Consider the following 72,089-nt stretch of genomic DNA (forward strand, 5'->3'; position numbering starts at 1 on the left):
AAGTCCTGAGAATGCTCTTTTTTTTTTAGACTTTCGTGTAGCTAATTTCTTCTTGCTGTTGAGATCTCAGATTAAATTTCACCTCCTCGTCCAATATCAAACAGCCACTCTCTCATTCTCTCTTACTTCACTTAGTCTTAATTTATCTGAAAAAGCACTCATCTCTGTATGATCTTTTTCTTCATTTTCTTCTTTTGCTTTTCTGTCTCCTGTCCCCCTCCTGCCTCCCCTGCTGCCCAGAAGATGTAAGCTGCTTGAGACCAGAGATCTTACCTATCTTGTTCATGGCTGTATCCTTGCTTAGCATCTAGTACAAAACTTGGCATGTAGTGGGTGGTCAATAGATGTTTGCGGGTTGAATGGATGAATTGTATAGCATCCCCTCCATTTCCAGATTGGAGGCCAGATTTTCTTTGGGAAGTAAAGGATGTTTTTGCATTGACTATTGTTTGTATAAACTATTGCAAGTGGGACATGAAACTGGGAGCACTGACTTATAGAAGCATTGGTTCCTGGGGTGACTGGCATTCAGCCTGTCATGCCTGAGTGACACTTATTCCCTCCCAGTGTGGTCAGAGCTTTTGATCTCTGAGTGTGGCTTAGGTCCCATGGGCCCAGAAGCAGTTGTAATTAACTGCCTGAGCCTTGAAAGGGTTTTCTGAAGTAACCCAGAGCAACCGAGCTTTGTAAACAGTAGTTAGCTAGAAGAAAAGGTAAAATTGCATGTGTCATCCCATTTTCTATCACATGCATTTTATGGTTCAAAGGGATTATATTAAAATGAATATCCCAACGTTTTCATATGTACCTGCCTTCAAAAGAGCAAAGAAAAAGCTTTTAAGTAAAGTAGGGCTGCAGGTACCCCTCCTTAATTACTCAGGCCAGGGATGTTTGAGGAGCAAAATGACCACGCTAGTGAAAACCATTTCTCACTGTTAACTACGCCCAATGAGACATTCTACAGAAAGTGGTGCATTTACTCTCATCATAGTTTGAGGGGGAGATATTGCCAGCCCTGTTTTGTAGATGAGGGGAAACTGAACCCTAGAGGGCAGTAATACACAGTTAAGTGATTTATTTTTTCATTCATTCATTCATTCAAGATTGATTAGGCATCCACGTGCAGCAGGGGCTGTGCTTGATGCATATATTCAGTGAGCAAAACAGATGCAGCTCCCCCCTGCCCTCATGGGGCTTGGAGTCCTCGGGAAGGAGGACAGGCATTTGACAAATAAACGTGCAGATAAATATTTAATTATTAGAACAGAGCCAAGGTTGTGAAGAGAAAGGACAGGATGTTAGGAGATAAGAGGAAACCTTCTTCAAATTAGGGGGTCAGGAAAGCCTTTCTGAGGAAGTGGCATTCAGCTTAGACCACAGAATGAGGAGAAGCTGGGGAAGAAGGGCTCCAGGAGTAGGGGGTGGTGATCAGCCTGGGCCAGGAAGGAGCTCGGAATGATCCAGAGCTGTACAAGGCCACGTGGCTGGATGATGGTGAGTCAAGGGGCAAAGAAGCTATGGCTGGTGGGAGGCCAGACCATGGTGGGGGTACGTGGAAATTTGGATTTTATTCTGCAGATAACTGGAAGCCAAGAGAGGGGATGTCTGACACTGTGCTTCCCTAGAAAGCGAAAAAAGAATAGGTCCCCAAACCTCTGAGTGTTCCCTAACACAAGTGAGTTTACACTGGGGTTACCTTGGAGGAATATAATTAATCCTCCTGTTTGTAGAAGACAGTGCCTTCTATCTCCTGGAGTCCACCCAGAATAATTCTGACAGTGCTACCACCAGAGAGTCCTTCTTAACAGCTAAGGATTTTGACTCTTATAAAACTCAAAGGAGATTCACTCATATGACGGAATAATATGCAGCCATTAAAATAATAAAGAAAGGAATTCCCTGGCAGTCCAGTGGTTAAGGCTCCACGCTTCCACTGCAGAGGCCACGGGTTCAATCCCTGGTTGGGGAATTAAGATCCCACATGCTGCACGGTGCTGCCAAAAAAAAAAAAAAAACCAAGGAATTTAAAGGATGAGCGAAGATGCCATGATTGTATCTGATTACAAAGTAGTATATATTGCATGATCTTATTGTTTTAAATGCTGTTAAAAAACCCATGTTTTGGAAAAATGAAAATCCTGGATGAATATTTATCAAAATGGTGGCACCTCTGAGTGGTGGGATCCCAAGTACATTTTACTCCCATCCTAATTTTGAGAGTAGACGCTGCCAACCCTAATTTCTAGATGAGGAAAACAGTTACCCAAAGAAATAAACATTACTGATACAATTCAAGGTCCCTGTATATTATTCCATTCCCATTACACTCCATCCCTTCACATTAGGGCTAAACACTACTGTGACTTGGGTGTTTATCATTCTCAGGCATTTCTTGGATTACAGTTAATTTTTATCTCCTTTTTGCACGCTCACATCGTTGAGATTTCCTGCAGCGAACACATATCCTTTCAAGGAAAAAAGAAAACCCAGTAAAAATTACTTTTTTAAACCCAAATGGAGATGATGGAAATCAGGCCTGAAAAAAACAGTCTGTCAAGGAACCTGCAGTCAATGGCTTTCCCCCCTCCTGCTGGGTCCTCTGAACCCTCCCGCCCCAGCTATCCCTCCTGGCCCCTCTCCTGAGATCTGGATAATCATCAGCCAGGAAGGACTCCTTCTCAGGTCCTCTTGCTTCCTAAAAATATTGAAAGCACCATGTTTGTTGATGCCTGGAGGTGGGGTTGTCAGGCTCCTGATGGAACTGTGTCCTTGATCTCTTGCTACTCCATGGACACCCCTGTTCTTCGGGACAACACTGACCAAGGGCAAGAAGGAGCAAATGTTCAACCCCAGCAGCAGGGAGGAATGTCCTCCAAATGCATTTCCAATACAAAAGCTGAAATTAGAATGAAACTTTACCGTGCATTTTTTACGATGTGTGTCTTAGTCAACTTCTGTATTTGCAAAGACAACGGGAATCAGTATTTAATATGGGCATGGTGAAAGGAGAGGGGAAAGATCCTTTCTCTGCTGTGTCCTTGAATCTTCAATTTCCTTGACATTTCTGGCTTTAATCTCTTGATTATGAGGTAGCCATTGTCCTCTTCCATTTCTCTTTGACGTTGGGTAAGAACTGCTTTGTCCTTGGACTCGGATAGACCTGAGCTCTTCCATTTATGTGCCAGGTGACCTTGGGCTTCAGTTTCCTCTTCAGAGAAATGGGGTAATAATACCTACCCTGCGGGGGGGGGTGCAATGAAGATTCAGTGAAATAATTAGGTGTAGCAGAAGAAAACAATATATGGAACCCTATGAACCCAGAAGGACTGTCGCCAGTCAGCCTCTGAAGGACGAGAATGGGGTGGCTATATCTGTTCTAGGAAGGGTAGAAGAAATCACTTCCATTAGATAGACTGGTGTGGAAGAGAAGAGGAGGAGTCTGAAAATTTAAAGCTTCTATACAATCTTTTGTGCTGTGTGGAGGCCACACCTTGGCATATTTGACAATGGATTTCAACAGAGAGATTTTTTGTGTTTATGAATATGAAGATAGGTCCAAGACTAAATTGCTCTGCAAAATATAGAAGGGTCTGAGGGTGAAGGAACCCAAGCAAGCAGAGGATGGAGGAGATAGTCTTGCAGCTTCTTATTCAGCGGGTCTGGGGTGAGGACTGGTGAGGGCTATGAAGACATAGTACAGGAGAAGTGTGGCGGAGGGGGATCAGGGAGGAGGGTCTTATTTTAAACACTGTTTTTTAAAAATTAATTTTATTTTGTTATTATTATTTTTTTTTGCCTGCATTGGATCTTCATTGCTGTGCATAGGCTTCCTCTAGTTGTGGAGAGCAGGGGCTACTCTTCGTTGTGGTGCACGGGCTTCTCATTGCAGTGACTTCTCTTGATGCAGAGCACGGGCTCTAGGCGCCCGGGCTTCAGTAATTGTGGCACACGGGCTCAGTAGTTGTGGCTCACAGGCTTAGTTGCTCCATGACACGTGGGATCTTCCTGGACCAGGGCTCGAACCTGTGTCCCCTGCATTGGCAGGCAGATAGTTAACCAGTGTGCCACCAGCATCTTATTTTAGATCAGGTGTCATGGAGAGCTTTTTGGAGGCGGGGGCATTTTGAACTGTGACCTGGCTGGTAAGGGAGAGTGTTTGTGCACTGACCCAGGGGAAAAGCATTTCAGGGAATAACTGGCAAACGGACCTCGGGAGGAAATGAACTGAAGCCTGGAAGACAGCCTGAGGGTGGAGTGTAGCAGATGAAAGGAGACTGAAAGGAGATACTGTCAGAGAAGCAGCCACGGTGCCCTTTTGTGTAAGTCAGGGAAAGGAGTTGGGTTGTATTCCAAATATGATGGGAAGACATTGGAGGGGGTGAGACTTGATTCAGGTTTCAGCAAGATCACTCAGGATGCTGTCTGAGGAGCAGATGATAACTCAGTGCCTGGCAGTAATAGCTGCTGAATAAATAGTAGCTCCTCCAGCAGCTTAATTCCCATCCATCAGTTGTCTTAGAGAAGATTTCTGCATTAGGAGGGAAATTGGCATGACTACCCTCCAAAGTCTATTTGAAACAAACTATAATTCTATGACTTCTTATGCTAGGACACCTGGGGCCACATGACTCACTCACTAAGACGTTTTGTTTGATTGTGTTTCATTTACTGGAAAAACTGAAAAGACATAGTTTCAAGTATATAGTTTCCAGATTCTTTTATTGATTTTTTTCTCTTTTACTGACTTTTAAATATGGAAGGATGAGGTACATTTTGCAAAGTGCCAATACTTGACCCCATCAGATTGTGGTACAATATGACTTTCCTTTTCTTTGAGTATTTAGTCTCCAGGCAACTGGCCCTTCTTCGCTCTCCACTAAAATTTTGTATTTTAAGCAAATTCTGTTATGTTTTCTAGTTACAGAAGGATAACAACCTATTATAGAAAAAATTATAAAATCCAGGCAAACTCAACTATTATTAAAAATAATGACTGAGATTTATTGAGCACTTACTATGTGCCAGACACGAAGTTTGGCATATACTTGCATTATATCATTTTATTCTCACCGTAACTCCAGGAGGTGGGGACTATTATTATCTCAATTTTAGAGAAGAGAACACAGTTTGAATGGGGTCAAGTAGCTTGCTCAGCTAGGCACCTAGTAGGTGGCAAACATAAGTTGAACTCAGTTACCTGACCTCAAAACTTGAGCTCTTAACCATTCAGCCAGTGTTCCACCACTTGGATGAATCATCATAGGTGTTTGGTACATAGCCTGCCAGGATTTAGTATATAAGCAATATGCATGTGCATAAATATGATTTTGTCCAATTTTATCATCCATCACAAATATCTCATTTCCAACCAAAGGTACGGATATGTATGTATGTGTGTGTGTGTGTGTATATATATATAAATATATACACGCACACATATATATGTGTATATACACACACACACAGAATAGGATATAAACACCATGAGATGGTGGTCTCATTCCCTCACCCCTCCACCCTCACCATATCCCTAACATTTAGAACAGTGCTTAGAATGAAGCAGACACTCAGTGACTATTTGTTGAATAAACAAGCTAAATAAATATTGGCTCAATCAGCAACTTTTATCTGTAAATATGTAAACATTTAAAATACTGGCTCAATCAGCAACTTTTATCTATAAATATGTAAACATTTAATAATCCGATTCTTCCCTTGAAGCAATCTATCACAAACGTCCCTGACATCCACTACTTTAGCAACACCTCATTTTTAATGCCTCTGCGTGGTTATCATCGGACATTTTCAGTTCTTTTTCTTTTATTACCCGTTGGGAGCATCTTGAAACATTCTCTTTCATTGGCCTCCGGAATTCTGCCCTTTCCTGGTCTTCCTGTGATCTCTCTGGCTACTCCAGTATCCTTTGCCTTCGCATCTTCCACCTTCCTCTCCAAGGAATGCTGGCGTTTCCCAGGGCTTGAGTTGGGTCCTTGTCCCTGCTCTCTCTTCACACTTCCTGGGCAAGCCCATCTACATCCTTGTCTTCAGTTAGGACCTTCCAGATGCATGCTAGGCACTCCACATCCATTACTTTCTGTCCTTGATTCTTCACATGGTGCTCTGAGGCAGGCACCATCAAACTTGGAAGCGTAACGTGCCTGCATGACTTCACAAGTGTCACGCAGCTGGAACACAGAAGTGCTAGGATTTTAAGTCAGATCTGTCTGATCAAAACAGAGGAGCTCCGTCCTCTGTATTCTCTAGAGCACTTAATACAGAACATCTTATACTCCTTAATAACTGCTCGTTGAAGCAGTAAATCCTGTGTTTTAATCCCCAAGGACTACTTTTGTGAGCCATTTCTTCTGACTAAAAGGATTCTGTCTTGGATTCTCCAATTTCCACTTCTGCTTTTCCTCCCAGTTCTTCCTCTTCCTTTTGTTTCTGCTTTTGAATCCTCAAGCCTGACAATTGGAGATTTCCACCCAACTGTAATTGGACTTTCAGTGGAACTTCAAAGTCTGTCTTATAACTTAGGAGCAGTTAACATCCACTAATTGAGTTGTGGCTGCCTAGAAAGATCCTGAACTTAAGCCAGTCAAATCACTGCACTCCGCTGGATCAAATAATTAAACCAGGGATGGTGGCTTCAGAGAAGCTGTTTGTCACTGCTGATTCAGCACCTACTACATTTGGGGGCTCAGGTGGACATCGAGAGGCTTCAGCAATAGCACCGCTACGCGGCCCCCTTTCCTCTCTCTTCCCACTGTCGGCCCCCCTACGCCCACGTGGATGCAACATCCCACCCACAGAGATGGTCCGTGGTGAGGAGGATGACTGTGGAGGCAGGGGCTGGGCGTTGAGGATTCCAGGAACCACATAGAGTTTACACTGCAATGTGTGACAAAGTGAGACACGATGGTCCTCGTGGGATGCCATTAATGCCTTCCTTCAGTTCAAATGGAACTTGCTGGGTGATTCTGAACATTGGGAGAAGCACTACATCCAAGTACGTCTTGGGATTAGTGTTGGCAAGGTCTCAAACGAGAACTTAAATATCAGAAAACCCACTATGTACTGAAATAGTCTATTCTGGGCTGTCCGATAGAAACTTCTGTGATGATGGAGATGTTGTATATGTATGCTGTCTGAGCCATTTTCCACTAGCCACATGTGGCTTGAGATGTGATCAGGGCAAACAGAGAACTGAATTTTAAATTTTATTTAATTTAAATTCACCGAAATAGCCACATGTGTAGTTGCCTCAAGGAAAACAAAGGCATAAAAAAGAATACCTGGAAAGTGAGTAGAAGGTTAAAAAAAAAGTGCTAGATAGTGGGGAGGTAACAAGGAGAAGACACCCAGCCTCCTGACCTCATGAAACTCTTGGTCTAAGGGAAATGGCAGATATTAATCAAATTATCATGCAGATAATTAACTACAATCATGATAAATGCAACAAGTAAAAGTTCAGCATGCTGTGAGAGCACATAGTAGGAGTATTTCCCCTAATCTAAGAGGGCTGGTAGCTGTCCCACTGTACGGTACAGGTCTATTCTGTTGCTACATCTCTTTCTCCATCATCTGTCACTCCTATTTATCTCCTTATCCCTCTTCTTTTCTATGATGGACTGGATTTTGTACCCCTAAAATTCACGTGTCGAAGTCCTAACCCTTGATACCTCTGAATGTGACCTTAGTAGGAGATAGAGTCTTTAAAGAGATAACTAACTTAAAACGAGGTCATGAGGGTGGGCCCTAATCCAATATGACTGCTGTTCTTATAAGAGGAGGAGATTAGAACACAGACATGCACAGAGGGAAAGGAGATCATGTAAATACATAAGGAGAAGACAGCCATCCACAAGCCAAGGAGAGAGGCCTTAGAAGAAACAAACCTTGCTTATACCTTGAGCTCCGATTTCTAGTTTTCAGAATTGTGAGAAAATAAATTTCTGTTGTTTAAACCACCCAGTCTGTGGTACTTTATTATGGCATTCTGAGCAGACTAATACAGTTCTCTCTCCATCCTTCCTCCCATCCATCCAACCACCCATCTGTCCTTCCATCCATCCATGCTTCCATCCAGACATCCATTCATTCAACCACCCATCCATCCATCCACACATTCATCCATTCAACCATCCATCCATCCATCCATCTAGTAATTATGATTTCTTTTTATCACGTCATAAATTTCAAATGCTACTGGAGGATCATGTTATTTTCTTATCTTCAACACAATGTTATTACTAACTTAAAATTGACATTAATAATGATGGTTACTGTTTCTGACCTCCCAGCTTGAGCAAGGCCCTTATTTCTAGGTTAATCTTCCCAACTAGCTCAGACATGTTAAGTAAAATAGTCTAAATCAAAGCCTTGAGTCCATGCCTCTTTGCTTCTTAAAGTATTTGATGTTTTATCTCAAAGAGGCAAGGAGTTTATGTTCCTTCATACTTACTCAATTTCATTCACAAATGCCTCAAACCAGGGGCAGGAGTGATTATACATTGTCTCTTTTGCAATGGGGAAAGAAAATAAATAACCTACCACTTCACAAAACCCTGTTGGCCCCCTATATCTTAAAATACTCTCCCCCTGTAATATTCTGCCACTGTTAGGAAAAGATAGGAAGTGTGAAAAGGAGCATGGCTTTGGAGTCAAATAGAACTAGGTTCAAATTCCAGCTCTACCATTTACTTACTGCCTCGTAAGTAGCTAATGCAAGTTACTGAACCTTGTAAATTTTCTTTTTCCTTATCTATGGAATGAAGGTAATGGTATCTATCTTCAAACATACCCATCTGTTGAACAAATATTTTCCAATCGTGAGTGCTGAGTATGTGGCGGGCACTGCACTAGATGGTGGAGTTGAGCAGGGTCCCCACCCACCCAGAGATGTGGTCTAAAAGAAAAATCAGATGGTAATCAAATAATCATGCCAGTAATTAACTGCACTCATGATAAATGCAACAGAGGAAAAGTATGGTGAATTATAAGAGCACATAGGGCATTTGAAGACATGACAATTATTCTGCGATCCAGAAAATGAGGAAGAGTTGGCCAAGGGACAAGGTTCATGAAGTGCCTCCCACACAGAAGAAGCATCAGACTTGAATGTCCAGGAGGAGCTCGGTGTGGTGGCCAGTGTGGCTGCATCAGTGAAGCTGGGTGGGAGTCGGGGCAGGGAAGGGCCACCCAGAACACAGCTCCAACAGTGGGTAAGGGTGGACTGATAGAGAATCTCAGCCTGGCTTTACGGTTTTGTTTTTATTCAAATTGCAGTGGCAATGATATCAATGGCAGCAACAGTAATGGCTTTTACCAAGGCTATGTAATAGGCTTCTAAGAGCTTTACATATAAAATCTTATGTATTTATCCTCAAGACACCTAGTGAGATGGACAGTCCTATTATGCTAATTGTAGAGATGAGGAATATTTAGCTTTTGCAGATTTAGAAACTTCAAGGTCACACTACTGGTCAGTTTGGGAGCAGGCACTTGAACTCGGGTCTGTGTGGCTTCAAATCTTAAGCTTTTTACCACTACAGTCTGCCCACTGCATTCGCAGGTTTTGCGTCTGCAGATTCAACCAACGGCAGATAGAGAGGGCCGACGGTAGTCATTGTATTGAGCCATTTTATATAAGGGACTTGAGCATCTGTGGATTTTGGTAACCACAGGTGCTCCTGGAACCAATCCCCTGCAGATACCAAGGACAAATTGTATTTATACTGCTTCCCACGTAAGGAAGAGTCCCTACTATTACTACTCCTATTTCTATTACTGCTCCTTCTACTTCTCTTCTTCCTCCCCTACCCCCTCCTACCACCTCACTACTATTACTACTAGAGCTACCACTTCTACTACTAATTTTACTTTTACTCTTACTTTTACTCTATGTAATGTTAAAGAAAAAATTATTCATGACATTTGTTGAAGACAGTAAGGCAGACTGTATTTAAGAAGGGCCATTGGATTAGGTGTAGGAACACCTGTCACGGGGTCTTGCCGTGCGGGGAGAGTTTGGACTCAACACTGAATACAGCAGGGCGAGTAGAAGTTTACTACCAAGCAGCAGAGTGGAGATCAGTTGGATGGAACGTTATTCAAAGGAAATATCTAGGGTAAGGAGGATTCTGGCTAAACCAGCCTAACAGGATTCTTGCTGAAGTCAGGCCAGGATTTCAGACATTACCTGGGGGATGGTGGAGGATGAGGAATCCAATTAGATATTGAGGGTGATCAGATATGAAAGATGGAGAATTCTCCCTAAACCAACTTAGCAGGATTCTTGCTAAAATCTGACAATTCAGAGACAAACATGGAAGTCCCAAAGTCAGGCCTAACTGAAAAGGAGTTGAATGGAGCCTGAGTAGCGTTGAGTCAATGAGAGAATCTTTGTCACTGCTACGTTAACTTCTTTTGAATCTACTATTTTATTATTTCTGCTACATCTGCTACATCTACTACTATTTCTCTACTTCCACTACTTTCAATTCTACTATTTCTACCACTTCTATGTATAAGTCTATTTATCGTCATCATCATTTTCCCCCCGTGCTTCCAGCAGTTGAAATTTTAGTCACTGACGATGGATATAAACCTGACTTTTGCAGGAAAACTCTAGATGAGACATAAAGCATTCTCAAATTGATATGCGTTAGTATAAACATAAGTAAACAAAATAAAAGGCATTATCTTAACACGTAATCTTGGATTTTCAATACTGAAGTGAGAAGGATGCCTTTTTTGGTTTTGTTTTACGTGGTCTTGCCCTTAATTCTCAACACATCTTAATTAGAAGCTGTTATTGTGCAAAGCACCTTATCCCCAAGTCTAAAGCACGTGGTATTCTTGGACCTGAAGCTTCTGCCTGCCTTACACTTCATTTATCCAGGTGGTTACAAGGTTTTTAAGCCTCATTTCAAAGTCAAGGGTAAAAGCTCTCCATAATTTTTCTTTCTCCAAAAGGCTGTGCAGAGGACAGAGCCTGGGGAGAGGGAAAATGCTACCATAATGTAATTATCTTTACAGTTGGCCAGTCAGAAGGCACCACTGCCCAGATAGAATGATGTAAGAGGAACACTCTCACTTTGATTCATACATATGGTTAGGATATTAAGAAGCAGCAAAATTCCCATTTGGGGTGAGGGAGTGGGGAGCCTGTGATCTAACAGACAGACTACTACTGGTCCTAGGATGTAGGACTTAAAATACTCTGTGTATATTTTGGGGAAATGTTTTCTTTTAATTTAATTTTTATTAAAAATAGAAATATAAAACATTAAAACACAGCCATATCAATGAAATCAAAGTCTCCCTCCCACCTTGGTCTCCCATTACTCTTCCCACAGACAACCAGTGTTCATGGTTTCTTATGTATTTTTTAATATATTTTCTATGCATTACAAGCATATGTATGTCAGTATATCCTTTTTTAGGGATAAAACTAAGCACACTTCTGTATATTGCATTTTTCACTTACTATTTCCAGATAAATAATGCAGATCTCCCTTAATCTCTTTTTTTTCTCAAATAGGTGTATACTGTCATCTATAAAATGGGACAGTCTTGACCCACTTTAAAAATTTAACAGCATTCCTGGTGATGAATATTTAGGCTGTTTCCAGTCTTTCTCTTTTATGAACAATATTGCTATAAACCTCTTTGTGCATATATCTTAATGCACAAAGGGGTCCCCAAGCCAGTCGGCCGTGGACCAGTATCGGATCTCGGCCTGTTAGGAACCAGGAGAAGGTGGTGAGCAGCAGCGAGCGAGCGAAGCTTCATCGCTCCCCATCGCTCCCCGTCGCTCCCCATCGCTCACATTGCCACCTGAACCACCGCTGGCATCACCATCTGAACTGTCACCCCCCCCCACCCCGTCCGTGGAAAAATTGTCTTCCACGAAACCCGTCCCTGGTGCCAAAAAGGTTGGGGACCGCTATCTTAATGCATTTCTGCAAGGATAAATGTAGGGGAAGGTAAATTCCTGGTAGGTCATAGGATTTGTATCTGACAGTTTGTATAGTTGGGGCTAACTTGCCTTCCCAGAGGCTTCCCTGCTTTGCACACTTCGGTCAAGCTCTCCTCAATAACACCGTCTATTATTAATATCTTTATATTTTCCAGCCTGTGAGGCGAAAATTAGGGTCTCATTGTTATTTTAATCTTTTTCTTTAATTTATTTAATTCTTTTTCTTTAATTTTAATTTCTTTAATTATGAGAGAGGTTAGGGATATTTTCATATGTTAATGAACCATTCGATTTTTTTGTTTTGTTTTTCCTCCTGTGAACTGCTTGCTTGTGTCCTTTGCTGACTTTTCTACTGCGACCTAGGCCATTTTTTATTTCTTTGAAAGAGCACTGATTCGATGAAAGAAATTGATCCTTCTATCACTGGCAGTACAGAAGTATTTTTCTTTCAGCTTATTATTTTTCTTTTGACTTTATTTATTATGGCTGGGCAGAATCTATTTGTCCTGATTTATTCAAATTTCCATAATTGTTCCTAAAGGACAGCTGGTCCTTTGGATCTTTCACCTAATGTCTTCTTAGTTCTTTGATTCATTCATTCAACAAATATTTATTGAGTTCTTAGTATGTGTCAGGCATCGTTTTAGGTTCTGGAAAGACAAATAAAATCATCACAAACCTTTGTCCTCTAGGGGCTAGTTAGGAAAGTGAGATAGTCAAAAAGGAAGAAAAGTAAAATAAATTGAATATTCAATGATGATAAATGCTAAGGAGAAAATAAAGCAAGTGAAAGGAATCAAGGTCTCATGGGGTTGGGGGGATAGGTAGGGTGACAGTTACAAATTTTGAATTTTCAAAACCTTATTGTGAAGGTGACGTTTGATTAAAGATGTGAAGGGGACAAGGAAATGAACCACATGACTATCTGGGAGAAAAGCATTCGGCTAGGAAAACAGCAGGTGCAAAGGGAGCATGATAGGAACAGCAAAGTAGTCAGTAGGAATTGAGGTCAGAGATGTACTGGGGAGGAGGGCAGATCATTGGTCGTTGTCATTGTGAGGGTAGGAGGTGGGAGACCAGTGTGGAGGCCACAGTTCTAATCCAGGTAATAAGTGATGGTTGCTTGGACCAAGGTGGTAGCAGGGGAGGGTTGAGAAGAGGTGGGATTCTGGATGTATCGCGGAGGAGGAGCCAGTGGGCTCTAGTGAAGGATGTGTATGGGATATGACAGAAAGCGGGGAGCAGAGGGTGCCTTCAGTTTGGGTCTGAGAAATGGAAGAATGGTGTCAGCATTTACTGAGACCGGGAAGGGAGAGATTTAGAGGCACGTGATCAAAAGTCCAGTTTTGGACATGTTAAGTTTTAAATGCCCATTAGGACATCAAGAGCAGAGGTTGAGTAAGCAGTTGAACATATGGTTCTGAAGTTCAGGAGATAAAATTTGGGAGTCTTTAGCTTAGAGATACTGTTTAAAGTCATGAGGATGAAAGCACTAGAAAATGAACCTAGATAGAAAATAGAAAAGCGGCAAGAAAACCAGGAGTATGTGGTTTTTTTATGGCCACAGTATGGCCACAGTATGGCCAATAGGCTCTGATACTTAAGGTGAATAAGAGGCAAGCATAGGAAACTGTGTACCAGGCAGAGGGAGCAGCGTGTGCAAAGGCCAGGAGTGCGGAAAAGCATGGTCTAGATCAGGATTGTAAACTGAGGGTTGGCAGACCTCATCTGGCCCACTAATATCTTTTGTTTGGCTCATCCAGTTTTTCGTTTGTTTGTTTTAGTGGAATTAGTTGCCAACATTTGAAAATAGGGAGATTTCACATTTAAAACAAATTCAGAAACCTGTCATCTCTTGAATAATGTGTATTTCACAACACTGGCTCACATTCCCCCAGGGGCAAGGACTGGCCATTGCTAAGTGGCTGCTGCCCACTTCGAAAGCATTATGTGGTTTGCTGCAGGAGCCCCCTAGCCTGCCTCATTCATTTGAGTTCCAGGTGCAAAAAGCCATGTCCTTCAGCTTACAAACTGGAACTTCTTTCAGCCTGCACTCCTCCTCACCCCACCCCAGGACCAGGCGTGGTGGCTTCCGTTGGGAGCACCTCCAGGCTGGGGGTACATCCTGATTCTGTGACTCACTGTGCAGTCTGAGTCAGTTCTACAATTAAGGTGACTGACTGTCCAGGTTGACCCAGAACTGTGGGGTTTCCCAGGATATGGGACTTTCTGTGCTAACACCAGGAAGGACCCAGGCAAACCAGGGCAAGTTGGTCCCCCATCACTCTAAACCCACCTGGCCCTCAAAGGTGAATGGTAGACATCAAAAATCCTCATGTTTTTCCCTAAGATACTGACATGCTCTTTAAAACTCGTAGAAGGTGAAACTTGAGAGAGAACAAAAGACTAGCATTTGAAATCAAATTTTTATGACAGTGAGAAATTACAAACAAGCCTTGATGATGATGATCATTATTATGATTACTACAGTTATAATAATGATAGATGACACTACACGCCAGACCCCGGACTAAGCATTTTGCATGCATTCACTCACTTCACGATAGGAGAAGCCCCATGAGGTAAGGACTGTTAGCCCCCAGTGCAGGTAGAGAAGTGGAGTCTGTCAGTGTAAGGTCACAGGGCTAGTAAGTGACAGAGCCAGGATACAAACCCAGGTCTGTGTGTCTCTGAAGTCTGCACGATTTTGATCAGTGTCAAAAATCCAAACAGAGACTTCTTTAGGTGGCTGCCGTTGTCTGGATTGGTCGCATGCTGGACAAAGCACCTACCCCACAGTCCTCCAGGTCAGAACTCCCCAGCAAAGGCCACCCTGTGCCTCAGAAGTCAGCACCCACGAGCCTTGATGAGAAGCCACCTCCTTCCACAGCGTTCTAGTTATCTTGTTTTATGCCGAGTGGCTTAATATCCTGGCAACACAAGCCCTGGCATTTTATTTCCCCTATTTTCTGAAATTTGCAACCAAATGAGAAGCGGTTTGGGCTTCTAATTATCTAAACCACCTCATCTGCAAAGCAGAGATAGGATCAGAGTTAGCCCACATGGCAGCTGCTCTCTTTCATGGATGTGGATTTAATTAGGCTTCTGTGTCACACAGGCTTGGGAGAGCTGTCCCTTCTGTTGAGCTTATGGAAGTTTACTTCCTTCCTCTCCTCCTGGGTTCCACAGTGGGTGGGGAGAAGGAAACTTTTTCTTATTCTCTGAAGCTGAGCTGTGAGTCCCAAGGATGGGCCTCTGAGCTTTTTCTTTTGTGCAAGTCATTTGACAATTTACATAGAAGTCAAAGGCCTGTGCAAGACCAGTCAGAGATAACAGGGGCCTGAACACCCCTTTCATTCTCCTTTTGGGGATTCTGACATCACTGGAAGTCCAGGAAGTCTATCAGACCCCTCTGGTGAAAAATATCCTCCATATGGCTTCAACACTTTGATTCTACCCACCTCCTCTTTTGTACCCAAAACCTTGGGCCTCTGCAGCAGACATATCCCCCAGCCCCCAACTTTCTTTCCTTCACTTGACTAAGTTCCACTCGAGCCTCAAGAAATGCCGTGGGGAGGGGGAACGGTAAGCTGTGACAAAGTGAGAGAGAGGCATGGACATATATACACTACCAAACGTAAAATAGATAGCCAGTGGGAAGCAGCCGCATAGCACAGGGAGATCAGCTTGGTGCTTTGTGACCAGCTAGAGGGGTGGGATAGGGAGGGTGGGAGGGAGACGCAAGAGGGAAGAGATATGGGAACATATGTATGTGTATAACTGATTCACTTTGTTATAAAGCAGAAACTAACACACCATTGTAAAGCAATTATACTCCAATAAAGATGTTTAAAAAAAAAAAAAAAGAAATGCCGCTTTTCCAGGGAAACCATTCCCAATCCTTTCAACTAGGTTAAACCCTTCTGTTTCCTGGTCCCAGGGCACACACTGTAGCTACCTGCCCTTAATACCCTTCCCAGCTATAATTTGCTTAATGTCTCTCTCCTAGTCTAGAAAGCTCTATCTAAGAATAATTTTCAAAAAGTTAACAACATGACTTTCATGCAAATATCAATTGAACACATGTCAAGATTTTATTTCACTCTTTAACAAAGGAATTGGTAAAAGGTAAAAACATATTCAAAGAACATTTTGAAGAACTGGGTATTTATAGGCATTTTGGAAAAAAAAGTCAGAATAAGATTGCTAGGTTAGATGCAAAACTGAGTAATGTCCTGTAGGACAAGAAAACTGTAACCTCTAGGGCTGCCTTTTCAACGGCACGGAAATCTACAAGGTGACATGTAACGTCATAGTATTTGGTCTCTAATCAAAGGGAAAAAATAGCAAAACCAACACAGATACGTTCTCTAAGAATTAAATAAACCTTGAGTGAGCAGAGCAGTGCTCTGACATGATATTGAGCACACAGGCTATGTTTTTTGACCTTATTTCTAAATTTTAGATAGTTTTTCTTAAAAGCCCCTTTTGAGTTGTTGTATCATCTAACCCAGTACTTGGCACTGGATTTTTACTGTGATCAAGATCCAGTGGAGACTTGTGAATTGCTTTCTGAAACAAAAGAATACTATGTAGCAAATTAACTTGAAGCCTGTATTAGTCAGCTCAGGCTGCTAGACGGGAAGGTTTAAACAACAGAAATTTATTTTCTCACAGTTCTAGAGGCGAGAAGTCCAAGATCAAGGTTACTGTGATTTGGTTCTGGTGAGAGGTCTCTTCCTGGCTTGCAGAGAGCTGCCTTAGTGCTATGTCCTCATATGGACTTTCCTCTGTGTACATAACACACAGAGAGAGCTCTCCGGTGCCTCTTCCTATTGTATCAGGGCTCCACCTTTATGACCTCTTTTAATCTTTACCTCCTTATTCCGAGAACAGCCACACTGGGAGTTAGGGCTTCGACATATGTATTTTGGGAGAATACATACGTTCGGTCCATAACAAAGCCCAATTTTGAATGGAATCAGGTGTGAGTCAGGTTTATTCACTTTTATACATGACAGACCTTCAAGTCTTTTCCTTGTTCTGGATAAACTATGCAGGCTTCATCATTCAGCTGGTGCCTATCCCATGACTATTATCACTCTTTCTTCTGGATATACACAAGTTTGTAGAGATCAGTATTAAGCAGTGCAATAAAGCTTTTCTCTTCTTATGTGGGACTCAGTAATATCTACTGGTTAAGACAGTGTAGCAAATATCTGTCATTTCTGTCCACTTATCCATCCTCTCTTCCTCTGTTATCAAATGTTCCTTTATCGGCTGAGGCACCACAACTTCCCTGCTCTCAATCCATGTGATTCAGAAGGAGTTTACTCTGTTCTTACTTCCAGCAGTAGCCAAGAGATTCAGGCATAGCCAGTCAGAGTATACACCCCCCAAACCTGATTGGTTTATGGCTGGACATGTGATTTGACCTGGGACAATCCAAGTCTTAACTAGGACTTTTTCTGTAGCTACCAAGAAACAGTCTTTGTCCTTTCTTTCAGGGATGCTCAGCTTTTAATAACATAAGCCTGAAGGAGCTAGTGGCCATTTGTGCAGCCTTGTGATGATATCTGAGAATGAGGCTATTGAATGCTGGCTTCCCCCAATACCACCAACACAATTTGCTGATAAGACAAAGTTGATTTTTACCACTAGAGGAGAGAGCACTACCTTGCTAGAATCTTAGTAGCATCTCAGAGGAGCGAGGACAAAATTGAGATATTTATTGAGATTTTGAAGTCGATTTAAGGTGAATCTCTAATGTGGGGACTTTGTTAGAATTAGTAGGGATTGTGATATAATAATTTAGGATTGGTAGACACAGCAGGATGAGAAATTCGAGATAAGGGGTTCAAAGAGTCTTGGGTATAAACTATTGTTTAATGCTTTCTATTGAAGAATTGATGGGTCTTTCATGAAGTTCCTTGAATGAATAATAAAGTTCTTTGCATCTTTTATCTTGCTGGGTAAAAGTTTTATGGAACAGTAAAATTAGGTCGATGAAGACAGGAAAATAGTCAAGTCATGATAATGTAGACAGTAAGCTGTGGCTATAGGTGGTGGAAGGCGGAAGGATGAAAGAAATGATTCCTGTTGGCATTTAAATTTCTGGGGGGTCATAAATTAGAGCTTTGGGATTCACATATACATACAACTATATATAAAATAGATAACCAACAAGAACCAACTGTATAGCACAAGGAACTCTACTCAATATTTTGTAATAACCTATAAAGGGAAAAGAACCTGAAAAAAAAAAAGATATATGTATGTATAAGTGAATCACTTTGCTGTACACCTGAAATTACCACAACATGATAAATCAACGATATTTCAATAAAAACAAATAAAATAAATTTCTGAATCCAGAAATACTGAAGCCAAAATATGGGTGATTGAATCACTTTCTCTTTGCGTTAGAATTACACATGTGCATCCTTTACCATGCAACCACAACACCTCCTAATAAAAAATGTGGAGTCTCTTTCTCAGCCCCACTGGTGCTGGGCTAGTCACATGACTGGTCTTGGCCAACAGAATGTGGGCAGGAGTGATGGCTGCCAGTTCCAAGCAGAGACCCTAGAGCATTCGTATTTCTACTACCCATTTTAAGCTCCTGTGGTCAGCCATGAGATGATCCTCCCCAAGTTGCCACTGTGGTTTCTGCAGGGCCGCGGAGTGAAGACCCATGGAGTAATCAGGACCAACCAGACGTCCTGAATCCAATCTGGTTCAACCATGTCCAACCTGTATCTGCCAAAAAGCTGCCCCATGGACCTATGAGAAAGGAAAACAAAGATTTGTTGTTGAAAGCTACCGAGATATGGAAGTTGTTTGTTACACGTTAAAAAATGACTGATGGTGCTTCCCTGGTGGCGCAGTGGTTGAGAGTCCGCCTGCCGATGCAGGGGACACGGGTTCGTGCCCCGGTCCGGGAGGATCCCACGTACCGCGGAGCGGCTGGGCCCGTGAGCCATGGCCGCTGAGCCTGCACGTCCGGTGCCTGTGCTCGGCAACGGGAGAGGCCACAACAGTGAGAGAGGCCCGCGTACCCGCCCCCCCCCCCCCAAAAATGACTGACATTCAGAGTTTACCCTTGGACTTTTAGGTATATGATCCAATAGATTCTCCATATTGCTCAAATCAATTGGAGTTGAAGTTTTGTTATTTATTAACTAGAAGAGTTTTCTCCATTAGTGTCTTTTTATGACCTTGTATCACTTTTTGGCTCACAGGAGCCTCTGTGACACCCCGGGTCTTTCTCAGGGAAATCACAGCCAAGCCTGATGCTCTCCATTCTCTTCTTGAGCAATTGACTTTTTAAAAGCAATATTTATCCCTGTTAATGCTTATCTTTTGGCTTGTGCCCAATGTTTCAGTCTAGTGAGATCTTTCTCAGTTTGATTCTTTCATTCTGGGGCTTAGCTGTCTCATTCAGCATTTTGTCAAACACAAATTGGATCAGCAGGGCCACGAGAGCCTCCTCCAAGCCCTTGATTTCTCTGTAATGATCTTGCAGTGTTGCACTAAAGACCAACCTCAAGATTGACCCCAAACCACACAAATGATCATTTAGGCCGTGTATTCTAGATGAAGCCCATAGGACAGAAATGTCTTTCAGCCTTTTTTTTTTTTTGCCACCTTAATGATCTGAGAGAAGTTGAAATCAGGAGATACTATGTAGCAGCTGCCTGAAGCACTATCTTCCCAGATAATATTTTCCAAATCTACCGCAATGGAGTGACCCACTTTTCAAGCCAGTGGTTTGGAATCTGTAAATCTCCTGAAAAAAATAAAATTGCCCAGCTCTTGAGTTCTAGTCCTGCCCATGATGTAAAGCCGTTGACCTTGAGTGAGTCACTGATAGCTTTCCTGTGACTCTCTGTTACCATAACTTAGATAGCATTTGTAATTACCTCTTAAAGTTCAAAAGACCAAGGCAGATATAAACGTATCAATTTATGCAAACCTATCTTTGTCCCCCTAGACTGTTTATGTACAAGGATTTTAAAAATCTGGGGAATGTGCTTCATATCAGAGTTTCTGTAATACATCCCCGGATCCAGCAGTTCACTGTGTTGTAATTTTCCATTAGCTTGTGAATTTGTCCTGCTTATCTCTGGGCTTTCTGAGAGAAAGAATCAAGTTGATCTTGTTATCGAAATACCTGACATTGTTTCTGGCACATAGTGGGCACTCAGTAAATATTTGCATGGTTGAATAAATAGAAGTTGTTCTTTAGTTGTGTGTGTACGTGTGTGTTTCTGCACGTGTCTGTGTGTGTTCGTGTTGGAACAGCTGGATGATGTTCATCATTTGCCTGAAGCACTGGATAATGTTAAATTTAAATTAAAATGTACTCTTGGGTGAGTACCTCTTCAATTTCATGGTTGATTCCTTTGTGACTGACTTATTAATCTAAACCAGGAGTTGAAAACTAAAATACCTTGAGGGGCCAGGAAGGAAACATAATAAACCAGGATGGTTAGGTACAACTGAAACATACCCAGTATCTTCATGGGAATGGATACCCAGCATTGCTAGATATTCTCTTTTTTCAGAGTAGGATTTTAGTTGTAAAATGTGCTTTTAATAAATGTAAAAACTCCTGATTTAAAAATTGTTTAGAATTCAGAAGTGCTAAGACATAATTTCTAAAATATTATATGGGCCAAACAAATAAAATATATCTGCAGCCTAGAGCCAACTCACAAGCCATCAGTCTGAGAAAGGGAGTTAAATGTTCTACACCCGTAATGGTATCTTAGTTTGCAATGAATATTTAATTTACAGTGAACAACATTGGGTAATAACAAATACTGTGTTTATTGTTGAACAGTACAAATCCTATAAAATTGACAGAGATTCAATATAGGCTCAATTTTGAGGCCTGAGTTTAGATTTTAGTGGGCTTACATCACAAAGGGTTTCCCAGTTAACACTTTACAGAAAAGATTATGGAATTAAAGATCAATTTTTAGCAATTTGCACTAGTATTTTACTAAATAAAATAGCTACGTTGAGTCAGTTGTCTCCAGATAATTGATCTGCATTATGGTTGAAATAATGGAAGGTCTGTCACCCTTGAAAAGCTCCCTATCACACCCCCTGACCTTGCCCCACCATGTTCTCAATGGTTAAACATTAATATTCATAGAGGGAGATGGGTCTCTTAAATGCTTCTGGCTTTCAGCTCATCAATTATTGTTCTTGGTTTATCCCACTCAGTTTAGTAACTACTAGTCAAGCATGTCAGAATTCTCTTATGTATTTACCAAGATAGAAACCGGAATCTCTCCTTGGAAAAATGACCACGTAATCAAACCCTACAACTTCCAACAAGCAGAAATCCATCTGAGGGTTTCATTTTATTAACCATTAATTGAAAAACATATTTAATATTCATGCCTAATTGACCCTAGATACCAAATGGATCAAGCATCGTATAGCATTTTTTTTAAAAAGTACAACAAGATATTCAGATAACTCTGCAAGTAATGTCTAAAAGGACCACTGTATCTAGGATGTTGCCTCCCTGTGAGAATTAAGAAGGAGAGAATTATAGGTTCCTGAGAATGAGAACTCCAGTGAGGAGAGAAGTGGTTGAGGAAAGACAGGGTAGAAGTGACTGGAGTAAAAAAGGTAGGGTGCTCTCCCACAGCAGGGATCTGATCTTTATGCAATACCTGTCAATTTGTAGAGAAGGGTGGGGATGCTCTATTGAGGATGATTTCAAGACCATGTACTAATTCTGAGGGATGGAGTGCTGTAATTGATTAGTAATGTCTGCAACAGGTATAGGAAGAAGAAATGGCACTACACATGTACTGTAAAATAAATAAAACAATATTTACATAGGATTATCGTAAGTTCCAGTTTGCCTGGAGCAGTCTCAGTTTATGCTTGTCATAAATCAGTTAATCCCTGTTAGTTATGCATAGTACCCCTCTATTTTCAAGAGTGTCCTAGTCTGGATAGTAAGTTATCTATAGCCACTCAGGAAAGATTCTTGCATAATTTTTATTAGTTTATTTTGTTTACTCAAGAAATATTCCTAAATCTCTTCTGTTAGGCCCTGATCACTAGTTATTAGCCACCACCTTCTTTTTGGGGGCGAGGGTTTTCTCAATATTCTGCTCAAAATATCTCAACACAACACAGCCTTTATTTCTTTAGACACAAGCATGATTCCACACTTCCCATCTGAAGCACTCTCTGGTATATTCCGGAACACAGCCATGAGATCACACTCCTCAGCCACTCCTGTATCTCTGATAATCCTCCCTTTCTACCTTCCCAAAATAGCTACTGAAAAAAAATATCTCTCTTCTGAATGGAGCTCCTTTGTATTTCTGCCATACCAGGTATCCTATGTCAAATAATGTTGATCTCCATAAAGCCCAGATTAGCCAAAGACTAAGGAACATATATATCTCAGATTGTTTTCACAGCAGATTCCTGGGAGTTTAAAATCTTGGATTCTGTCTGGATTTTCCAGCTCGTTTCCCAAGGGCAGAGCCTGGGTCCTCTAACAAAAACACCCATCGCAACTGAGGATCTTAGCTGGATTTGCTCTCATGGACATACCAGTCAATTTACTTGCTGTAACCAGGCTTTAAGAGAAGCCAGATTACTCAGCGTCAGCAGTATTAACATTTTGGGCTGGATAATTCTTGGTCTGTGTATTTTTGGATAGTTAGCAGCATCTCTGCCTCTACGCACCAGGTGCTAGTAGCGCTCCCTCTCCCCCAGTTGTGACAACAGAAATTTCTCCAGATATTGCCAAACATCCCCTAGAGGTGAGGCAAAATTGTTACCTGTTGAGAAATACTGGGATAGGCACTCTGAATATCAAGACAAATAAACCACACTTTCTGGTCTTGAGCAAGTACGTTACGAAACTCTAAGTGCCCCGTTAAGAATTTGGCAAAAGTACTGTGGAGCCAGAGAACGAGGGGTGAGTTCCTTCTTGGACAGTCAAATGAGCTTTACAGAGGATGTGCCTTTGGGGCTTCAGGTGATCATTCAGTGTTCCCCAGGTGGGAGAGAAAGGAAGGACATTCCAAGTAGAGGAATAGCCTATGCAAAGGGGCTCAGATATGAAGGCAAGTAGCATATTTGAAACAGAGTAAGAAGTTTAGAGAGAATGGAGTGATGGATACACTGGGGAGAGAGGGATTCAGGGATAGGACGGGGACCTAGATTTAAGTCTGATTTGGAAACTTGCTAGGATATGGATCTGGAGTTCATTAACTGGGCAGCAGGGAATCACAGAAGGCTATTAAAAGGAATATGGCCAGATCTGGGCTTTAGAGCGATCACATGGGTGTTGGTTAGAGGCCCGACATCAAGGTTAACGACATTGTCTTTGGAATCAGGCTGCCCTGGGCTGGGATCTTGCTTCACCATCGAGTAGCATGCGGGACCTTGGGCAAAGCCATTTCTTTTCCCTAAACCCCTGTTTCTTCCTCTGCAAAATGAAGATGATAATCCTACCTACCCACTGGGTTGTTGTGAGGATTAAACAAATTAACCCATGTAATGTGCTTAAGTATCTCGATGTAATTGAAACTCATTAAATAATTACTTTTTAAGATTGCCAGGTGGTGTGGGAGTTTGAGACTGAAGGCAGGGAGACCAGTTTAGAGGAGGTAGTGAAACATGATGGGGACATGAGCTAGCACAATGATTGGGTGATGGAGAAGAGATTAATTAGCTCCCACCTGAACTGAGTTGACTCAAGAAATTGACATTCTCCAGGGTCCCAGCAGCAAGACATCCAGTTCTCCAAACAGATGCCCCATCCCTCGGGTTCCTACCACATCCAGCTCTGGACAGCCCTCTGCAGAAATTTTCTACCACCTACAACGTCCCTGACAGTGTAAGCCTGTCATCTGAGAAAGAGTTAATTCAATGAGGATCCATAGGCGAAGGGTACATCTTCCTCTCATTCTGCCTTGTCTGTATTTTCCTGTTCTTTTCTGCAGCCTGCCTTCTGTTCTGAGGAAGAAGGGCTACAAATGACCTGCTTCAGGACCAAATAACAGTTTAATAAAGTGGAGATTCATTAAGACAGGGCTGATCGCGACTGTAGTTTCCAGAATGGAGAAACAGCCCAGAGGATTTCGATTCTCTATCAGTTTTCTAACCTCAGTTTACAAAGCAGAATCAAGTTCTGGAAACCACAGAACAGAATGAAATAATGAAACTACTGGCTTTTAATCACTGGTGGAACCATGAGGAGTTAGTAGACCTCTAACATTATCATTTAGTACTCTCTTTTAAAGAGAAGTTTCTATATCAGTGACACATAGCCTGATGTGATTGCTGTTTCCTTTCACTTTCGAAATGTATTCATCCAAAGGTATTTTTAAAAAACAAACTATGCGCCATGACAGTGCCAGGTATTGGGAAAACAGTGATAAGACCAACCTAGCCCTTGTTCTTGTGGAGCTTACCTTCAGGGAGAGCCAGACAGCAAAGAAAGAACTACTAAGAAAAAATTCGTGGCAATTACTAAAAACGGAAACGAGCCAGCTGCTCTTCATGTAGCTAAAGGAAATGGATCCCAATTTTACACGATTCTCCGGTTTTTTTTTTTTCTTTCAGATCATAAACGTTATGAAGCAGACAGACAATTTCGTATCCACCTCTGGCAGTTGGGGGAATTGACTTAAATTGATTGAGTCATGGGTTAATAACCCAGAGTTATTACCACTTTCTTACATATCTAGGAAATCAGTGTTCAGGGGTAGAAAAGAGAAACCTTCTTTGTTTTAGTTTTTCCATAGTTAGATGAGGTTTGGTTTCTTAGGACATTTTGGAAGAACTTTAGTAATGATATTAAAATAGGGGCTAGGAGTGTGGGCCAGGAAGTCATATACTTGGGTCCAGATCTGGGCTCTACCGCTTGCTAGGTACATAACTTTGGAAGGTTCGTTCACCTTACCATGTCTCAGTTTGTAAAACTTAGAGCTTTTGGGAGAATTGAATGAGATGATACATATAAAGGCTTAGCAAAGTGTCTGACACATATGGCATATTTAAAAAAATAATATATCAAAGAAAGGAGGTGTGTTATATTGCCAGGTGGGTGGAGATTACTGAACTGGTCTCTGAGCAGCAGCAACTGGGCAGCAGGGAGAGTAGATTCAAATGCAGCTTTGCTAGCTCCTAGCAATATGAGCATGGATGAATCAGTTCCCCTTGCTCAACCTCAACTTCCTCCTCTGCAAAATAGGGATAATAATGACCCTCTTCCGAGGCTGTAGTGAGGATATCAAGAAATGTACATAAAATGTCTAATACAGAGGCTGGTACATATCACAATCCTCAATACATGCTAAGGATCACCATCATCATCATAATCACCATCATCCCCACCGTCATCATTATCATCATCATCACCATTATTAGAGCCAATTATTGTTTTTGCTGTTTAGCATGCTTTTTCCATTCCCATCTGCCTTAGGTTGTGTTGCCTAGAAGTAGAATTTGCAATAGAGTTTCTTATGCAAATGGTTTACTGAGGGATTGCTCTCAGGACAAACCTGTAATGGAGTATGAAGAAATCAGGAGAGGCTGGAAGAGGAAAGGATGCAAAGAAGTGTTTTCAAGTGATGTCTAGCCTTAGCGAGCTCCTGCAGGCAGCTCTGGTGCATTGTAGCACAGAGTTTGCCCTATCCAGAGGCCAGGGAGCTGGGCTTTATACCCCAATATCAATCAGTCATTGGTCGCTGGCCATTCCCAGAAGAAGGACCTAATTTACCAGGCATGCCTGGTGAGAAGGCTCCTATCAATAGCAAGGAAATCCTCCAGAGAAGGATGCAGGATGAGCTGTTAACATCCAGCATCACCGCAGCTGGGAGATGGAGGCACAGGCCTTGTACCGAGGTTCTGGTTGGGACCCCAATAGCATCCACTGTACTTTTCCTTTCCAATACACTTTGAATTTCTTCTGGGAGCCCTCTCTCCTACTCTCAGTCTACCCCAGCTCCAAGGAGAGGCGTGTGACCTGGGACCTGGCCAAAGACATTATGAGATTTGCCTGCCCATAGTGATTGGTTCAGGGATGATCATGTGATTTCATGAGAGCCAGTAGAACACAAGGAAACTTTTGCTAGGAATGCTGGGAGAGAGCTATTTTCTACAGATAATGCTAACAATTATAGGGTTATAAGCTAGACCAGCCAGGGACCAAACATGGGGTCTGAGAATGAAGATAGCCCAGTGGATGGTAGAGTCAAGTGACAGAAATAAGGTCCCTGGATTAAGACATGCTTGAAGTTTACTCTCCCCTTTCACTTTCAAGTTACGTGAGTCCACTTTTTCCCTTTTGCTTAGTTCTATGAGCTGGGAGTTCTGGGTACCTGCAACACAGAGTCCTGACTGATATCATTATCGTAATGGACCCAGGAGCACTATGTAAGTTAGAAGCAGTCAATCAACTTATAGGATTATTGTTGTTATGTAAATAAAGTTCTCTTTTGACTGCGTGAGCAGAGCCTTCCAAGTCAGGACAGCTTTCCAGGTTAGATTTTCATTGTCTCAGCCAGAGAAGAGGTACATTAGGCGACTCAGAGGGCACTAATGCTGCCCATACCTCTGAGAAAGAGATTTTCCTGCCAGCTTTCCCTAGCAGCCGAGGACCAGGTGCTGGCAAAGTGGCCTTCAAACAGAGTGGCCATTGCAAGGCTGACAGCCCAAACCAAGCCAGAGGAAGGCACAGAAACACTTTACAAGGAGAGGTAGGCAAAAGTAGAGGGGGGCAGGCAAATTGGTGATGTTAATGGATATTTTTGAGACAAACTGAGGCATGTTAAAAATTTTAATAGTTTGAGCAAAAATCTATTTGAATCTGCCAGTGCCAAACAGGAAGTGGTTAGTTGTACCCCACCACAGGAGCTAGGGGAAAGATATTTATAGAGAAAGCTTGGAAGTAATGCAAAGAAATGATTTGATTGGCTGAAGCTTAAAGGGTTGCTTTATTGGGAGAAACCTAGTTGGCTGTTTGTGACTGGTTGTCCTTAGGTGTCAATTTCTTAACCGTGAGAGATTTCAGGCTTAGGTTTTGGTTTGCTGAGTTTGCCTACTAAGGCATTAAAGCCACCTCAGTCTTTTGACCTCCTTGTTTAATTAATTTAAAAACATGGACAGAAGCAGTTCACTAACAACAACCAAAACCCCTTTTAATCCACACAAAGACACCTACTGATAAGGCAGAATACATTAAGCTTATTCACGGTTATTAACATTTAAAAAAAGTTTATTGTATTTTTATTTCCACTTCTTACTCTTAAAAAAAAAACTTATTCTATACTAATATAATATGCACTTGGATTGCCCACTGACCTCATATCACAAGTTCTCAACACTAGATGCAGTCAGAAAAAGAACACTTAGAAAAATTTGTGGAAAAAAAAAAGGTGTTTTAAGAGACATCAACACATTTCCATTAGACTGAGCTTGGTCTAGCTCAGTCTGGACAAAAAACATCTTTTTTTAAAAATAAATTTATTTATTTTATTTTATTATTTACTTTTGGCCGCATTGCATCTTTGTTGCTGCGCACGGACTTTCTCTAGTTGCAGCGAGCAGGGGCTACTCTTCGTTGTGGTGCACAGGCTTCTCATTGCGGTGGCTTCTCTTGTTGTGGAGCATGGGCTCTAGGCACGTGGGCTTCAGTAGTTGTGGCACACGGGCTCGATAGTTGTGGCTCGCGGGCTCTAGAGCACAGGCTCAGTAGTTGTGGCACACGGGCTTAGTTGCTCCACGGTATGTGGGATCTTCCTGGACCAGGACTCGAACCCATGTCCCCTGCATTGGCAGGTGGATTCTTAACCACTACGCCACCAGGGAAGCCCAGAACATCTTTTCTATGAATCACATTTGGAGACTTTGAAATGCCTTTTCTTTTCGTTGGAGTATTCTTCCAGCTTAAGGGTGGGGAGGGCTCTGGCAGTTTGGGGGTGTTTAAGAGAATGAGAAGTCTAAAGTCACAGGGGGAAGGCTTTTGAGGATAGCCATCCAGAACCAGTGGAGTGACACATAAGGACAATGACAAGACAAGAAGTGACAGGAAAGAAAAATGAACTTGTGGATGAGCCAGTATAGAGAGAAAGACGGCAGGGAGAAAAAAGTTGTGGAAATAAGTTTCAGTAATATGGCTCCTACCTGCCCAGCTGATTTGGGCCAACTGGCCAACTGTGCTTGGCACTTAGTACCCCTAGCTGGGTTGTTGTAGCCAAGAGATATATTTTCCTTGAGCAGTATTTTTTCAAAGTGCAGTTCAGGGACCACCTACACCAGCATGTCCTGGGAGGTGTGTTAAAAAAATGATTCTTGTATTTCACTTACTGCTACTTAACCATTTCTGGGCATGGGACTAGGTGGCTGCATTTTTTTTTTTTTTTTACAGCTTTATTGAGGTATGATTGACTTAAAATATCTTCACACATTAAAGTATACAATTTGATGAGTTTGGACATTATGATGCATCTGTGAAATCATCACCACAATCAAGATCATGAATATATGCATCACCTCCACAAGGTCCCTCATGCCCTTTTGTAATGCATTCATCTCCATACCTTCCCCCTCCTCCCATCCCCAAGTTGCCATGGATCTGCTGTCTCTGTAGATTAGTTTGTAATTTTCTGGAATTTCAGGTAAGTGGATTCATAGCTTACCTACTCTTTTTTGTTTGGTAACTTTCACTCATTTATCGATCCCTCTGATGAGAGACTGCTAAGATGCTTCTATTTTGGGGCTATTATGTGTAAAGCTGCTTTGACCATATGTCTACAAGTCTTTGTATGGACATAAGCCTCAGTTTCCCCTTGGTACATACCTAGCAGTAGAATGGTTGGATCATACATTAGTCGAAGGTTTAAACTTTTAAAAAACTGTCAGACTACATCCCAAAGTGCTTGTAACTTTTTACATTCTCAGCATCTGTGTATGGGAGTTCTAGTTCCTCCAAATCTTCACAAAAACTTGGTGAGTTTCACGTTTTACATTTAGCCATTCTAGTATGAGTGAAGTGTTATCTCAGTGTGGATTATTTTACATTTCCCTAGTGACTAATAATATGGAGCAGTTTTCTGTGTGCTTGTTTACCTTCTATATATCTTCTTTGGTGAACTGTTCAAATATTTATATTGTTGTTTGTCTTATTATTCAGTGGTAGGAGTTCTTTGTGTACTCTAGATAGAAGTCCTTTGTCATATATATATTTGCAAGTGTTTTCTCCCAATCTGAAGCTTCCTTTTCATTTTCATAGACTTGCTTTGGCATCTTTGTCAAAAATCAATTGACCATATAGGTGTGGGTCTATTTCTGGACTCTTTATTCTGTTCCATTGATCTTTGTGTCTATCCTTTGGCCAGTACCATGCCATCTTGATAACTACAGCTTTACCATAAGTACTGAAGTCTCGTTCTGCAAGTTCTCCAACTTTGTTCCTCTTTTCCAAAGTTACTTTAGCAATTCTAAATCCTTTGTATTTCCACATGAATTTCAGAAGTGGCTGTTCAATTTATACAAATAAAAGCCTGCTGGGATTTTGAATAAATTTGTATTGACTCTATAGATCAATTTGAGAATTGACACCTTACCAATATTGTCTTCCAGTTCACAAACACTGTATCTCTATTTAGATGTTCTTCAATTTCTCTCATCAATGTTTGATTTGTCAGATGTAGACCTGGCACAACTTTAGTCAAATTTATCCCTAAGAATTTAATATTTTTGGTGCTATTGTAAATAGTATTGTTTTAAAAATCTTAACTTCCATTTATTCATTACCAGTGTGCAGAAACAAAATTTATTTCCAAAACATATTGAGCTAATATCTAGAAACCATGTTAAGCTGACCTATTAATTCTAGTAGCTTTTTGGTAGATTCTATAAAATTTGTCTTGCAAATGATCATGTCTGTGAATAAAGAGTTTTGCCTTTACCTGTCCAATATGGCTTCTTTTCATTTACTTTTCCTTGTCTTATTTCACGGCTAGAACCTCTGGAGCTATGGCGGACAGAAGTAGTACAAGCAGACACACAGCTGGTTCCTGATTTTGAGCAGAAAGCATAGGCTTTTTACCATTAAGTATGGTGCTAGCTGTAGGTTTTCATGGATGCCTTTTATCAGGTTGATGAAATTCCATTCTATCCCAGTTTTCAGAGATTTTATGCTGAATGGATGTTTGTTTTTATAAACAGTTTTTCTGTGTCTATTATTGAAGTGATCATACTTTTTTTCTTATAGGTTGCTCTTACCATGAGTTTCATATATTGATTTTTATATGTTAAACCAAGTTTGTATTCCTGAGACAAACCTCACATAGTTATGATTATCTCTTTTAAAAATGTTAGCTTTGGGGCTTCCCTGGTGGCACAGTGGTTGGGAGTCTGCCTGTTGGTGCGGGGGACGTGGGTTCTGGCCCTGGTCCGGGAGGATCCCGCATGCCGCGGAGCAGCTGGGCCCACGGGCCGCGGCTGCTGAGCCTGCGCTCTGGAGCCCGTGAGCCCCAGCTGCTGAGCCCGTGTGCCATGGCTGCTGAGGCCCACGCCCCTGGAGCCTGTGCTCCGTGGCCGGGGAGGGGGCTGCTGCGGTGAGAAGCCAGTGCACCACGGCTGGGGCTCGCCGCGGCTGGAGAGGGCCTGCGTACAGCAACGAAGACCCAGTGGAGCCAAAAATAAATAAATAAATTTATTTTAAAAATAAAATAAAAATGTTAGCTTTGATTTGCTGAAATTTTGCTAGGAATTTTTGCGTCTATGTACATGAGGGATATTGGTCTGTAGTTTTCTTCTAATGTACTTTTCCGGTTTTAGAATCAGGGTAATGTTGACCTTATAGAATGAACTGGGAAGTATTTCTTTACCTTCAGTTTTTTCAGAAAGTTTTTGTAGAATTTGTATTATTTATTCCTTAAATGTTTGATGAATTCACAAATGAATTCATCCAGGCAAGGAGTTTTCATTGCGGTGAGGTTTTTAAAGTATAAATTCAATTTCTTTAATAGCTATAGGACTATTCAGATCTATTTCTTTTCAAATGAGCTTTGGTAGTTTGTGGTTTTTAAGGAATTTGCCCATTTCATCAACAAGTTGTTGATTATACTGGCATAAAGGTGTTCATAATATTCCCTTATTATCCCTTTAATGTTTGTAAGACCAGTAGTGATGTCCCCTCTCTCACTTCTGATATTGGTAATTTACATCTTCTTTTTTTATCCTGATCAATTTGACTAGAAGTTTGTTAATTTTATTGATCTTTTCAAAGAACTTGTTTTTAATTTTAATATATATATTTTCTATTTCATTGATTTCTATTTTTTTTATTACATTTCTTCTTCTGCTTTTTTGGATTTAATTTGATCTTCCCTTTATAGTTTAAGTGAAAGCTTAGGTCACTAACTTGAGTTCCTTCTTCTCTTCTAATATAGGTGTTTGGTGCTATTAATTTCACTCCAAGCTGCTTTAGCTGTATCCTACAGATTTAGATATTGTACATTTTTCTTTTATTTAGTTCAAGATATTAACTAATTTTTTTGACCAATTTGCTATTTAGAAATTTTCTATTTAGTTTCCGAATATGTAGAATTTCCCAGGTATCTTTTTGTTATTGATTCTTAATTTAATTCTGCTGTGGTCAGAGAACATACTTTACATCTAAGTTATTGAGGCTTTTTTAATGGCCAGGAGTATGGTCTATCATGATAAATATTCTATGTATATTTGAAAAGAATGTGTATTCTGCTGTTGTTGGCTGGAGTGTTATATAAATGTCAATTTGGTCATATTGTTTGAAAGTGTTATCCTAGTTAATCTATTCTATGTTCTTGCTGATTTTCTGTCTGCTTGTTCTATCAGTCATTGAGTAGGAACTTTTGAACTCTTCCACTATATTTGAGTACTTTGTTTCCTCTTTTTGTTCTATCAGTTTTCATTTCATATATTTTGAAGCTGTGTTGTCAGTTGCATACACTTTTAGTATTTTTATGAATTGACCCCTTTATCACTATGATAAAGTGATACTTTGTGATACTCTCCTTTTTCCTTGGTAATATTCTTTGGTTAATATGGAAACTCAAGCTTTTTTTTGGTTACTGTTAGCCTTGTATATCTTTTCCATCCTTTTACTGTTACACTATTTGAGTATTTTCTTTAAAGAAGTTTCATGTCGTTAGGCTTTAGTGGGATTTGCTTCTTTTTCTAATCTGATATTCTCTACCTTTTAATTGAGGTGCTTAACCCATTTATGTTAAACAGGATTATTTACATAGTTGAAGTCAAGTCTTCCATCTTGCTATTGGTTTGCTATTTACTTCCTCTTGTTTCTATTGTTCTGCCTTCTGGTTTAGCTGAGTTTTCTTTATGCTTCCATTTTGTCTCTTTGTTGGCTTGTTAGCTGTGTAAGATTTTGGGTTTTCTTTTTAATGGTTGCTTTCACTTTATAATATATATCTTTAGCTTATCACAGCTTATCTTCATGTAATATTATGCCACTTCTATGTAAGAATCTAACTATATTTTCATCTCCTTGGTACCCACTTTTGTGCTATTTTTGTCATATATTATACTTCTATATATGTTTTTACTTCCATGATATATTCTTATTATTTTTGCTTTAAACAGTCAGTTGTCTTTTAAGGAGATTTTTTTTTTTAATAAGAAAAAGTCTTACACGTTTACCTACACATTTACTATTTCTCATGCTCTTCATTCTTTTCTACAGATTCAAATCTTCTGGTATCACTTTCATTTTGCCTGAAGGAATTTCTTTAACATTTCTTGGGCTATGAATCTGGTAATGAATTCTTTCAGTTTTTGTGTGTGTGAAAAAAAATATTTATTTAAAAACATGTTTTACCTTTACTTTCAAAATTTATTTTCACTGTGTATAGAATTCAAGATTGACAGATTTTGTTTTGTTTTGTTTTGTTTTTTAATATTTAAGGATGTTCTGAACTGTCTCTGGCTTGCATGGTTTCCAGTAAGAAGTCTGCAATCATAAATATTTTAGTTTCTCTGTGCATCTTTATTCTCTGATTGCTTTACTTTTTTTCTTTCTCACTGGTTTTCAGCATTTTGATTATAATATGAATTTGTATCATTTTCTTCATGACTCTCATGTGTAAGTTTCATCATGCTTCTTGGATCTCCCTGTTTATAGTTTTCATCAAATTTAGAAATTTTTGTCATTTCTTTTAAATATATATATATATATTTACCCCTACTTCCTTCTTGGGATTGCAATTACATATATTTAAGCCATTTGAAATTGTCCCACAGCATACTTATCTTCTGGGTTTTTGTCATTCTTTTTTTTCTCTCTGTTTCTATTGCTATGTTTTCAAGTTCACTAATCTTTTCCTTTGTAGTGTCTAATCTGTATTTCATCTGATCCAGTGTATTTTTCATCTTAGAGATTTTTTTTTTCCTTTCTAGAAGTGTGATTTGGGTCTTTTAAAATATCTTCTCTACTTAACATATTCAAGCTTTTCTCTCTTCTTGATCATATGGAATACAGTAATAATAGCTGTTTCATTTTCCTTGTCTACTTATTCTCTAATCTGTATCATTTCTGGGTCTCTTTCTACAGATTAATCATTCTCCTCATTATGGGAGAGTTTTTTTCTACTCCCTTGCGTGCCTGGAAATTTTTATTATTAGCCATTTTGAATTTTACCTTGTTGGATGCTGAGTAGTTTTGTAATCCTATAAATATTTTGGGACGTTGTTGTGGGACATATTTAAGTTTGATACTTTGTAGTCTTGCTTTTTAAGTTTTGCTAAGAAGATCCTTTAATCCAGGTGGACATTTCCAAAATAATAAGATGACACATTTTTTAGTACTTTACCTCATATTCCATGAATTATGAGGATTTTCTCTCCGGCTAGTAGAAGCACAAACTGTTCCTGGACTTTGTCATCTTTGGGGATTGTTCTGGCATTACATTTTTGGCAAGCCTCCAGGGTACTTTTAGGTACACGTAAGTTGTGAATTTTGTCCTATGCAATTTGATGATGCTGATAGAAACCAGTAGTGACTGGGCTCACGAGATGAGTCAGGAAAGAGGCATCTACAAACTCATGGCTCTTTTCTGACCTGAGGAACCTCAAGTCTGCAGAAGTTTTTAAGAATTTTTTTTATTCTTTAATCAGAGAGGTGAGAAGGGACGGGGATTATGTGCCATGTTGTTTCAAACAGGCTTCTGTTTTAAGCTGGGGTATTATATAGGCTTCATGAGTAAGCACATAAGGTGGCCTAGATAAGGCTGGAGTAAGTATTCTTGCTGGTCAAGCCACCAGTCCTTCCTGTTAAGCTCTTAAGACTCTGTGTTTAGATACTCTGGGAGTCTGGGTTTACTGGCCACTCAGAAGCCAGAGGGAAGATTGTAGACTCAGAAATGCCATTATTAATGCATAAGATATCCAGCTGACACACAGAAAGACTCCTGATTGTCTGGTAGACAGTGAGGGCAACCTCTAGAGGAATGGCTTTAGCCTGCTTAACTGGAAATTGAACCACATGTCAGCCAGGCCAGGGGATCACTTCCAGTCCCCCATTTAGCCATCAAATTCTGAGATCATTCCAAAAGACATTCTGTTCTCATCACCCCACTGTTTCCACAGGTCTTAATCTACACAAAAACAACAGCTGATTAGGCATTATGTCGTGTCAACTTTGAGTATTAGCATTCAAAAATTGATTGGAATTTTATTTGCAATTTATTAAAATTTGATTCCACTAGAATGTAAGCTCCACAAAGGTAGGAATTCTGTATGTTTTTCCTACTGCTATATCCTCAGAAACTAGGGTAATGCCTGGCATGTAGTAGATGCTTAATTAATATTATTGAATGGTTGAATTTTAAAAGTTACACAATAGTTCATGCTTGTCATTGCAAGTCAAATTATGCAAAGTAACATAAAAGGAAATTCAGTGATTAAGCTCCCTCTACTCCAAACTTCTCTCCCTGAAAATTAGATTACCAATATTTACTTTTGGTATTTTATATATATATATATATTTTTCATTTTGCACAAGCCTCAGACAGAGACATGGAAAATTATACACATTTATATTGTTTATTGTCTTATTTTTCTTCTTGTTGTTTTTCTTCATTTCCCCGCTCCCCTTCTTGCTTTTTTACTTAATATATGATGATATAATGGTGTCCATTTAAGCTGTTGGGTCTCAATTCTAACTGCACATTAAATCACTATGGGAGTTCTCAAACAATTCCAAAGACTGGGCTCATCCAAAACCAATTGAATCACTTTGGATAGTGGCATTTTTAAAGGCTCTCTCGGTGATTCTAATGTGCAGCCAGGGTTGAGAGCCCCTGATCTATCTCAATACATACAAATGTAACTTATCCATTTTAATAGCTGCATAACATTTCATAGTAAGGGTGCATCAAAACCTATTCATCTGCTTCTCCATTCATGCTCATTAGGTTGTTCCTGATTTCTTTCCCATATGCTCTGTTGTTCGGTGCTGAAAGTTTAATTACTATACTATTTTCTCCAAGAGTTATACCTTTTATCATTTGATAATCTATCATTTGGGCAAATTTATGCTTTTGGTCTTGAATTGTATTCTATCTGATACTAGTACCACTCATACTTTCAATGGTGGTTTTTGCATTTGCCTACTGTACCTTTACCTGTAGGTATATTCACAAACTTTTATTGTCACTTGTTTTAGGCATAAACAGCATATAGCTGGAATTAAACCAAAAATTCTTATCTGACAGGCTTTGCCTTTTTATAAGGATATTAGCATTTTAAATAAGAATCCAAAAAGACTATAAAGTCTTCAAGCCTCAAATTAATGGACATCGTAGTGGAGTTTCAGGCACCACGCCAGCCTGATAGATGAGCACGATGACTGAGCCGTCTTCACCTTCCCAGCCCTCTCGATTCCTGTGTATGCACCTGTCACACAAGGCACTTCTTACTGCAAATGCAAATTCCAAATGCAAACTCTTTCTTTCTTAATTTTATCACTCTTCCCTCCTAATTTTCAAGAGGCTTAATTTATTAGCACTTGTCTAAACAATGCAGCTTCGCCTGATATCTCTGAGGACGTGTTGTTGATGACTTCCAAATGATGCCACTCCTGAAAGCACAACTTCAAACACCCATTCCATCATGGGCATTGTTCAGAAAGCGCCTGAATAATTCAGTGACCCACAGCCTCGATGCATTTATAAAAGTACAAATTGAAAAGTAAATCAGAAACTTCATTCCCACGTCTGGAACTCTAAAAACTCTGTATATTCCCTGTGTACCAACACATCTCATCAACGGGGGCGGGGAGCGGCAGAAATAGTCTCCTGTGGGAGCCGAAAGATCAAATTCCCTCCAGGAGCTCTCCTTCTCATATTCTCAGCAGCATATTGGGCCTTTGGGGGGAATTATGACTCCCTGCCTCACCTTGCAGGAGCATTCCACAGTAACATTTATTCTGAACAGATTATTTTAGTTAATTATCACCACCACTCTCTGAGGTAAGCACTGCTAGTTTCCAATTCTTCGGATGAGAAAACTGAGGCTCAGAGAAGTGATGTCACTTGCTCAAGTCACCCAGCAAGTTAGACGAGGAGTATGGATTTGATCCCCGGTCTGCGTGGTGCCAGAGCCGTGCCAGTACCCCTTATGATAACCTGATTCAATGTAGCATGAAGGGCCCGTCATGATCAGGTCCCTGCCAACTTCTCTGGCCTAATGTGTCTAATCTAGCCCCCTAGCCCCCTCACAGCCCATGCTCCAGCCATACCTAATGTCCCCCTAATGTGCTTTGCTGTCTTACCCCTTCACGCCTTTGCTCAACACTGTTCCCACTGAGTGGGAGTGACCACTGGACTCCATGCAGAATTCTATCACACCTCTCCTACACTTCACAGCATCCTGGGCATTCACATCTCCACACCCGCACCCCTGTATAGTGTGAGCTTTCTGAGGGCAGGGACTGTGTCTCACTCACCTCTGTATCTGATCACTTAGCACAGTGCCTGGCACGCGGCAGATACTCAATAATAAATTGGATGTCCCCCCTCAGAACTTTTTTTTCTCCCCACTATGAAAAAAAATCAAGCCTTTTTGATCTGTCATTTCATTCCTCTTCAGACAAGTAGGAGACATATTTGTTTCTATCACTTTATTGGTTTCCGTTTATTGGTTGTTGGCCTTGAACACTGGATTGTCTATAGCACCCACGAGCCCTTGGACACATTTAGGGTTCCTCTCCAGAAATGAGAGAGACCAGCAGGGTATATGTTTCCTGGAGCTGATTCTGAATGCTCTGCTTCCATGAGATTTAATCATATGCAAATGTCAAGGTGAATGAGTCTAGTGATCTAATGGACAGTATGATAACTAGTTAATAATACTGTATTGATTACTGGAAATTTGCTAAAAGAGTAGATTTCAGGTGCTCTCATCACACACACACACACACACAAAGGTAATTATGTGAGGAGATGAAATGTTAATTATCTTAGCTAGAGTAACCATTTCACTATGTATATGTATATGAAAGCATCATGTTATACACCTTAAGTATAAACAATTTTTATTTTTAAAAAATGAATGGATGGCTTTCATCAGCACCATCTTGGGTCAGGTGTCTTTTCCTCATCTCACTTTTTATGCGGTAGAAAGAAGAGCAACCCCGCATAGATCCCGTGCTAGGCGCCAGGTACTGGGGATACAGCCGTGATAAGTACGAATAGGAGGATGCCCTCACAAAGTCTGCAGCAGGGCTCACAAACTTAAATGCCAGCAGGGGCCAAGAAGGAAACTTTAGTGAGAGAGGCGGTCCAGGTGGAGACTGGGGCAAACTGGAGAAAGCAGCTGTGTTTCAAGGGGCCGCGTCTTCTCACTCCAGCCAGCTGTTGCCATGTGGGAATTCTAGTTTACTGCTATGAGAAATTTCAACTTTTCCAGACTACTTAGAAATCTGGATGTTTACATAAAATCTGAATTTTAGTGGCGGGCAGTCATTCTAAAGTGTTTTAAAAACTTCATGGTCCAATAACCGAACTCATCTTCTGGCATAATTTTACTCGATTTTGCCAGCTTTCCACTTCTGGCTTGGGATTTTCAGACAGGGCTAAGCAGTCGAACTGATCTGGGCTTGAACGTCCATTCTGTCACATGTTTCCCGGGTGACCTTGGGAATATCTCAGGGTGCTGGTTTCTTCATCTCTAAGGTGGGAACTCTCCACAAGCCTTCTGAATCCAACCAAGCCCATGGAGGTTCAACAAGAGAAGCATTTAGTTTACTGAGCTGTCCTGAGTACCTAGAACAGTGCCTGGCACATAGTAGGGGCCAATGATATTACTGGAAAGAGTGGATGTTATGCTATGCTGTCTTCAATACGAGCCACGTGACAAGTAGGACACCACTTGGTATCATGACATGATTTGAACGAAACAGTCAATATCAGTTAGGACTCATTTGCTTGCAAGTAATCAAAACCCAACTCCAGTGGTTTAGACAAAATAGGAAATCCATTGGCTCACGTCTCCACAAGGCTCAAGTCTTCAGGTATGACGAGATCTAGGGACACAAAATTGTCTCTTTCCACTTTTGGCTCGACTTCCCTCTGTGTTGGCTTTAGTGGGACCACATCTCCCTACATGGTAAGATGGCTGCTGGCTGGTTTTAGATCTTCCCAGGTGTAAACATTCTTGCCTTTCTCTGCAAGAGTCCCAGCTAATGCTCATTGACCCTGATTGGATCCTGTGTGCATTCCTGATCCATTCCCTGTGGCTGGGAGAATGAGTTGCTCTGATTGGCTGGACCTGAACACACCCCATCCTTGGTCTGGTCAGTCGTCTCCAAACCATGTAAAGTAAGAACTGGGGAGAGAGTGGTTCCCTAGAGGAAGAAGAGAGAATAAATGCTGATGGGCAGAATGGTATCTGCTCCAGAGGCTCCATCTGGATGATGTGGGTCTACAAATGCCCCTCCTAACCTTGCCTTTAGAGAGCCCCTGTATCTCTCCATTCCCAAAGATGGAGAAGGCTACGGAGTGGTAGGCACCAGCTGCATACCTCCCACCATGTGATAAACCCAGGGTTGCTTTGGCCCAAGGCTAATGAAGCATGGAGTATTTGCAAAGCCCTCTCCAGAGAGGTTGCAAAACACAGAAGAAATTTAATAGCATCATCAAGTAATCACACCGCACACTAGACTTTAAAATGCACTCCTTCTTCCCTTTGATCTTGTTCTAATGGATAATGCCCATGGCATTTGCTGTGACCTAAATCCCTCACAAGATTGTTGGAAAGGAAAACTGAACCAGAAGAGAACAGTGGCCTGGAATATCGAGTATAAGGGGCCAATTATCCCTGCTCCTTGAGACCCCATCTATCTGGCTTGCATATTCATGGGACTCACATACAGATGACACAGCAGCTGCTGATTAAAATGGCTCACTTTGTTGTGGGGGAATTTGGGGACTCTGGGGAGGTCTTTTGAAGCTGATCATTGGTGAAATGTCCTCTTCAGGGGTTGTTCTGTTCCCACTCAATGTGATCCTTTGGAATAATAAAAAATCTGGATCTTTCAGCTTCAGGAAGCAAATGCTTGCCTTCCAGCTGGATTGTGTTGGGAGGTTAAAAGTCTGGATATAAATTGGGAGAGACAGATCCTCAGTTTACCTGCTGCAGAACTGTCCTATATGATGTCCCCCCCCACTTTTTTAAAGGATGGGTATGGGGGTAGAGTAGAGATAGGAGTCTGTGGAAATTGGACGGAGTTCTGGGGACTCACTGGTCCCTGTCTGGGATGGTCTAGGGCCGTGCTTCTCAAACTTTGTTAATAGACACAAACCACCTGAGACTTCCGTTAGTATTGCAGATTCTGTGTTGGTAGGTTTGGGGTGGAGACTGAGATTCTGCATTTCCTGCAGGCTCCCAGATGGTACCAGTGCCGCTGCTCCATAGGTCACTCTTAAGAGTGTAAAGCGATGGTTGCCAAACTTAGTTGCATATTAGAATTGCTTGGAGAGCTTTTAAAAATCAGGATGCCAGACCACACCCCAGACCAGTTAGGTCAGAATCTCAGGGTGGCATCCAGGAATTAATATTTTTGTTAAGCCTCCCAGGTAATTCCTACGTGCAGTCTGAGCATCAGTGGTGTAGTGGTTCACAGCCCTGGCTACTGCACATTACAATTGCCTGGGGAGTCTAAAGAGTATCAGTGCCCAGCCGCATCCCAGGCTGAATCTCTTGTGAGGTGTGTATGGTGGGGATGGACCTGAGCATTCTTGTGTTTAAAAAGCTTCAGAGCTGATTATCTGCAGCCAAGGTTGGTAATCAGAGATGTAGAAGGAATCAACCTCTGTGGTTTTCTCCAGTCCTGAGATCTTGTGAATTACTTTTGCTATTATTATCATTAGGGATGTTATTATCACTTTTGGACTCAGATTTATATCTCTTAAGGCAACAGTAGGTAAACTGTTGTACAACAGACCTCTTAGAGTTTTCTCATCTTGTTTAACTGAAACTTTATGCCCAATGATTTGTAACTCCCCACCTCCCCCCTCCCTCCAACTCCTAGCAACCATTATTCTACCTTTTGATTCTATGAATTTGACAATTTTAGATACCTCAAATAAGTGGAATCATGCATTATTTGTCCTTTTGTGACTGGCTTATTTTACTTAGCAAATGTCCTCAAGGTTCATCCATCTTGTAGGATATTGCAGAATCTCCTTTTTAGGGCTGCATAGTATTCCACTGTGTGTATACACCACATTTTCTCTAGTCATCCATCTGTTGATGGACATTTAGTTTGTTTCCACATCTTGGCTGCTGTGAATAGTGCTGCAATAATCGTGGGAGTGTTAAGGTCTCTTAGAGATCCTGATTTCAGTTCTTTTGGATAAATACCCAATAGTGGGATGGCTAGATCATAGGGTAGTTCTAATTTTTGACTTATGCTCTTCTAGTCTTTTTTTTTCATTTTACAAGTTTAGAGTTGTTTCACAACCACATTTTCCCTCTTTTTGAAATCACTTCCCCATATCATATCTTTTTCTGTAAGACATTTCTTAATGACTACAGATTATCATGATTCATTTAACCATTCTTCTACTCTTGATAAATATTTAGATTGCTCCTACCTTAAATATAATTTCTTTAAGAAAACATCTTAGATATGGAATTTTGGGCTCAAAGACAGGAACATTTCTTTAGAAGAATGGATTCATACTGTCAAATTAGGGCTTCAAAAGTGTAATTCAGTTTCTAATGTCCAGTGCCTTGCATACAGTAATCATCTAATTGGTGAATGAATGAGTGAATGAATAAAGTGAGGCACTGCATCTCCAGCATTTAACAGCACCTGGCCCAAAGGAGTCATTCAACAAGTGTTCCTAGAATGAATGAATGAGTAAACTCTGTACAAAACTGTAAAACATTACAAAAATTACCTACAAATACTTCCCAAAGTGAGGGCTAACATCATACTATGCTCTTGGTAAGGTATTAAGAAATTAATTTTTCCATTTCTCAAAGACCTTTACTGTGCAATAAAAAAAAAATCCCTCCACTGTAGCAAGTATCTATAATTACTAATGAAAACAGGTCTCTTCAATGCCTTTTCAAATTGAGACATGAATGGTTCATTATCGTGGCAGGCAACTACCAATATCTGATTTTCAATGGGATGTTGAAAGCAAACATAATGTGGAGGATCATGGGGGGGACACAAGGGAATGGGCACTTCCTGGCTGCTGCTCATTAGAAGAAATTTGGTGGAGGAGGCAGAGGTTGACAAGCATTAAAATAGGAAGCAGAGAGTTTCTTGGGGATGTAGAGCGCTGTGTGGCTGAGAGAGGTATAAAATAGCAACAGTGTAGGGGGATAAAAATCTCTTCTTCCAAAAGCCTTTTTTATGGAGTGAAATTAGCTCAATCAAGCTATTGTCTCCAAGCTTACTTTCTGCATCTGTTGAGTGGCCACAAGAAAACCTCAACTTATTTGGCCACGGAACCCCTTTTACAGATAAAATTTAGGGCTGTTATGGGGAACTAACTGAGAAAATGGGTAAAAAGGGAATAGCATAGTGTCTGGCATGGGCCTGGAGATCAAGAAGTGATTCCATTCTCCTATTTCTCCTTTAAAGATCTCTTTAATTCTTAATTTTTGTGAACTTGTGATAGGAAAGGTGGACCTGGCATAATAGGGCGTCGAAGCATTGCAGAAATTAGAACTCTGCACTCCTGTCCCCACATTTTCTGTTGCATTGCACGCTGGGAGTTATCACTCATGAGCAGATGCATACAGCAGGGAGTCGACAGGAGAGAAGCTGAGGAGTATCAAAACTTGGCCTGGCTGGCTCAGGAAACAGTCTCCATGCATTTGAAGGATGGGCAGATTTATTTGGGGGGATTTTCCGTCCCTGCATCCTAGTTTTAGCTGGAAATAGTGGAGTGGGATCAATAGTTTCTCTAATTTTGTTCTTTGGGGATACTCCGTTGTAATCCAGAGAACCAGAGCTTGTGGTATGTATCCCATTGACAATACAGCTAGCCAAATGCCCCCCGGGACTTTGTGATTTCCATAAAATGCAGCTCCAGAAGCTGTTCTGCTCTAAAAGGTTTCCACAGCCTAATGTGTTTGAGGAAAATTGTATACTACCTTTCCCTCCTGGGAACTTTGCAACAGAGATTGACATATTTCTGCAGTGAGAGTCCTAGAGCAGAGAAACATGATTAACTGGCTTTACCCAGTCTTTTCTAAAGCTATTTGGCCACAGAACTGCTTTTATACGTAAGAACTATTAACATCCCACTGATCTAGTGTTCTGTGGAGCATGTTTTAAGAAACGTTGGTTTATAGTCTTTTCTCTTTGGTTTTCCTATCAAGTTTTGAATTCTTACGTATCTCTACAAGTCTGTTAACGAGAAACTGAGCTGCAGAGGGCAATTTTGGTTTTGTCCGTCCAATAGTCTGTGGATCGCTTCTTTGTCTCCTCTAGCTGGTGACTGGGGAGTTTCCAGTCACAGAATCTTCATCCTGCCTCTGGCAAACACAGAGCTGCCAGATAAAATATAAGACACCCAGTTGAGTCTGAATTTCAGATAAGCAATGAATAACTTTTTAGGCTATGCTTACACTGTGTTTTTTGTTTGCTGAATCAGGCAAACCCTACCATTAGGGTGTCTGTGCACCCCAAGGCTGGCCAAGCTTGGACCTCCTTTTTAACGGTTCATAATGCATGTTTCAGGGGGTGTTATCCCACCCAAGCAGGTTAATCAGAGAACATGCCCTGCAATTCTTGATTTGGTGCTGGAGGAAAAGGACTTCATGATTCATGTCATAAAGCTAAAAGGAAGGCAGTCAGTGACTGGGTCAACCATCTCCCCCTCTACATGGAGAAAAGCTGTCTGTGGAAGGTGAGGATGCAGTCACCACCTACAGAGAAGCAAACCAAGAGATGGAGAGAGACTGAACTCTTGCAGCTGCAGTGATGTGCCTGGATCCACTCCTGACTGGAACTAGTCCCATCTTCAGCTTCCCAGGTACACAAGCCAATACAGCTCTTTTGCTTTGTTGTTGTTATTGTTATCTTTTCTTAAGCTAGTTTGAATTGCGACCAATACAGAGTATACCTGGCACTTCTTTTCTGCTGTCACAGCCCTATAGATTATTTAACATTTATTTAGCATCTGCTATAAGCCAGGGCTTGCGCTAGGTGATTCCCTTTGCTCATCGCCTGGCATTTAGGGCCACTCAGGTCACTGCCTTGACCTTGACAATCAGACTCACCAGGCCAGCCCTTTCTCCCAATCCCAGCTTCCTACATCTGGCCACTGCTGTGTTGTTAAAATCTGAATTTGAATGGAGTCCTGGAGAATCAGCGTGCTTCAACCCAAAACCCAAGCAAAAGTGTCAGATACAATTTTGCTGCAAGCCTCCTCCCTCCTGAGATCTGTCAGTGGAACAAGGAGAGGTTCCTGTCCACAGTTTGCTTCTCACTTAGACTCCTTAGCAGCAGAGCAGCTGTTCGACATCAGCTTGAGAGTGAAGTCTTGGGACTAGAGATTCCCAATAGAGCTGGTGTGTTGTAAGGAATGTGAGGCTGAATCCTGCTCCTTCAAGCCCACGAGTTATGTAAGAAATGCAGTGACTGGTGGGAGGAGGCTGCTGGTTCTCTCAAAGACATTCGTTTGGATGACTCATGCTCTTCTAATATTCTGGGACTAAAAGGTGCCAGAGACTTCACTTGACATAGCAGATTTCTGACCCTAGTGTTTATATCTTATTCAAAAAGATGTTTAAAAAATAAATAACATGGAAAGAGTTTGTTGTTGCTGTTCAAGGACTGAGATGGCCCTGAAATTTCTCTAGCTTCCTCTGTCCTTTGTGTGTAGAGCTTGTGATCCAGCTGTCGCGAAACACCAGAAATTCTTTGGGCAGTTCGGGTCCTCTCAGCCCTGTGTCTTTGCACGCGTTGTTCTCTCTTATTGGGATAGTTTTTCATCCTGATTCTTACTGTGAAATCCAGCCCTCTTTGGACACCTAGCTCAGTCATTATCTTTTCCTTTGAGTTCTTTTTAGCCCTCATGTGATTCCACAGTATTCTGAATTTACCTCTGTCATTGAAGAAATCACACTGTATTGTCATTATTGGTACATTTCTTCACTTCATCTCTAGATTGTGAACTTCTTTGGGGAGGGAGATTGGGAGTCTTTCATCTCCATATACCCAGAACCTAGCATGGGACCCAGAACAATAATATTTGTGGATCAGTAACTAGTTTTTAAAAAAAAGAGCAATTTCTGAAATTATTCTCACTTTGGGGATTTCCTTGAGGGTGTTTGGCCTCATGTGTGTGTCAGAGTGTAGTAGAAAACTGTTCCCCTCTTTCTACCAGCCGTGAATTTTGGTAGATTCTTCAGGTACTGGGAGAGCTGACACAAACCTCTGGATCATGTGACCCAGCCCAGCAAATCAGCAGTGCCCATCTTCCTGGCTCTGGTGGTTGGTTCAGGGGTAGCCATGTGACCTAAACCAATCCAATCAGAGTGAATCTCAGATCCTTGGCTGGAAACTCTGGACCACAGAAGCTCTTTTCTTCCAAGTTCTGTTTTGGGTAGATGCTAAGTCTTGGACTCCTGAAGACATTTTGCTGCTGTGAAGGGAGCAGTCCTGAGGACGCAGCTAAGAGAACTGCAGAGAAACTGAGCTGCGAAACTGCAGAGATATGTTAAGATACTTTTAATCTCTGGAGCAACCCATATTGGAAATCTACCCTAACTCTGGACTTCTCTGTTATACAAGTCAATAAATTCTCTGTCTTGTGCATTTTAAAGCCGATATGAGTTCAGTTTTTCATTATTTGAAGCACAAATTCTTAACTGGTACTCAGAGGCACTCTTGCTTCCCTGCGAACTTTTTCCAGCAAGAGCTGTTGCTTGAAATTAAGTCAGTCATTCCAATTGGTGTGATTGACTTTAGCTGAAGGTAGAGGCTGCATTTGGATCTTCTGGGAATACCCTCCACCCTGTCAGTGTTTATTGAATACCCTCCACCTTTTCTGTAATCCACCCTGTCAGTGTTTATTGAACACTGCTCTGTTCCAAGCACTGGACCAGATGCTCTGTGACATCCCAATAGTAGTGAAGATCCCATTTGCAAGGTGCTGGCAGTCTAGTAAAACTGAAGGAGCCCTGAAACATGGCTTCAGAAATACATGCTTGCTTTTGCCCCAATTTGCTTTGTGATCTTGTGCTGATCACCATCCTTCCCTGGGCCTGAGCTTCTCATCTGTGAGGTGAGGGCATTGGTTGATAATTCTCTAAAATCCTTTCCAGCATTAACATGCTACTCTGTAAATACACTTGGTGTTGTGTCTGGTTAGAATACAGCTTCGGGCTTACTTACCCAGCCAATATTTTTTAAAAGTCTGTTATGTTCTAGGTGCTGGAGACACAGCAGTGAACACAACAGACAAAATCACCTGCTCTCTTGGAGTTTACATTCTGGTGGGAGAAATAGATAATTGAGAAATATCTAAGTGAGATATACAGGAGCTCCTCATTATTCGTGGAGTATTTTTGAATTTGCTTACTTGCTAAAATTTCTTTGTAGCCCCCAAATCAATACTTAAGGCACTTTCACAGTCACTGGCTGACATGTGAGGGAAGTGGTAAAAAATCTGAGTCACTTAATACACGCAATTCCCAACTGAGGTCAAACAAGGTGATGCCTTCTCCTTGCAGCTCTCATGTTGTAAACAAACGTCCTTTTAGCACACAACTTTCAGTGTGAAGTTTTTCACATTTTTCTGATTTTTGTGGGCAATTTAAAAATAGCCCTCAAGTGTAGTTCTGAAGTGCTGTGTAGTCTTCCTAAGTGCAAGAAGGCTATGATGTGCCTTACGGAGAAAATATTGGATTGGCCAAAAAGTTCATTCGGGACTTTCCCTAAGATGTTATGAAAACCCCGAATGAAGTTTTTGGCCAGCCCAATACACGTGTTAAGTAAGCTTCATTCAGACATGAATTGCAGTGCTTGTTGGTCATGAGTTCAATATTAATGAAACCATGTATATTAAATAAGGTGTCTTTAAACAAAAAACAAAAACAAAGTTACGGATTGATTGGTTGACAAACATGTGGTGACCAGAGGCTTGCAGAAACCAAATTTTGCGTTACCTTTAGGAGCAAATGGCTCTGTGTTTGCTAATTCAGAGTTCACTGCAACTTCACGGACCATCACTACTGCCAATAACAAGAAGCGACTGGATACTATGTCAGACTGGGATAAGAGCTATGGAGGAAAGCAGGAGATGGAGTCCATATCTTAAAAGCGTGCCAGAAAAGTGTGTTTCAGGCAGAAAAAGTGGCAAAAATGATAACTGTGCAGCAGAAGTGGTCTTTGCATGTTGGAGGGGCAGCCTAGTGGCTGGTACGGCTGGAGAAGACTGAGGCTGGGGACAGCAGGTGGAGATGAAGTTGAGAAAATAGCGGAGACCACGCCATGTAGGGCTTTGGGGGTACGACAAGGACTCTGACTGCATGCTGAGCCATATGGGAAAGTGTTGGAGGGTTTTGACAGAGGAGGGATATGATCTGAGTTCCTTTTAAAGGGGTCCCTCTGGCTGGGGTGTTGAGAACAGACTGAAGCAGGACAAGGAAGAGGACAGCAGACCAGCTAGGAGGCTGTTACAGTGACTTGGATGAGAGCAGACGACAGTGAATCTTGAACAGCACACCTGCAGCATCACCATTAGCCTCCTAACCAAGCAGAGGTTGCCAGGAGTCTGAGAGGTTTGCTGTTATTGCAGAAGTCCTTGAACTTGAGCAGTAAATTATCCTCAAAGTTTCATTAGCTCACCTTGGCATGGTTCTCTCCTCGGACGCCCTGTGCCATGTTCCTCTTGAGAAGCGGCTATAAATAACCTGCGATTCTGCTCTCATCAGGGAAACAGGACCTGGAGTCGTTTTCCAGACACGTTAATAATCACCCTCTCCTCACCCCCCAATTAATCTTATTATGAGGCAGCCTTGCCCTGGGTATCTCCTAATCATCATTTAACCCCAGGACTCAGCCGTCCTGTAATGCACCAGGCTGTGCTTCTCCTTAGTGGCCTCAGAGGAGCACTAGGTTCAGTTGAAGTTCCAGCCAGATATCTTTTCCAGACAAATCCATTGCATTGCAATAGAGTGTGGTTTTGATCTGATTAACTGAATTCATCTTTACGCTGCTCTATGATTACCTGTACTTTGGGGCAAATTTGAGGCAAAATTCAAGATTCAAGGAGAAGACAAGAGGTTTGAATGCAACTTTCATTAACTCTTTAAGGACAGCAGGTGGGAGGAAGGAAGAGGGAACTGACATTGGTTGAAATGTACTCTGTTCATTCCTTCATTCCTTCATTCAGTATTTACTGAACACCTACTATGTTCTAGGCATTATTCTAGGTGCCAGGGACAGAGCAGAGAGCCAGTGGTGTGAGAAGCAGAAGAGAACGATGCACTGATTCAGAGCATGAACTCTGGAGCCAGACTGTGCTCACACCCCAACCCTAATTGTGTGACCTTGGGCAAGTACTTCATCTCCCCTGTGCCTCAGTTGCATCATCTGTAGCACAGGAGATAATAAAAATACCTGGATCACAGCTGATTAAATCAAGCGAGTTCATGTTCAGTGTATTTAAATAGTATCAGTCTGGTTGAGCCTGCTTGGTAAGTGATGTGAGAGAACACGTGTCCTAAAGGCGGAATTTAGGAAAATCCTAGAGTGGAAGGGGGGCCGGCCTCGTCTCCTTAGGCACTCTGTTCAGAGCTTTGCTCAGCTCGTCTGCATCTCCACACAGTCTCAAGAGGTCAGCCATCCTTCCTCTTTCTCACAAACAAGGAAACTGAGAACCGGGACTGGGCAGCTGTTTGCCGCTGAGCACACAGAGCGGGATTTGTGAGGCGGAGTGAGGAATCCAGCTTGGGTACGTTTGATTCCAAAGCCTCACTTCCCCAGGCTTCACTGTACTTCACTGTGGGGCTGAGAGGTAGAAGGTTATTTTACCCCTAAATACAGAATACCCTGCCCCTTCCCTCCACCTAAGTGGCATCAGGGACCAGGGTCTCTAGGAAAAGCACATGGATTATTAGTCCAACGCCCCCTTTGTACTACGTCGCAACAAATGGCCACAACGTGTTCTCTTGAATTTCTCTGGCAGAGCTGGGGGGAGCTCAGTCCCTCCCCAGGTACCTCGGTCACAGACCTGGTTTGCCTGAGATGCCTGTTGTACAAGTTAATAAATTCTCTCTCGTGCTCCTTTTTTAAGCAGTTGGACTTCTTATACGTTCTAAAATGCTGTATTCTCACGCAGCTCACATGTACCCTTTCCCTGCACGTCATTTGAAGGAGCTACCAAACCTTCTTGGGTTTAGGTGAAAAAAAGCTCATTTTCTTCCCCCCAGCAATTTTTAGAAGGGTTCTGAGGGTGGTGACACCATCTTTATTCACCATAAAAAAAGGCCTCTATTTGAGTGACAGGACTAATGTTTTCTAAGCCCAGATTAAGCTCTAGGGTTGATGACACAAGTTTTGTACAGGTAGAATATTCTACAGATAATAATAGCTAACTTGTATTAAGTGCTTATTATGACCAAGTGTTATGCTAACACCATATACAGATTGTTTGCTCATTAAATCCTCACAACACCCTATGAGATTTTTATTAGCCTGTTCAGTAGATGTGGAAACCGAGGCTCAGAGAACTCAGTCACTTGTCTGATAACATGTAATAAATGGTGGAGTCACTTTCTGAATGCATGTCACCTGACCCCAGAGCCCACTTTCTTAACCACAGATCACAGCCTCCCTGGTTCATGAAAGTACTAATGATGTCATATAAAATACCATGTATACTTGAAATTATACTCGAAATTATTACATGGCTGCAAGGCTAACAGTTTGTCTCCATGCCAAGTGACATTTTTGGAATACAGTAAGTACTCAGTAACACTGAATGAATGAATGAGTGAATTAATGAATGAATGACTTCACGTGTAGGATTGGTACAGTCTCCACATGACCTTTTAAACATGCTTTAACAAAATCCATTTTCCTTCATTGACTTTCTTTTTTTTTAAAATATAAATTTATTTATTTATTTAGGCTGTGTTGGGTCTTCGTTGCTGCATGCGAGCTTTCTCTAGTTGCGGTGCGTGGGCTTCTCATTGCAGTGGCTCCTCTTGTTGCGGAGCACGGGCTCTAGGTGCGCAGGCTTCAGTAGTTGTGGCACACGGGCTCAGTAGTCGTGGCTCGCAGGCTCAGTAGTTGTGGCTCACGGGCTTAGTTGCTCCCTGGCATGTGGGATCTTCCTGGACCAGGGCTCGAACCCGTGTCCCCTGCATTAACAGGCAGATTCTTAACCACTGTGCCACCAGGGAAGTCCCTCCTTCACTGACTTTCAAAGTTAGTATTGAATACTAAAAGTCTCATTTCTTGGAAGTGGATTTTGGAAGCATCCTGGTAACAGTAACCTTGGCTTTGGGGAATTGGAAGCAATTTTTGCACCCCAGAAACTTGCAGTCTCTCCTTCCCTGCCCAGGGTGGCTTAACCTTGGTAATTCTCAGCTCTTCTTTTAGGTCAACCCCGGGGTATTAAGAAAACAGACTTGAAAGCTTCACTGTCAAAGAGATTTTATGAATGTATTATGCATAGGATGCTTGAAGGAACCAAGAGCTCTGGATCATGTGCCTACTCATGTAGCCCATTTATTTATTCATCGCTCTAGCTGTGGAATGAAATGAAGGGGATGGCGTTAATTTTGCTAGAAGCAACTGGAGAGTACCTGCCACTTTGTGCTCCAGACTAATGTGTCTCTAGGAGCTGGTGATTCAGAGGTGGGAGGTCTGGGGGAAGGTGCAGCTGGAATTTGGAAGGATCTCTCATAGTTAGCAATGTCCCCAGGTATCGCATCATGGAGCCATGTTAAAGTCAAGAGCACGAGCTCTTTAATGGCTGTATTCACAAGTTATCAATCCCATTTAAAGAGTTTGTTTGACGAACATATGGTTACCCGGGTCTGGGTGGGAGGGTTGGGGGGAGAGATAGTTAGGGAGTTTGGGACTGACATGCACACACTGCTATATTTAAAATGGATAACCAACAAGGACCTACTGTATAGCACAGGGAACTCTGCTCAAAATTATGTAACAACTAAATGGGAAAAGAATTTGAAAAAGAATAGATACATGTATATGTATAACTGAATCACTTTGCTGTACACCTGAAACTAACACAGCATTGTTAATCAGCTATACTCCACTATAAAATAAAAAGTTAAAAAAAAGAGTTTGTTTGAAATAGTTGTACTGTGAGCTAAAGAAGTCCCCCAAAGCAGGTTTCCAGAAGCAGGAGGGACACAGTGTTTTGAAGTGAGGGGTCTTAAAATCCCAGCTCCACTACTTCTTAGTTGTACAAACTCCTTGTCGGTGAGGAGGTCAGTCTGTGTGGAATCTTGGTGAGGCAAGGTGGTTTAATAAAAATAATTACCTTTTTAAAGAATTGATCAAACTGGAGTTCAAATCCTAGTTCCACCACTAACCAGCTGTGTGTCCTTAGGCCAGCCTCTTGACCTTCACAGCCTCAGTTTCCTCATCTGTAAAACAGCAATGAGCATATTTAACCATTCAGGATTGTTTGAGGACTAACACAATAATGGGTGTAAATTTTCTGACATGGACATGATTACCAATGTCAAGTGTCATTCTTTTCTATGTTCCTCCTATATGCTCCCAGTACGTAAGGATAAGCCCTATTTTTAGCTAATACTAATTGTATATCAGAAATCTGATGCTTGAAGTTACTGGAAAATCCAACTTAAGTTGCCTTGAACAGCAAAAGGCAACTTATTGACTGGAGTAAATGAACATCCCAAAGGAAGATCTGGCTTCAGACAGGATGCGACGCATCTTACACAGATATTCTTCATCTCTCTTCTCCAAATTTCTCTTTTCTGCTTCAGTATAAGAATGACTCCCCTTATGATGCAAAATGGCTGCCGGGAGCTTGCAGAAGCCCTATTCTTCCTCCTCCCAGGCAGCAGGGGCCAAGTATGACTTTCCCCAGAGCCATCTCAGATAGAGGAGAAATATTGTTTTCTCTTCTAACAAATAGAGCTCTTATCTCATTGGCTCAAAGTGTATCAGATGCACTGAACCGATCAGAGTGGCTTCCTGGAGAGTGTGGACTGTTTTAAGCCAAACAGAGCACGTCCCTGGAGGTGAGGGTGGGGCTGTGTGTGTAAGAAGGGGGTGATACCCAGCTAAAAACTGAAGTTTTATTACCAAGAGGAAAGGGGAGTGGATGTGATTTGCTTTTTTACTTTTTACTGTCCTTCACAATAGAATAAGAGAGTTCCCCTAGAAACCTCTAAATTATGGTCTTATACCATTTTAGAGGACTTCACGGGATGCTAGATTTTAATAGGATGTTATTTTTAACCTTTCACAGTCCTGACCCATATATTTTGTGTCACAAAGACACAGGGACCATCATCTGGGTTGGACTCGAAGGTCTCTGGACCATCCCAGAAGATTTCACACAGCCCCTGTAATAGTGGAAAATGTGCTCTGTTGTAAGGTAGTTAATTGGTACTAACTGAAGCCCAGTACAACGATTTGGTGGTGATTCAGAGGAGAATGATGCTTAAGGCTTATCCATGATCGCACAAGAGTTTTGCTTTATAATTCAGTTGCGCAATTTAGTTTTTTGTAAATAGTGACTCTGATACTCCAGAATCACTATGCGAGCTCACAAGGCAGGAAATGTTCAAATAAAAGCCCGTGTTCTGGTCTGTAATCTTTCCTGTCTGCTAGGGCAGTGGTATTTTAGACCTGGTGAGCACCAAGACTGCAAGTCACATGGCACAAGATGGAATCCCTTCTCCACATTTTGCTAGCTGGACCTCTGTTTTCTCACCTGTAAAATGGAGATGTTTGTGGTGTCTACTGCAAAGAGTTGTGGTGAAACTTAATAAAGTAAAGCCCAATGCCTGGCACAGTGAGTGCTTAATAGCAGTTGCTATTATTGGAAGTAGTAATAGAAACCCATAGAGGGATAACAGTAACCTGAGTCAGTTATAATATATGCATTTTGTGCTTCACTTTCCCCACCTATAGAATGGGGGTATTGATACCTTATAGGGTTGTTGGGAAGATAAGTGAATTCAAGTACATCATTCAGTGCCTTGGACACAGTAGGTGTTCAGGAAGGATGTAGCCCAGTGGTTCTCAACCAGGGAAGATTTTGTCCCACTAGGGGCCAGTTGGTAATGCCTGGAGGCATGTTTGGTTGTCACAGCTGATGACGGGGAGCTCCTGGAATCCAGTATGTAGAGGCCAGGGATGCAGCTAAACGTCCCACAATGCACAGGACAGACTCCCCACAGCAAAAATTATCTGGCTCAAAATATCAATAGCGGCAGAGGTTCAGAAACTGCTATAGTCAAAAGCCTGAACAAGGTCATCTTTTGTTCCTTTGTGGCTTTTGTGGCTTCCCTTGGAAAGTTGTTCCCATGGGACAGAGGCCAACTGTCAGAAAAGAGCCAGATTGGCCTTGTGAAGTGGGTTTTGGTTATGCTCCTTTAAAAAGTCTGTTTAAAAATAAAGCTTTTAAAAAAAAAAAAAAACACCTCATTGTTGTAAAACACCCCATGCTCAACCGCCTCCTGTGTCTGTCTTTCCAAATCCAACCTGCGTTCAAAGAGCAGCCCCATCAGTTGTGACCTTGCGCAAGTTATTACCTCTCTTAGCCTCACTTTACTCAACTGCAAAATGGCAATAATAATACACTGGCCCCTTAGGATTCCATGAGTTAAGGTAGCAGAAGCACTTAGCACAAAGTCAGGCACCGTGTGAATATGTGAGATCGCTATCAGGGTCTTGGCGGTTGTTAACTCTTACATGGCGTCATGACATCTGCCTTTCCCACCTTTTGTTGAAGCCTAAAAATAAAAAGAGAACAGAGATGTGAAATCGTTTCCCCCCCACAAAGTTAAAAGGAGTCATAAGCGTAAGGCTGTTGTTAATATCACTTTGAAGGAAGGTGAGGAATATCCTGGGAGACTCCCTCTGGTGAGGGTTTCATGAATTTCAGGAGCAGAGACCTGACTCCCTGCAGAGCCGAACCTCCTCTTCCTCTTTATCTTGGCGGGGAGATGAATACCAGACCCCTGGTTCCCTAGGAGTCTGCATCTTATTTTCTGACTGCTTCCTTTATTTCACTCCAATTGATTTTCCATTTCATAGCAGGGGGAAAAAACACAAAGCAGAAGCAAAAATTGCATCCTCAATCCTTTACCAATTGTATTTCTTTTGACCTGATCATTTAGGAAAACAAGCTGAAGCCCCCAAGCGTGTGTGTGTGTGGAGTGTGTGCGTGTGTGTGCACACAGCAGTTGTGTGTCTGCATGCTAGGGTCAGGGAAGTGATCACATGTGTGTCATTTGCGTGCTTCTAAGTACTTGTGTACATGAGTGCATGCCTGTGCGTGCACCCACAGTTGCATATGTATCAGCATGTGTGGCTTGTGTGCCTATGTCATTATATTTGTGTGTGAGAATCTCAGAATTCATATCTAAGGCTGTACGTGTCCCTGCATGTTTGTGCTGTGTGTGCACGTGTGAGTTCTCTATTGCAGACACTCGTCAGTTTTGTGTTTGTAAGTGCATAAGTAGGTGGATGTGTTTGCTTGTGTGACTGTTATGATGTGTGTCGGGTGCATGCGAATATTCCTACATGTAGGGACACAAGCAGGTGAACATTTGTGCACACACTGGAGGCTGTGAATATAAGTCGGTGTTTGTGCTTGTGTGTATTTTAGTCAGTATTATCGGCGACTGTGCATCTGATACATTGGTGTGTGTTTGCAGGTGTGTGTATATGTGTGTGTGTGGGTGTGAAAGAGAGGAAGAGGAGCAAAGACCTTCAGTGGATTTTTATCTTTTTGTCCATCACTACTTGGACCAAATATCCTCCCCAGTTAGTCATCTCAGGGAAGAAACAGCAACAGCGACCATGTAAATGCAGGGGGAGAAGTGATTCGTCAATTAGTTCCTCCTTCCCCTTTCACAGTGACTACTTACAGATATTTTTTTAAATGAGAGTGTATTAAAATGTAGGGAGGAAGCTAGTTTTAAAAGCTTCATTGTGTATCTGATATTCCCAGAAAGGCCTGGAGTCCGAAGGGCCAGCCTCGCATCCAGGAATCTTGCTTCGTTTACGTTCTGACGAATTGCACATCTGAGAGGACGTGATGGAAACCACCGGCTTAGCTGTGTGTTTGCTGATCCGTGTTTAAGAGTTGCCGTTTCGACAGTTTTAAAAATGATGACGACGATATTTTGCTGGTGCTGAAAGGCGAAGCCAGTGGATTTCAGCTCTACGATCTCAGAAAGTTCAAATTCTATGTAGGTTTTAGCTGGCGAGGCACTTACACATTACCTAGTTTAATTTTCTTGTTGCAGGGATGAGGAAACTGAGAGTTTGTTTCTAGGGGATGGAGAGACAGCAGTGAACAAGATAAGTTAGGTCTCTGTGGAGATTAAAACCTAGTGAGGGAAAGAAGGACACCCCAGCCCTGCTCACTCAGCTTCAGACCTGTTGCTTTCTTTCTGTTCCCTCTAAGCTTGTCCCTTCCCCAGGGCCTTTGCACTTGCTAGTCCCTTTTTTTAGAATGTTCTAGACTTCACATGGTTCACTCCTTCTTGTCATTCAGCTCTCTGCTCCATGTATTCTGTCTAAAATACTCCCCAACCAGTTCTGTCTTCATAGCCCTTCTCACTAAATAAAATGAGTCCGTGTGTGTGTGTCCATGTGATTATTTTTTGTTTCCCCCAACTAGAATGTGAGCTCTAAAAGGACCAGAATCATTTCTGACTTATCCACTGGCCTATACCAATTGCCTTGCATGTAGTAGACACTCCGTAAGTGTTTGCTAAATGAGTAAATGGTTTAAGTGAAGGAATAAATGTAGAATTTCCCAAGTCATAAGTATTATGAAGAAAATAAAACAGTGTGTTGGTCTGTCAGAGGCATTTGAGTGAGGTAAGAGCCCTGTGATGAAGAGTCAGGCCTGTGACGAGAGAAAGGAAGGACATTGGCCTGGGGTGGGAAGGCGCTCTGTGGAGGCCTGGGTGTCTGTGGCAGAGCAGGAAGGCTGGAAGTTGCAGGGGCGAGCCAGAGACAAGAGTCAGGTGATGTGAGGCAGGGACCAGCAAACTCTTCCCAGGAAAGGGCCACATGGCAAATAGCTCAGGGTTTGCAGACTATATGGTTTCTGTTGTAATTGCTGAATTCTTCCATTTACAGAAAGATCAGCCATAAACGATACAAAAATGAATGGGTTGTGTTCCCCAAAAAACTGTCTCGACAAAAACCAATGTTAGGCTGGCTTTGTTTGACCCAAGGACCCCAGTTTGCAGACCTCTGATGCTGGGCACCCTAGGCTGTGGGAAAGCATTTGTGTTTCATTCTCAAAGCATCAGGAAATCCTATGGTTAGTGTCTTTGAAAACCATCATTCTAAGGAGAACAGAACGGATGGAGCAGGAAGAAGCACAAGCACACTTCGTCTCGGTTTGGGCTCAGAGGCAGTGGAAAGACTGCCTGAGATCAAATATCTGCTTTGCCAGCTAGGAGCTGTGTGATCTTTGGTGAGTTACTTGCCCTCTCTGAGAGTTTCCTCACCTGTACAATAGGGATGTTATCTATCTTGTAGGTGCTTGGTGATGATTAAATGGCAGGATGGTTGTGAAAGTTCATCCCTTGTTCCTGTGCAATCACCTCATATAAGAGTTTCCCAGGTCTGCTATCACAAGTTACCACAAACTTCATGGATTAAAACAACAGAATCTGTTCTCTTGTGGTTCTGGAAGCCCAAAGTCTGAAATCAAAATGTTGGCAAGACGATATTCCCTCTGAAGTCTCTAGAGGTGAATCCTTCCTTGACTCTTCCAGCTTCTGGGGGCCCCAGGCATTCCTTGGTCTGTGGATGCATCATTCCAACCTCTACCTCTGACTTTATATGACTTTCCTCACTGTGTTCTCTGAGTCCTTTTTTTTTATCTCTTATAGGGACACTCGTATTTAGAATTGACCCCAATCCAGTATGATCTCATCCCAGTCTTCACCTTAATTACATTTGCAAAGATTCTATTTCCAAGTAAAGCCCTATTCTGAGGTTCCAAGTGGACATGAATTTGGTGGGGGGACATTATTCAATCCACTATTCTGCATAACCTGAAAATCCTACATTTCACGTTGGACGCTTTCTTGTCCTTCATTCTGTGAGTCCGCCATCTTTTCTGAGTGACGCGCTCACCAATATGAGTTCCCAAGAATCATCCTCACTCTCTTGACCAGTCCCCGCTTCCAGTCAATGGAGTTGAATTAGGTGGTGGTTCAGTTCTTAACAACCTTGTGAAGGAGATGCTGTTTGTTCCTGAAGACCCAAACTGGAAACTACCCAAATGTCCATCAACAGAGAATGCATAAACTGTGACACGTCCATACCATGGAATACTCCTCAGCAATAAAAGGATCAAACAATTATTATCTGCAACAACATAGATGAATCACAAAAGCATTATGCTGACAGAAAGAAGACAGACACAAAAGAGGACATAGTATATGATTTCATTCACATGAAAATTTAGATAAAGCAAAGCTAAACTATAGTGACAGAAAACAAAAAGTGACTGCTTCTGGGGTTGGGTGGGAGAAGTATTGACTTGAAAGAGTTATGAAGGAAACTTCTGGGGTGATGGATATATTCTATAGGTTGAATATAATGATGGCGACTCTGATATATGTATCCAAACTCATCAAACTTAATTTAAATGATTGCATATTACTGCCTATAAGTTACAACTTCAATAAAGTTGATTAGAAATAACTTTAAAAAGAGTGAAGGCAATCCCACTCCTGGACATATAGCTGGAGAAAACCATAATTAAAAAAGATACATGTACCCCAGGGACTTCCCTGGTGGTGCAGTGATTAAGAGTCTGCCTGCCATTGCAGGGGACATGGGTTCGATCCCTGGTCCAGGAAGATCCCACATGCCATGGAGCAGCTAAGCCCATGCCCCACAACTACTGAGCCTGAGCCCTAGAGCCCACGAGCCACAACTACTGAAGCACATGCGCCCTAGAGCCCATGCTCTGCAACAAGAGAAGCCACTGCAATAAGAAGCCCACATACCTCAATGAAGACCCAATGCAGCCAAAAAATAAAGGGGGGTACATGATACATGTACCCCAATGTTAATTGCAGGACTATTTACAATAGCCAGGACATGGAAGCAACCTAAATGTCCATCAACAGAGGAATGGATAAAGAAGATGTGGTACATATATACAATGGAATATTACTCAGCCATAAAAAAGAATGAAATAATGCCATTTGCAGTGACATGGATGGACCTGAAGATTGTCATACTGAGTGAAGTAAGTCAGACAGAGAAAGACAAATATCATATGATATTGCTTATATGTGGAATCTAAAAAAAACTGGTACAAATGATTTATAAAACAAAAATAGAGTCACAGATGTAGAAAACAAACTTATAGTTACCAAGGGGGAAAGGGTGGAAGGAGGGATAAATTGGGAGATTGGGATTGACATATACATACTACTATATATAAAATAAATAACTAATAAGAACCTACTGTATAGCACAGGGAACTCTACTCAATACTCTGTAATGACTTATATGGGAAAAGAATCCAAAAAAGAGTGAATGTATGTATATGTATAACTGATTTACTTTGCTGTACAGCAGAAACTAACACAACATTGTAAATCAACTCCACTCCAATGAAAATTAATTTAAAAAATAAAAAGAGTGAAGGAACAATGAGGGGACATTGAGTGTCTTCTATAAAGGGTTTAACGTACATTGAGTGTCTTCTATAAGGGATTTAACTTGTGTGTATACACGTATGTTTGTCTGTATGTAAATGGGCATTGAGCTCAGGAGAGGACGTAAGCATTGGGCTGCAAGTTAGGCTCAGAACTCTTAAAGATCCAGCCAGCTCTCATAGTATATGACACTCCAGCATCGACAGGATATGTTGGTTGCTGGGCATTATCCTCCATGGGTCATCTCTCTTGACCCCCGAGATAATGTCAAAGACCCTCAGAGAGCATTAGAACTCACATTCAGAGCAGGCTCCTTGAGTGATCAACTTCCAACTGTCAAAGTTCTGGCTTGCAGTTAACTCATTGAAGCCATTTTCTTTCTCAATATGAATCAACAGCCTTTTCTTATCATCCCTTACACATTTTACATCCAAAGGCATTTTTTTAATCCAAAAAAGATTGTGTTATTAAAGTTTTGTGTGAAGCCGTGATTGCCATCCTTGGAACTGAAGATGCAATCAGGGGACAGAATTGATGCCTTATAATTCAATGAATGGATTGCTTCTGTGGTAATTTCTTCAGTAATTACTTGTGTAAACTGTGTGTTTCTGTAATTGAAACTCGACAGTGTGGGGTAATTTATCAAAATCTATAATTTATTATAGCTTTTCCATTTTGTCTCTTGGTTTCTCTACTTGTCCTCATTAGAATGTTGTCCCCTCACCACCACTTCAGTCCATCATAACAGTTTAGATGAGAAGGCAAAAACGTACATTGCATTTGGGAAAAATGTTCTGACGGACCTAGATGGAAGTTTAAAATCCATTTTCCAAAGGACACAGTTGTTATTGTTGTTTGCAATATGTATTTTCTGACAGATTCCAAGATGTGATTTATGAAATGGTTTGGAAGAGATTGTCTACTTCAAGAGTCTAGATAATAACAGAATTTTTCTCTTATGGTCACCAAGCATTCTTAGTGTATCTCACGTTTGTTCACAAAAGCCTGGAGAGGGAGGCAGGGGCTGGGATGTGGGTTTTGCTAGCAGAGGACATTGAATCACAGAGCCTTCTGAGAGAAAAGCTGTGTCTCCTGACCTGAGGAATTGCCATGGGGCGATGGGAGGGAGCAGCTGTTAGAGTCCCATTCCAAGCCCATGCTAACTAAGCTAGCAAATGCCCAGGAGCTGTCCATGGTGCTTATCTCTGTTTCCTCTCCAGTAGATACCAAGCAAAGTAGTGTGTGCTGCCGGAAGGACCCTAAAGTCAAAGACAATTGAGAGAAACTTCCATAATCTAACATATGTTTAAAGCAAACTTTAGTTGTTTCAACACCAGAATGAAGCACAGGAAAGAAGAAAAGTAGTAGGAAACAACACTTGCTCTCCCACCACCAAAGTCTACTGTTAGTATTTTGACATGGTTTCTTCCAGTGTTTTTTTCTCTGCATAGTTTCTGTGTTACTTGATATTGTTTCACATTGCATATGTAATTTCTCCATGGCATTCAAAATAATATAGTTTTAAACCTTTCTTCGGGGTTTTTGAGGTATAGTTTTCACATAGTAAAGTTTACCCATTTTAGTGCATAGGTCTCTGAATTTTGACACACGTGTACCACCACCATAATCAAGACGTAGAACAGCCCCATTGTCACCAAAAATTTCCTCATAAACCTTTTAAATCATCCTTTATCCCCACTCCTAGACCCTGGTAACCACTGATCTCTTTTTCTGTCCTTAGACAAATATTATTTTGATAACTCATAATACAATAAGTAGGTATACTATATTTTCTTAATTTTGTCTCTGTAAAATATTTAGTTTATTCTGTTTTTTCCTATCATAAATAATACTGCAATGAACATTTTTGTGCATAGAGCTTTTCCAGAATGTTAAGTAATTACCTTATTATGGAATTCCAGGAATGAGATTGATGCATGAGAGATTAGGAAAATTTTGAAGCTTGACTCTAGAACCAGACACCAAATTAAAACTCTTGGTACTGAAAATCTGGAGGAACTGTTTATAAAAACTTCATAAGGACGTCCCTGGTGGCGCAGTGGTTAAGAATCCGCCTGCTGATGCAGGGGACATGGGTTCGAGCCCTGGTCCAGGAATATTCCACATGCTGCAGAGGAACTATGCCCATGTGCCACAACTACTGAGCCTGTGTGCCACAACTACTAAAGCCCGCATGACTAAAGCCCATGCTCTGCAACAAGAGAAGCCACTGCACTGAGAAACCCGTGCACCGCAAGGAAGAGCAGCCCCCCTCGGCACAACTAGAGAAAGCCCGCGTGCAGCAACAAAGACCCAGTGCAGCCAAAAATTAATTAATTAATTAATTAATTAAAAACAAAATAAAAAAACTTCATAATACAGGGGAGAGAATTTGGAATGTGCAGTAGCACAACACTAGTGTTAGAAACCAGCATTTCCAGTCATGCCACAATTCAACTTAGTCTTCAACTTCTCAGACATGTTGAAACATCCTAGCTTGACATTCAAAGTTTTTTATCATCTGCCCTAGATCTATTTTGCCCCACCCCCCTCCATCGTGATCTCTCTCTCTCTATATCTATGGCACAGTATACTCTATATGCACCTCTACTTGTGCTTCTAAGTGTGCCACCTTCTCTTATAGTTCCTGTCTTTGGACATATTTGTCCCCTTTCTGAAAAACCTCCTTCAGCCTCCACTGTCCCCTTCTTTTGCAGCTTTCTTAACCGTCCCTTAGTGTAGGCACCTTTGCTTTGTGCTCCCACAGTCCGTTCTGCTTATCTCTGTGTTAGGACTCTTTCATTTATACCCTCAACGATTATATATTGAGAGTCTACAATATGCAGGGCACAGAGGACATGATAGTGAATGAGAGAGACAAAATCCCTGTCAAATGGAAAATGACATTCTTACAGCAGAGGAGATGGTACTGGAGCAGAGACCTGAGTAATGAAAAGAAAGAGCCATAGGAATAGATGGGTGAAAAGTGCTTTAGGCAGATGGCAAAACAAGCGCAAAGACCCTGAAAACTGAAATGCTTGGCTTATTTGAGGAACAGTAAAAAGGATGTATGACTGGAGTTTGGTGAGCAAGAAAAAAAGTTGCAGGAAATAAAGTTAGAGAGGAAAGTAGGTCCTGATCATTTAAGGCCTTGTAGGTCATGACACAGTATGGCTTTTATTGCAAAATATGATTGAATAATTAGAGTTTTTAATTAGGAGAGTGACAAGATATGATTTGTATTTAAGAACATCATTCTGACTTCTGGGTGAAAAAGAGGGAAAATAATAGAAGAAAGACTACCACGTAGGCGACCACGGCAGTCACGTGGGTATGAAACAATGATGACTTAGGCCAGCAGTCAGCAAACTTTTTCTGTAATGGGCCAATTGTAAAAATTTTAGACTTTGTGGACCAAATGGTTTCTGTAACAAGCACTCAGTTCTGCCATTGTAGCATGAAGGCAGCCACAGACAATATATAAATGAATGAGGTGGCTGTTTTCCAATAAAATGTTTTTCCAATAAAATGTTATTTACAAAAACAGATGGTGGGTTGGATTTGGCCCAAGGGCTTTTTGAGCTCTGTCTTATACTAAGAGTTATGATGAAGGTAGTGATGAATGATTAGATTAAACATACATTTTTGGATACAGAGTAGGTTTTCTCTGAGAAGTCAAAAGTTCTGTTTTGATCTAAGGTATTGAAGATGCTCATTCAATGTCTACATGAAGGTTTTGAATGGGCAGTTGGAGGGTTGAGTGAAGAGTAGAGTACTGTGGAAAGATTGGCTAGCAGTATTAACTCTGGGATTATCAACATGCAGGTGCTAAATAAGAAAGGATGTAACCATTTAGGGAAAGAGTTTAGATAGAGAAGAGCAGAGGAGAGGAGAGGGGAGGCGAGGAAAGATGAGGCCTAAGTTATTGAGCCTTGGATCATTTCAGCATCGAGAAGGTGGTATATGAGGACGATCCAGAAAAAGAGACTGAATGAAGAGGAGCTTTCAGTGAAGAGGGTGATATCCCCAAATTCAGGTGCAGACAGTGTTTTTTTTTTTAATTGAAGTATAGTTGATTTATAATGTTATATTAGTTTCAGGTGTACAACACTGATTTGATATTTTTATAGATTATACTCCATTTGAAGTTATTATAAAATATTGGTTATATTGCCTGTGCTGTGCATTAAATCCTTGTATCTTATTTATTTCATTCCTTGTAGTTTATATCTCTTAATCCCCTTCCCCTATCTTGCCCCTCCCGGCAACTCTTGTCCCACTGGTAAGCACTAGTTTGTTCTCTGTATCTGTTTCTGTTTTGTTATATTCATTCATTTGTTTTATATTTTTAAGAAGAAAGAGTGCCAGATGTATCAAAGATTGCTGAGAATTCTTGTAAAAAGAGCGCTGAGGGTTGACTATTAATTTTGGCAACATAGAGGTTATTGGCGTAAATGAAATGGTGTAAATAAGACTCATATGGATACAGTCAGAATAAGCCTGGAATGTGGGGTAGTCTGCAATAAGTTGAAAAGAAAAATGGGATGCTGGATGGAAGAAAATGTAGTATCAAGGGAAGTGTTCTTTAAAAAATGAGAGTTGCCATAGCTTGTCTGTGTGCTTATGGGAACGATCCACAAAGAGGGGAGAACTGATGCAGGAGAAAGAAGAGACAGTTGAAGCAGTAAAGCCTTTGAAGAGGAAAGAGTCACAGGGGAGGGGTTGACAGTCCATCCAGCACAACAGGGAAGTCAGAATCAGTCTGTACAGATGCTTGTAAATTTGGTGGTGCCGGTGGGATGATGAAGGAATCCTTTTGAATGCTTCTTGTTTTTAGTGAAATAAGAAAAATGTCATCAGTTTTCCAAGGATGGGAGAAGAGGCATTGGAGGTTGGGGAAGAAGACTTTAAATAGTCATCCTGGAAAAACAGACAGGGAAACTTTCCAGGGAGACACTGTAAGATTTTCTTGTAGGGCTATGGTCATAAGGGGAAAGTGAGGTCAGTCAGCTGGGTGTTTTTCTCCAACCATGTTGAGCTGTTGGGCTGCAGGCACAGAAGCGGTGAAGCACTGGGTTTAACCTGGGCTTGACTTGGATGGGGAAACAAAATAGAGTGAAGGGGAAGTAAAAGAGTTAGTGGTGTCCCCAAGTGGTATGGGTTAGTGTTTGACCATGAGCGTAAACTTTATGAAGAAAAAAGTAAGAGTGGACAAGAGATGATCATTAGTGAGGTGGTGATTGGGAACCATGGGTTAGAGACCTTAACGGTGGAGAAGAGTAATTGGATTAGAGACTGCTGCAAGGTATGAGGTGGAAAGATAAGAGGGTGGAATACTTAAGTTTGAGGTCTTAGACCTGGTGCTATCAAAGTTCTAGGGTGTAATCATGCAAATGTGTGGCTGAGATGAGACGAAAGAACATATCTGCAGAGGTAGGGTGGTCGAGGACCCGAGAAGCTGGGTCCTTGGATGGATAATTGGACAATTCACATGGACGTTGGAGTCACAAGGAAGGATGACAGGAATAATGGTGGACAGGAAGACAGTGGTCCAGGTGCTAGAATCTTCCGTGAATGAGAGTGTGTGGCTGTGAAATAGGCCCAAGACTGTGAAAAGAAGGGGCTGTGGATGGTGAAGGCTTGGTGTGAACTTCAAATGAGCTGAAATTTTGGAAGCAAGAAGGGAAAGAAATGGCTGGGAAGTAGCCACGTTGAAGTAAGAAGGATGCTTTCCTACCTTTTCGCACGTAAGAAAAAATTATTGCTCTCGGGATAGTCATGACTTGGTTAGCGTCTCTATATAGGCATTCCTCATTTTCTTGTGCTTCACTTTACTGTGCTTCACAGATATTGTGCTTTTTACAAATAAGTAGAACGGAAACAGAATCACAGATAAAAAGAACAAACTGTGGTTATCAGTGGGAAGAGGGGTGGGGGAGGGGCAAGATAGGAATAGGGGATTAAGAGGTACAAACTGCTATGTATAAAATAAACAAGACACAGGAAATATTGTACTGCACAGAGAATATAGCCAATATTTTATAATAGCTTTAAATGGAATATAATCTATAAAATATAGAATCACTGTGTTGTACACCTGAAACTAATATAATATTGTAAGGCAGCTGTACCAAGTAAGTCTATCAGTGCCATTTTTCCAACAGTATTTGCCCACTTTGTGTTTCTGTGTCACATTTTGGTAATTCTTTCAATATTTCAAACTTTTTCATTATTATAATCATTACGGTGATCTGTAGTCAGCGATCTTTGATATTCTACTATGACTCACTGAAGGTTCAAGATGATTGTTGGTGTTTTATAGCAACAATGTATTTTTAAATTAAGGTATGTACACTGTTTTTTAAAGACATAATGTATTGCACCCTTAATAGACTACAGCACAATGTATACATAACTTTTATATGCACTAGGAAACCAGATAATTTGCATGTCTCACTTTATTGCCATATTCCCTTTATTGTGGCGGCCTGGAGCAAAACACCCACAATATCTCTGAGCCATGCCTGTATATATAGTATTACTCCTTTGCCCAGGCAAGAAAACTGAGGCTCAGCAAGATTAGGGAACCTGCCCAAGGTCACAGGGCAGCTGAGGTTCAAGCCCATGTCTTCCTGATTCTGGAACCTGTGTTCTGGTGTGATATGATTCACAAATCTGAACCCCATGCTATAATCAGTTCTGCCATGCGTGAGCTCTTCTGCCCTGACCCTGTAGCTTCCTCCTTCAGAGATCTCCCCCTGAGGTCATTCAGAAGGTTACTGGCATTTGTAGCCTTGTCTGAGGGCTGGCCTTGGCCGAGAATCCTTGGATGTTGTTCTCAGAGTTAATGACCCCTACAGGGAATTCACCCTTGACTTCTCCTCCCTCCCAGATTCTACTCCGAGCAGGGACAAGTTGGTACTAGACGGCTGGTTTTCATTCTCTTGATGTTGACAGGGAGATAATGAGTCAGATAGGCCTTGGTTATGAAATGAAGCCCTGGGAGGAAATTACCATCAGACTTCTTAGTGAGGAGAGCAAAAAAAGGGATTTAAATTAAAGTGGTAACTGATGTTTTGGTTGGCATTCAGACCGTCTCCTTAAGTCTTTTTTCCTCTTCATGTCATCATTAAATGAAACAGAGCAGGCAACTGGCAAATGGGAGAAGGGTAGGCAAATACTCTGATGCCGTGAGAGCTGATCTTTAATGGCTCTCATTTAGGCTTTGAGCCCCACAACGAATGGGAAGCATTCTCCCTAGTCCCCCAGCAATCCCATAAGGTGGACAACCCTCCCCTGCCCCTTTAACAAGTAGGCAATGGAGTCACATTGTTATCTTACTTGAGGCCACACATAAATCCCTGCCTCCCAAATCAGTCCCCTTTCCACTTCAAGGTGGTCCCTCCCAAGGGATCCTATTCATCTGCCTTGACTTTGCTTAGAAGCTGGAAGGAAGAAGGGAGAGGCCAAATCAGGAGATCGAATCAGAGTTCCTCGTGGTCTTCCTCTCCTCTGTATCATAAATTCTAGTGCTTGGCTGCCTGGGTATTAAGTATTGCCTCTGTCACCTACCAGCTGTGTGACCTTAGGGAAATTACTTAATCTCTCTGAACCTCATTTTCTCCATCTGTAAAACTCTTGTAATTATGCATCTCTCTCACAGGGTTGTTGTGCAGATTAAATAATTTAAGTATGTTAAACACTTAAAACGGTGCCTGGCACATAAGCAGTGTTTGCTGTTATTTTTATAGTTTCCGCTGTTGTTTTTATTATTGTCAGCTAGTAATAGTGATAATGATTATGATGACATCAATGATAAGAGCTAACTGTTTGTTGTGCCTCTACTGGGGTTCCAGGGTTGACTGTGACTAGTGATTTGCATGTGGTATCTCAGTGAGCACTCATCGGTCAGGATACTTTCGGATGCAAGTAACAGAAATTGTGCATCAAGCTGGTTTCAATGATAGGTCACTTATTACTGCCTGTTAACAGGAAACTCAGAGGTAAGACAGGTTTCAAAGTAGGCTGATTCGGAGGATCAACAGAGATGCACGAATCCAGGCTCTTTTTACCCTTCTCTGTTTTCCTCAGTGTTAGTTTCACCCATAGGCTTATCTCAAGATGGTTAAAGAAGCTCCAGGCATCACCTCTGGACCAGACAACATCTAGAAATGAAAGAGACTCTTGGAAAGATGGAACTTTTCTGAAAAGTCCCCAGTAATCTCCTGCTCTTGTCTCATTACCAGAACTGTGTCATATGCTTTTTCCAAATCAATTGAGAGAATATTTCCTCCAGACCAATCAGGTCGCCCTGGGAGCTGAGGGTGAGATCAGCCTTCCAGAAGTATATGGACACCTGGAAAAATCATGGTACCTGAAAAAAAATCATACTCCGTGAGGAAGAAAAGGAAATAGATCTGGGTGGTCAAAATCAGGGTTCACTGTAGGTAGGTGGTGGTGTTCCTTTTTTTTTTTTTTAATTAATTTATTTATTTTTGGCTGCGTTGGGTCTTCGTTGCTGCACATGGGCTTTCTCTAGTTGCAGCGAGCGGGGGCTACTCTTTGTTGCCGTGTGTGGGCTTCTCATTGTGGTGGCTTCTCTTCCTGTGGAGCACAGGCTCTAGGTGCATGGCTTCTGTAGTTGTGGCATGTGGGCTCAGTAGTTGTGGCTCGCAGGCTCTAGAGCACAGGCTCTAGAGTGCAGGCTCAGTAGTTGTGGCACACAGGCTTACTTGCTCTGTGGCATGTGGGATCTTCCTGGACCAGCTCTCAAACCCATGTCCCCTGCATTGGCAGGTGGATTCTTAACCACTGCGCCACCAGGGAAGCCCTGTTATTCCTTTTTAATAGAGAAGGAAACTGAGGCTCTGAAAGGTTTAGTAATTTTACACGGTCATCAATTTACAAGTGGAACTCAAACCCAACTGTGTCTGATCCTAAAATTCATGTTCTTTAGGGCCACAGTAAAGCTTTATGGGATTTGCTATGTTCACAGCAGCACTATTTACACTAGCCAAGACATGGAAGCAACCCAAATGTCCATCAGCAGATGAATGGATAAAGAAGATGTGGTACATATATACAATGGAATATTACTCAGCCATAAAAAGAATGAGATAATGCCATTTGCAGCAACATGGATGGACCTAGAGATTATCATACTAAGAGAAGTAAGTCAGACAGAGAAAGACAAATACCACATGATATCATTTATATGTGGAATCTACAATACAAGTCAAAGTATCTATGAAACAAAAACAGACTCACAGATAGAGAGAACAGACTTGTGGTTGCCATGGGGGAGAGAGGAGAGGGGAGGGAAGGAATGGGAATGGAATGGAATTAGCAGAGGCAAACTATTATATGTAGGATGGATAAACAACAAGGTCATACTGTATAGCACAGGGAACTATATTCAATATTCTGTGGCAAACCATCACAGAAAAGAACATGGAAAAGAATATATATTTTATACATATTATATATATTTATACATATATATTTATATATATATACACACAAACACACACACACATACATACTGAGTCACTTTGCTGTACAGAAGAAATTAACACAACATTTTAAATCAGCTATACTTCAATAAATTTTTTTTTAAACTTTATGGGCTTTAGAGATGTGACAATTTTTATTGATTGAGCGCATACCATGTGCTGGACACTGTGGAGACACTATACAAGAATCTTATTTAATTCCTTTAATCAACCCAATAAATTAGGCATTTTAGTTCCATTTAATGGGATGAGGATGGTAAACTGAGGTTGAAACAGGGTATGTGGCTTGTTGCAGGCTATAGATCTAAGCCAAAAAATCAAAATTTGAACCCAGGTCTCTCTGGCTCAAAAGTCTAAACTTTTCCTATGACTCCGAAATAATCAAATGTCATTCTCATATTCCTCTATTACTTGGGATTCATATGGGGAAAAGTCAAACTTTTAATGAGGATCCTGACAACTTTCAATTCAAAGACCCAGGTTTTTTTCCTAATTTTTATTTTAGAATAAGACTTCAAAGCACACATAGCCGTGAGCTTTTTCTCTTCTTTTGCGCTCCAAGTTCTGTGACCTCCTCTTTCCACCTGCTTTCACTGAGAACTTTTAGGATAAAACATCGTAACTGGCTGCTCTGATGCCCTCTGGGCTACATGGGATCAGGAGTGTGGAAACAGCTTCCTTGGGTTCCATACTGGCTTACCTCCTCTTCTCCCTCAGCCAGGAGCAAGGGGAGAGCTAAGGGCACTATGATTCCATGAAACCCAGGTCGTGCTCATATCTCAGCAGTTTCTCCCCTTTGTTCCCTAAAATCCCTTCTAGTTCTAAGACAGGGAAAGGAATTCTGGTTAGTTGAGGCCCCAGCAAAGTACAAGGCAGTATACCACTATTTAATTTTCACAACATCCACGTCAAACATTGGTATCCTGTATGAGGGTGAAGAAACTGTGGTTCACAGAGGTGATACCCAAGGTATCACAGCTGGTGAGTGAGGGTTTGGAGCTGGGCTGTGTCTGACTCCAGATCTTCGATTTTTCTGTTGTGTTTCCCACGTTGTAAATTCCTGTAGGGAATCTGCCAAAGTCTTATACTTCCTTGCACCCCTCCTCTGTGTCTTAGGCATAGTCATATTAATTTATTTTGCTTGCAACTAACAGAAACCTACTCAGATTAGCTTAAGCAAATAGAGGGATTTATTATAAGAATACTGGTACCTCACAGAGCCCCAAAACAGGTCTGAGTCCCAGGAGCAAATGGAAATAATCAAGGCCTTGAATGCCATGTAGACTTTCCCTCCATTATGTGAGCTTCTTCTGCGTGTTTGCTTCATTTTTGTTCACTTACGCTAGCTTCCTTTACTTCCCACAAATTAAAAAAAAAAAAAAAAAAGACTGCAGGCACCTCTAGTTTACATGTGACTAGATTATTCATGCAGAAGACCTTTGTTTTTCCTTGTTTTTTTTTCCTATTTCTCAATCTATTTCAATCTCCTCCACATTCTGTGCTCTCAGGGAAGGGATTAATTGGCCTGGCTAGGCTAAGGCTTGTATCCAACACTAGCCCGATCATCTGTGTCTAAAGGCTGGGAGTAACGTTGGGCCAAAATGGCAGCTTCCCTTGGAACTTCGTGGATGGAGGGAAGAGGAAGTGGTCTCAGAAAAACGTAAGGGGGAGATCCCAGAAGTTGTGTTTTATTAGATAGACAATCTGATAGGTATCCTTCATAATAAATATTGCAACTGTACTATCTCATTAAGACAATCTAGTGATTTATGTATAAAGCATGTAGAACAGTGTCAGTTGATATAAATGCTCAATAATGCAGAAAATTTTTTTGTTTGTTTTTAAAAATATATATATATTCTTTTCCAGATTCTTTTCCTTTATATGTTATTACAAGATGTTGAATATAGTTCCTTCTGCTTGACAGTAGGTCCTTGTTTGTTTATTTATTTATTTATTTATTTATTTATTTATTTATTTATTGGCGGTACGCGGGCCTCTGTTGTGGCCTCTCCCATTGCGGAGCACAGGCTCTGGACGCGCAGGCTCAGCGGCCATGGCTCACAGGCCTAGCCACTCCGCAGCATGTGGGATCTTCCCGGACTGGGGCACGAACCCGTGTCCCCTGCATTGGCAGGCGGACTCTCAACCACTGCGCCACCAGGGAAGCCCTATTTATTTTATATATAGTAGTGTGTATATGTTAATCCCAAATTCCTAATTTACCCCTCCTCCCTTTCGCCTTTGGTAACCATAAGTTGTTTTCTATGTCTGTGAGTCTGTTTCTGTTTTGTAAATAACTTCATTTGTGTTATATTTTTTAGATTCCACATATATGTGATATCATAAGATATTTGTCTTTCTCTGTCTGGCTTACTTCACCTAGTATGATAATCTCTAGGTCCATCCATGTTGCTGCAAATGACATTATTTCATTCTTTTTTATGGCTGAAGTAGTATTCCACTGTATATATATATATGTCACATCTTATTTATCCATTCATCTGTCAATGGACACTTGGGTTGCTTCCATGTCTTGGCTATTGTGAATAGTGCTGCTGTGAACACTGGGGGTACATGTATCTTTTCAAATTAGAGTTTTCATCTTTTCCAGATATATGCCTAGGAGTGGGATTGCTGCATCATATGGTAGTTCTATTTTTAGTTTTTTAAGGAACCTCCATACTGTTCTCCATAGTAGCTGCACCAAAAGTGCAGAAGGTTTTTATTCCCTCCTTTGAGTCTTGAGGTGGAAAACAGAATAAATTGCCATTTGGAGAGGAGGAAACGTCAGTGCGTAAGCTCAGGGGGGCGTGGCTAAAAGACCATGGCATTCTTCTTAGAATCGAAATTGGGGCATGCTTATCTCTTAAGGCAGAAGTCCTTTGGTTACAGGTAGACTCAAAATGTGTAAAGATTTTTCTCCTTCACTTAAAACCATGCTCTTGACCATAGATGCACATACGGATTTTTAAAACAAACGTGTTTTAAAAATTCTGATGCTGAGTCCCACCTCCAGGGATTCTGATTCAAATGGTCTGCGATGGGGCACATGCATTAATTTTCCAAAGAGCTTCTGAGGTGAGTCTCATACACACAGAAGGGAGAGCTACTGGTTTATAGCGAGAAGCAATTACCTGATGACCTGAGCCTATTCCAAGAAGATGTTAAAACCAAAAGCGACATGATCCCAGGCAGGCAGGGAAGGTGTCTTTTGCTCCAGGCAGACATGGGCCAGGCTCTGAAGTGATGTCCTCTCCAGAAGGTGCTGTGCTGAAGCCATTGATGGGTCTCTTCCGGAGTGAGACCTGTTTTTGGTAATCACAAGAGAAATACTGAAGCTCAGGTGGATCTTGTTAGTGTCAAGTTCATTCCTACTGGCTCCAGTTTGCTCTGCCCTTTGAATTCATCATCTCCGATTTGAAACGGCATTAGGGCATATTAGAAAGAGACTGAAGGGGATGGGAGAACAGGTTCAAGTGGCCTTTCCTGATATACAGCCAAATTTTAAAAGCAGAAGGAGAATGCACACTAGCTGCATTAGCTCACATCAGGGAAGGGCTCCTGGTCTCAACCTTTGCTCCCTTTTCCAGACAGTTACAACAACTGCCCTGCCTAGACAAAATTGATAATAGCACCTTGAATCTGACAACACTTGCAACCTATAAAGCTCCCTCACAAATACCTTACTGTTCCCAAAGTGTGAAAACATGAACCACAGGAGGTGTAAAAGATGATTTTAAGTGGTACACAGAGATTTTTAATAGTTATCTTAAAGCCTATTTGGGAAAACATAATTATCAAGGGAAAACTGATTTCACAGATATTATTTCTTATGATAAAGTAGATGATTAAGTAGTGAGTTCATTTAAAGAGAAGTGTTCATTTCAGGTTGTGGTAGATATGGTAAGACATTGTGATGTATTTTGAGGACGATCAAAGTTTGGGGTACACTGGGTTATTTCATTGTCACCAGTAATCCAGAGTAAGTTGGTTGTCACTTTTTTTGGCTTTATTTTTATGGATTAGGAAATTGGGGCTTTGAGAGTTTAAATAACTCATCCAGGTTTTTTTTAATGCCCTCAAATTCATGTCTTCTGAATCTAATTCCAGGCTTCTCTCCATGACCTTGCTCTTCTACTGAGAGTTAATGTCTAAGCCAAAACCTTTGTTGT

Source organism: Leucopleurus acutus (genome assembly GCF_964270905.1).
Source record: "Leucopleurus acutus genome assembly, chromosome: 16".
Taxonomy (NCBI): domain Eukaryota; kingdom Metazoa; phylum Chordata; class Mammalia; order Artiodactyla; family Delphinidae; genus Leucopleurus; species Leucopleurus acutus.